The sequence below is a fragment of the Magnolia sinica genome, chromosome 14, assembly GCF_029962835.1.
Source record: "Magnolia sinica isolate HGM2019 chromosome 14, MsV1, whole genome shotgun sequence".
Classification (NCBI taxonomy): domain Eukaryota; kingdom Viridiplantae; phylum Streptophyta; class Magnoliopsida; order Magnoliales; family Magnoliaceae; genus Magnolia; species Magnolia sinica.
This window is the reverse complement of record NC_080586.1, coordinates 29797452-29869540: the sequence shown is the minus strand read 5'-3', so window position 1 is coordinate 29869540 and position 72089 is coordinate 29797452. Positions and strand designations below refer to the sequence as shown.

General features: G+C 40.5%; 1 protein-coding gene across 2 annotated transcripts; it reads right to left on the bottom strand.

The window, feature by feature from the left end:
* Positions 1 to 19867: 19867 nt before the first annotated feature.
* On the bottom strand, positions 19868 to 57056 carry LOC131226309 (protein BONZAI 3-like). 2 transcript variants are annotated; one of them, XM_058222116.1, is made up of 17 exons: positions 56760 to 56899; positions 43931 to 43992; positions 42392 to 42439; positions 35337 to 35485; positions 35189 to 35237; positions 34460 to 34516; positions 32306 to 32485; positions 32082 to 32216; positions 31165 to 31226; positions 30969 to 31065; positions 30770 to 30884; positions 29139 to 29215; positions 28879 to 29016; positions 27531 to 27695; positions 27343 to 27456; positions 27073 to 27169; positions 19868 to 20263 (listed from the first exon to the last, which is right to left on the bottom strand). In XM_058222116.1, the coding sequence occupies exons 2-17, from the start codon at positions 43931 to 43933 to the stop codon at positions 20097 to 20099; spliced, it is 1653 nt and encodes a 550-aa protein (XP_058078099.1). In that variant the 5' UTR covers positions 43934 to 43992; positions 56760 to 56899; the 3' UTR covers positions 19868 to 20096. The 2 variants fall into 2 exon arrangements, with proteins under 2 accessions (XP_058078099.1, XP_058078098.1); XM_058222115.1 differs by lacking the exon at positions 43931 to 43992 and having other exon boundaries at positions 56760 to 57056.
* Positions 57057 to 72089: the final 15033 nt, after the last annotated feature.

The following is a 72089-nucleotide window of genomic DNA, read 5'->3' as shown; positions in this document are numbered from 1 at the left end:
GATGATGGCACTTACTTTTTCTATCAAAAATATTTTTTTCTAGACATTGAGCTATCTCTTTGCCGTACAAAGATCTTTCAAGAATTTGCATATTATGTAATTTATTTTATAGCATCCAACAGAGGGATGTTAATTTTCACCTATTTTAAAACCTATAAGATATCTCGAGTGTTGGATAGAAGTTTTGGTGAGATTAACCTTTGTGGGAATGGACCAACTGACTTGTATTTTTTTTCTAGTTCTTTCTCATTGGTAGTTTTCACGCCCCAGACTCGGTCAGCGGACTCACAAGGAACCCGATAGCCGGTTCTGGTCGCAACAGCCTCCGTAGTACCCCATTTTCGGCTCTTAAGGTAGGTTCCGATCCTGAGATCCTACAAGGAGGATTTTCATAATCGTACATTCATTCCAATGCGAGCATACCCAAGATCACAGCAAGTAAATCTCAAAAATAACAAAGGGACATCACAAAATCCACTATAAATTTAAACTTTTACAAATACATAGCTGAAAGGAATACATCTGATATCAAAAGAAGAAGGAAGAAGATCTGCAACACTGGGTCCTCGACTCAACTCTAATCCAAGTTCTGCCGCAACGATGTTGACATAGGATCTCCTGCACGCATCAATCGTGCATAAGCTTATATAAGCTTAGAAGGTAGTGGAAGTGTGTGATAATGGTGCGCAAAAGAATACTAGGAGATGCAGGAAGGAAAACATGATCAATGACAATATCACTAGCCTTACTGAGGCCAGTCATGAATACAATGCAATGAGTACTGTGAGTCATACCAAGGTGATGCATAAATAGGCTTATACAGCCGATGCGAATGCAATGCGAAGTGATGTCAGTCATCATATCTAATCCATATATCAATACATTTCCATCATAAGGAAATCACCAGGGTCAAGTACACTGCTGGATGACAAGGTGATGCATAAATGGGCATATACAGCAGATGCGAATGCAATGCGAAGTGATGTCAGTTATCACATCTAATCCATATATCAATACATTTCCATCATAAGGAAATCACCAGGGTCAAGTATACTGCTGGATGACTATTGCTCTCCAGACCCGCACAGTCAAACGAGCATTGGAGACCTCACTACCCGCCTCTGGAGAGCCAATTACCAACAAGGCTCGACAGCAGCAGACCCATTTACGAACTGTTCAGACTCAGCCTAGCAATACCTCCTTATATCAGGCGGGTAAGGCCACACCCCTACCCAACTGATTATATGACAGTGAGAGTCACGGCCTAACGGTGTAAGGCCCTCGTGCGCTCATAGTTTCCACTCGGTCACGGCGTTAGGGCAGATCCTTGGTACTATGGAAGTTTTAGGAATTTCACTCATGGGCATCCTATGCACCCTATATGCTCAAGTAACATTTTCGGTATCCACAGTACGGTCATCCATGAATGTCCCTGAGGAGGTAAGGCCCTGATGAAGCAAGGGTGGTATTATCATGAAATGCGATGTCAATACATGAGTCACGCATACAGATCATGCACTAATTCCAAGCACTCGGTGTACACAAGGGGAGAAATTCCATCCCTCTATCATATCAACCCAATGACCACACAATGCAATCCATTTACACAGATGATGCATATGGGTCATAATGGTATAAGTTCGCTACTCGGCGATGATGATGTGAAACATACTCCTCCTTCCTAAGGAGGGATAAGGTCTAGATACATAGACATGTACTCTAAGGAGAAGTCCTCTAGTGGGGGCCCAATACTTTGGGGTAGCCCACTAGCTAAGAAGGTCATAAAAGTCCAAGGAAGAAGCAGTCCTAATAAGGGTCGAAGGTGGGCCTTCAACCACCTATAATAGCCCTATAGGCCTACCTTAGGGCCACCAAGGAGGACATCCAACTTCAACTAGGTCCCAAAAGGTAGCCTGCTACCTACACTCATATAAAGTAAGGCCAAGGCCTAAGCAATCCATGGCCTAGTGGGCATACACCAAACCCAACACATAGGCAGCATGGTGGGCCCTCAAGCAAGGTTTGGGCCCAACCATAAAGATCATGAGCCTACTCATTGTGGTGGGAATAATGGGCAGGCCGTTATTTCAACCTTATGGGCAATTCTTATGTTTGAAACGAGTGAGTTGGGCCTCACATCTTGGCCCGAGTATGGGGTTAATTTAATGGGCAACCAAGGGCCCAACTACTTGAGTATTTTGGCTCATAAAACCCATCACAATAATATGTTAAATATAGGCCCAAAGGATAGGGACCTATCAAGAAAGTTCCAAGACAATGGGCCTAGGAAACCCAACAAATAACTATGAATATTGGTCTAATAAAAACCCAATTGAAGTGGGCCTTAAGAGTGCACTAATTAAACCCAAAATCTGATTAGAAATAGGGCAAGACATGTACAAAAATATCCTCAAATCCGATGGACCATGCTGTCCCAAAATATACATTTATGGACAGCAACTTTGGGCCTATTGTTGAAATTCCAGCCCACCCACTATTTGGGCTTGCTGGAAATTCAATAATAATTAATTTATACAATCATTTTAATCCCTGGTGACTCACACATGTCAGAGAGGGTCCCACCAGATGAAAGGAGTGGATAAAAAACATAAATCAGGTGGGCCATGCTGTTGGACTGGACGTCCAGCAGCAGCCCAATGGACCTGGGCATCCCATGGTGGACGGTCTAAGGGGCTGGGACGTCCCCTCTTAAACACATCAAAGTGGGTCCCACATGTGGACATCCCACAAGGGAGATGGGCCACACACATGGGGTCCACAATATGGAGGGTAACCTAGATAAAACATACATCATAGTGGGCCTTAGGAGGGTGGACGGCCAGCCCATGGCTGGACGCTAGCCCTACTGGAACGTCCAGCTATGGGTTGCCATTCCAGCAGCCATGCTCCATTTTTTTTAGATGAAAGTGGTGGCCCACTTCCCCAAGATGGGTCCCAACATGATGGGCCACAAGATGGGCTACTAGGGAAGCCATAAACCCAAGCAAATCATGAAGGAATTTCATGGACAACAAGGTAGGAAATTAAAAATTCTGCTGTACAAAATGTTGTTGCCCATACAATGTTCACCTAATAAGGTGGGCCCAAACTTTTCCTAGGAGGGGAGGGATGAATGGTTGATATTTTTTCCATAAAATACAGCAATGTGGGGTCAACAAAAGTGGCCCACCCCTCAAGAAATCAAGCTGGAATTTGTGTTTTCCCCTCATTCTATAGGGTTGGATGGTCCAGCAAGGTGGACCGCCCATCCCCTATGGGCATACCCTTTTAGGTATCTTTGGATGGACAAATGGAGGTGTGGTTCATCACACTTCAAGGTGGGGTCCACTCCTTCAAAAGACACCCAATAACAAGAAGAAAAAGGGTGGAAATCATGGATTAATCCCATGCCAAACATCAACTACAACAGTCCAAACAAACAGTCCAGAAATTCTGGACAGCCATATATGGTTGGACATACCAGCCCATAACTAGATAATTACAGAAAATAAAAAGAGGTGTGGCCTTCCTTAGTGGGCCCCAAAAATATCTAGATAAAGGCCTCAAGCCAAGATACTTGCATGCATCAAATAAGGCACTCAAAATCATGAAAAGGGTGGTAGGGGTGTCCCATCGTTGCTGGATTTTCTAAACGTCCCAAGCCCACCAAGTGGGCCACACGTATCATCATCCAAAATAAGAAAAGAGAGAGAGAGAGAGAGAAGTACAATCCGGCCATGGGGATAGGGCCCCGCCACTAATGGGCCCTCCCAAGAACAATCACACCCATACATGTACATTAATTTATACTTACAACATAAATCAATCACATGCATGGCCTATAACCACAATGGATGGTTGGGATGCCATCCCAACAAGATGTTTAAGGTCTAGATAACCTTAGAATGGTGTAGATCATGAGATACATCATGATGGGGTCCATGGAGAATGGCCCCATCATGGAACAATGCATGCATGTAAGATGGGCCAAGGGCCACATCTAAGGAATCAAATGGGATCCCCACCATGGATTGGTGGTTCCACATGTTCCATTCATGAAGAAATAAGAAGATTAAGAGATAGAAAAGAAATCAACAAGTTATAGTCACCCACATTCAAGTCAAGCTCTCAACCTTCCACACCATATAGATCTTGGTCCAAGGAAGAGGGTTTGATGGTTAAGATGAGTTTTTAAGGGTGGGATTAAGGGATTTTGGAGCTTTGATGGGCTGAAGAAATGGAGGAATATGGGACGTTGGGAGAGGGATTTGCTAGAATGGAGAGAAAATGAGGAGGGAGAGAGATAAAGAGAGAGAGAGAGAGAGAGAGAGAGGTAATGATTTGTTTATAAGAGAAAGTAATGATTACTCTATGGGAGGAGAAACCAAAGTAATAGGTTAGGGTAGGCTTTGGTGATGTGTAGGGTGGGTAGTGTTAGCTATGGAATTTTTTAAGTGGTGTGTGTAGTGTTGCATTGGAACTTGTGCAAAGGGTGGGGGTCCACATGCACTACACCTAAGTGGGCTATATGATTAAGGGTCATACAATGAAATGTTCATAACTTATGATCTATATATCGGATGGACGCATAAGACACGTCGTCGGAATCGCAACGATGATGCGAATAAGATGGCATATGTCTCAGGCCGATCCGAGTCGGGTCAACGTGACCGGACTTAAGGATGACCGCAAACACTTCTGAGGGTCGCGGGTCGCCCGGATTCGATCAGTAGGACTGCGGGACCAAGAGAAAAGAAATGCATACCTACACACACATACACACACAAGAACTCAGATTGGGTCTTACAGTAGTTTAGCTAGGCCCATCATCTCTCTTATAGTCTTCCAAGTCCTTAGGCTTCTCAGTCTCATCGAGATATTTTTTATTGTCTTACCACTTCTAAGAGTGGTGATGTGTAAGGCCCTTATCCTAGACCGTACCGTTCCATATACTCATACGGTTCTCCCGGTCAAATTCTGGCAACCCGCGACCTGTAACCAACGTTTGCGCATGATCCTAAGCCGAGTCCTGCATATCTGAGTCGACTCGACCCGAGACTTATACCAGTGCGACCACACCGTCGCCGTGGTTCCGATGTCATGTCTTGCAAACCGAGGCGATACCCTGGCCAAGAGATGTGGGCCCGAGTTCAGTTCAAGGAAAACGCCGCACATTACAAACCCCAAGAAAATATGTCCCATCAAATATCAAGTACACACCCCATCACTCCCATCACTCACCCCCATCCCCAAGTACAACTACCCTCCCCAAAGTCAACTCTCCCCATCACCCATCACTCTCTCACCCATCCCTCTCTCTCTCCCTCTCTCTCTCTCTCTCTTTACATCACATCTCACATCTCTCTCATCTCTCTTACCTCTCATCTCTCCCAAGTAACTCACGTCCCAACCTCCATGAGAGAGAGTTTGGTGTGGCCCACCTTCCTATCTCCCATCCCCACCATCCAAAGCCCATCTCAACCATTAAAAATGTCCCCTTGGAAGCTCCAGAGGCTATAGGCGGAAGAAGGAAGAAGAGATCTTGAGGTGGGTGCTTATCTCTCTCTTTCTTATTTTTTTATGTGATGTGTGGCCCACTCGGATGGACCCCACCTTAATGTATGTCTTACCCAAACTGTCCAAGTCATGTGGACCCTACCTTACGGTGGTGGAAAAACATAAGTATTTGATGGGTTCAAATCAGGTGGGCCACGTTGATGTGGGACCCATCTTGATGAAATATGGGCCACGTCCATGTGGGACCCACCATGATGCCCGTGTATATCCATGCTGTCCAGCGTCCCTGGACATTGGACGTGCAGCAGGGAGCGGCTAACATGGAGTATGGAGTGCGTGCACTGACATGGGCGGGTACTAACAGCTAACAAAAAAAATTTAAGTTTGGGGTGGGCCGCTCATGCAAGCCCCACCTTGATGTATGTAGATTATCCACGTCGTCCATTCCGTTGCTCAGCTCATTTTAGGCGTTGAGCCGAAAAATGAGTCCAATCTAATAATTTAGCGGGCCATACCATAGAAAATATTGGTATTACCGTTAAAACCTACGTTGATCCTTCTATTCGTCAAAAATACATCGCATATTAGTCTCATTTGGTTGATCAGGGGCCGTAGAATCAAATGGACAGGTTAGATTTCCCTCACGCTGGCCCCACCTGTGAAAAACCATAGAAATATTGTTGTTTAAAAAAAAAGCTGCATTAGGCAGCAGGCGTTGCCAGCCCCTGACGTGAGGGCATACGGCGTCCTACTGCCATGGACGCTAGAGGCGGGGACCCACGGTCCCAGCCGTGGGCCCCACCATGATGTGTATTTTTCATCCATGTCGTTCAGTCAGTGGGCCCCTTCTTGAAGTGGGCTCCCTCCAAAAATCAGCTTGATCTGGGACCCAGGTGGCCCATATCATAGGAAACATTGTTGAATTAAACGTCTACCATTGAGACTCTTCAAGCGTCCAGAAGCTTTGGATCAACATGAAATTTGTTTCCCCTCTTCATATGGGTCTACGTGACCTTATCAATGAGTTGGATGGTGTATAAATATTATGGTGGGCCTCACGTGGTACCCACAGTGATGTACGTGTTTTGTTCCTACCGTCCAAGCAGACGGTGGAACTCACATAGATGCATGTGTTTTATTAAAGCCGTCCAGCTGCTGCTGGACTGCTAGTGGACGCCACCAATGACGTATGTGTTTACTCACACCACCGTCCGCACCTGGACAGTGGGACCACCTCACGTGTGGGGCTGATGTGTGTACGTGTGTGTGTGTGTGTATTATATTATATATATCATATATAGATTTTATATTATATTATATAATATATACATGATGATGAGCCTTCATGGGACCCACCATAATGCATGTGTTGCATCCAAGCTATCCATCCATTTTGAAAGCTCATTTCATGGCGTGAACTAAAGAATGAGTCAGATCCATAGCTCATGTGGACCCCACCCTTAATGCATGTGTTGCATCCAAACCGTCCAACCATTTGGCAAGCTTGTCTTAACAGGCTTGAACTAAAAATAAGTCAGATCTAAAGTTCAAGTGGACCCCACCATTTAAGGTAGTGGACAATGACGTCCACCGTTCAAAATTTCTAAGGGCCATGGGAGTTTCCTATTAATCTGATATTTATTCCACTTCATCTATCATTATGTTAATATATGAACATGTTGGATGGGAAACATATGTTATGGTGGGCCTTAGGAACTTAAATGGTGGAAATCATTATCACCACTTTTATTTGGGTGTGGCCCATTTGATATACATGGGGCCCATTGGTGTGGCCCATTCGATGTACGTATGACCATGTGAGGAGGCCTATCTTGATGTATTGTGGCCCGTCCAGTGGGGCCCACCTCAATATATAGGAGGCCCATGTTATGAGGCCCACTTTGATGTATTTTGTGGCCCATTTGTCGGGCCCACTTTGATGTATTTTGTGGTCCATTCGAGGTGCCCACCTTGATGCATCCGTTGTACACATGGATCCCACATGATATATATGTTTTTATATCCATACTGTCCAACTATTTGGATGGGTTGCACCATGATGTATTTTTATCCACGCCATCCAGGGCAGGCACCCCATTATGATATATATCAGGGCCCATGGGTTGAGGCCCATTGAGATGTATTCAAAGCCCATTTGGTAAGGCCCATTGTAATGTATTTGGAACCTGTGAGCAGAGCCCACCTCATATGTTCCACCCTAACCGTCCAGGTCATATAGGGTCAGCCTTCATGTATGTTTTATTCACACCGTCCATGGGATGTGTGACCCACTAGATGTATGCATTCTATATCCACACTAACCATCTGGTGGGGCCCATCTGCTGCATGTGCAGGGCCTACCTATTGTGCATTTGAGCGGCCCATTGATGCAACCCATTTGATGTGCATGAGCCCCATTAGTGCGGCCCATTGATGTAAGGCCCGTTATGATATGTTAGATGCCCATGGTTGAGGCCCATTAGGATGTGTTTATGGCCCATTTGGTAAGGCGCACAGAGATGTATTTTCGGCCCATGGGTCGAGGCCCATTGCAACGTATTTTTAGCCTGTATGTCGTGTCCCATTACGACATGTTTACAGCCCAGTTATCGAGGCCCGACTTGATGTGTATAAGGCCCATTAGTGTATCTCACTGATGCGGCCCACTTGTTGGATTGACGCCCATTGATGCGGCCCAATGATGTGACCCACCATGATGTGCATATGAGACTAATGGTGCGGCCCAATGTATCGACCCATCGTGATGTGTAGGCCCACGTGCTGAATGTGTAAGGCCCACCTGTGATGACTATTTGAGGCCACTTGTTGGATATTTGGGCCCACCTTATGTTTGACTCTACATGGGCCATTACTTGGGAGCAATGTTGGTTGAATATCCACATTGATGGGCAATGACGGTTAGATGTCCTCATTGTAACCTTCCCTTAGGCCTTGTTAGGTCCATTCTCTTTGTGGGTTAACCCAAATAAGTGGGCCCCATTTGCCATAGACAGATGGCTCCGTGTTATCGGATTGATATAACAACGGCCGAGAGCCGATCTTTACATTATTGTTGATTAGTTGTCCATCTATGGACCCCGCCTTGTTTATACATGTTGATTATCGGTACCGATTATCGAGGCCGATTCTGAGTGTCGATTCCAAGTATTGAGGCTAAATATCGAGGCCGATTGTTGAGGCCCAATGCGATGTATATGCAGCCCGTATCTGAGGACCATCGTGATATGCATTCAGGCCGTGTTTAAGGCCTAATATAATGTATATGAGGCCTATGCGATAAGGCCCATTGGGATGTATTTAAGGACCAGGTTATGGAGCCCATTATGATGTATGTTAGGCCCATGAAAAAGGCCCATTATGTGTATTCATGGCCCATGATGCATGGCCCATTCGATGTATTTAAGGCCCATGAGCAGGGCCCGCCTATTGTGTATATGTGTCCCTTCAGTAAGGCCCCCTGTGTTGTATATCAGGCCTTTGTGTGAGGTCGTGGGCACATTATATGTTTGGCTCTATGTGGGCCATTCCTTGGGGGCAATGTTGGTTAAATGTCCACATTGTCGAGGTCGATTGTCGATGCCGGTTGTTGATACCGATTATGAGTATGTGACAGCATAGCATCATGATACATGCCCATACGCATAATCTGCATGTTTGTTATGAGATGTGGTTGATCATTGCATATGTCATTGAGCATGTTGTTATGAGACTCCCTGATAGGCGGAGATTATCTCACTGAGCACGCATTATGCGCAGAATTGATGCATGACTGAATTGTATGACCCATGCATCTCGCATTATGATTACTGTATGCCTTAGCGACATCAGGGCCGTAGCCTCCACAGGTATATCATGGATGACCAAATGGGACACCGAAAATGTTTAGTTCTAGCATACGGGCGCCATAGATGTCCTTAGGTGAAAATTTCTAAACCTCCGCGGCTAGGAGACGCCCCAACGTTGAGACCGAGTGGATACATGAGCGCCCGAGTGCCGAATACCAGGAGGCCGCGTCTCTCACTATGTCGTAGTCGGTTATGAGGGGGTGTGGCCTTACCCGCCCAAGGGTAGGGGGCATAGCTAGGCTGAGTTTGACTAGCTCGTAAATGGATCCGCTATCGACGTGTCGGATAGGTATTGCCAGACTATTGGCTAGGCGGATAGTGAGGTTTCTTACGCTCACTTGCACTGTGCTGCTGGGAGAGGGGCAGTGCCATCTGGAGTGTACTAAACCTCGGTGATGATCCCAAAAAGTAACTATACTGATATGTGGACTTATCGAGTAGGAGTTGCATATTCATTCATTCATTCATTCACTATCTACTCGGGTTGGTGGTGCACAACTAATTATTGGGTTCCTTCATAATGGCAAGGATTTCGGTTGGGCGCGCAACTAACCTGAGATCAGGAGTCTACTACATTAAGTCTGACTATCCAAATTTAGGTATGAGACTGGTTTGGATAGAAGTCTTTTGTAATGGACCCCATAGCCTGCGATACTACGTACTATTATCCCGATTTCACTCCAGCTTGGTTATTTCATTCGCACCGTATATTGCATTGTATCATCAGCATCTGATATTTGGCTTACTGTCTCTGCATTGCATAGCTGATCTGCATTGCTTCATCAGTATATGACATTGTTCTATTATATTTCTGCATCGCATAGCCTAGACAAGGCTGATGGTATTTATGGGTCTCTCAGTATGTTTTCACATTACTCTGATATTGTATGATTCATGATCTTGTTTATTTTTGCTTACTCTGATATTGTATGATTCATGATCTTGTTTATTTCTGCTTACTCTGATATCGTATGATTATGGTATTGTATTGAATACTTGACACTTATCTTGTGCACACACTTACACCACCCTCTAAGCTTTCTATAAGCTTATGCATGATAGATGCTTGCAGGAGATGTTAGGTTGCAGCATTATTGAGCTTGGAGCGTGCAGCGGTCTTCTGGAGCTTGATTTTCGATATATGTATCTCCCTTTCAGCAATGTATTCAAATGATTATATTAGTGGATATGTGATGATGATGTTGCCTTTATAATTTGGGTATACTTGTGGTTATGCTTATTACGAGATAAATGTATAAAAAAAAATCCTCCTTGTAGGATCCCAGGATCGGAATCTGGTGTATAGATGCTAGGAGCCAAGAATGGGGTACTACGGAGGCTGTTGGCACCGGATCAGCGATCGGGATTCCTGTGAATCCGATCTCTGGGTTTGGGGCATGACATGATGGACTTTACTTGCTCAACATGTTGAGTCGAAGAGCTCAGGTCACTTATCTCGCTTTGTGGTTTTAGGTTAGGTAGAGGTTGGGCTGGAAGAGTATCATTCTCCCTAATTGTAAGTTATGACTCCAATCTTTGAATGGACGATGCAAACACTTACAAAGATGTTTTAATATTCCCGAATGCTTACAAAGTATTCTAATTGAACTATTATTGATCGTGCATGAATTTTTAAACCAAGTCCTTTTGGGTTCTTTTATATGAGTTAGTAGCGGAATGAGGATCGAAGGAAGAGACCCTTGAGGATTTTTGTCTGCACTAACAGTTGGCCCATTCCTCTAACTAAGGTTCATATGGTTCCGCCAACTAGAATTGTACGTGTTTGAAATGGGAGCACTGAACGGCCTTTGATAATTGTTTACAGCATTAGATTGCTCATGTAACAACTCTTGGAACGTAAGAATTATAAGACACTCCTGCGTCAAGTGAATATTACTTGTGCAAATAATGCAAATAATTTCAATGGTCTCATCAAGTTTGATCGCTCCTACTTTCTTCAATTCAATAGCCTCGACCTTTCTCGTAAGTTGGCCACCCTAGCATTGACGTCATCTTCTTCCCTTAAGACGTATATTCCTCCCTTCTCTTTGGATTGAGTCGACTTGGGATTAGTTGGCTTGGTTGAAGTATCCCATGACGATGCGTTTTCAGATAGCATATCAAAATAATCTCATGCATCATCGGGATCTTTGTTCATGAATTCACCATTGCACATTATCTTTACAAATTGGCACATGAGTGAAGGTAGTCCATCATAAAAAGCACTTATGACCCGTCAAACTTCGAAGCCATGATGTGGGGAAGTACGTGGGAGATCCTTAAACCTCTCCTAGCATTGGAAGAAGGTTTCTTCCTCTTTCTGCAAGAATTCTTAATGGCCCTTCTAAGGGTATTAGTCTTATAAACCGGGAAGAACTTTTTAAGCAACTCCCAGGTCATCTCAGCCCATGTCCGAATCAATCTTAGTCTCAAGGAGTGAAGCCAAGACTTAGCATTCTCCTTCAATGAGAAATTGAACGATTTTAATTTCAGCGTGTCATCCGACACATTGTTGAAGTATAAGGTTGCTACAATCTCGTCAAACTCTTTGAGATATAGGTATGGACTCTCAAAATCTTGTCTATTGAATTTCGAAAGTAGTTGGATCACTCCTAGCTGAAAATTTATGTTTCCTAGACTAGGTGGAAAGATCATACAGGAAGGCGTGCTCATCCTAGCTGGTTCTAAATACTCACGTAGAGTTTTAGCTGGTGGAACATTTTACACTTCGTTTTCATCTTATTGCTCAACGGCACAATGTTGAGGTTGATTCTCAATCATATTCTCGCCCAAGTTAGAGGATCTTAGGTGTTGTCTAATCCAATTACGGATAGGCAAACCTTCAACTAATCCTCCTTCGCTTAAAAGAAAGAGAGTATTATCACAAACCCACTTGGGCATGAACCACTCTCAACCCTAACTCTAAAACTAAACCTACTTCTACTAAAATAAAAACTATAACAAAATCAAAATTCTAACTAAAGCGAGAGGGTTGGAAGGATAGTAACCGATTGGTGATTATAGGTTAGATTCTACAAAACAAAAGAAACAATGTTAATATTTAAAAATCTCATAAAATCCTAATGTAGAAACGCAGTGAAGACTAACCCTTATCCTACACTAATTCTAATACTAAGGTATTTCAAAAAGACGCAGTTAAAGTCCCCGGCAACGGCTCCAAAAACTTAATCAAACCCAAGAGTTGACAACTCCAAGTGCAGGGCTGCGATGAGCCCTTCTGGCTTTTCATTAGTTGCAGCCGACCCTTTCTAAATTATTACCATTCTTAGAGGAAGACACCCCAATCACTCAAACTTGGTGATTGGGCTTTATGTCTAACAGTCCTCCCTCTATTACGTCACTGGGTTCGGCTGCTTTTTTCTTAGAGGGGGGTTAAACCGGGGCTTCTACAATTCCGACAATAACTTCTCGACCATCAAGTCATCTCCCACATTAATCATCCTAGGGTTGTTTACTTTCCAAGGGCTTACTTTCTTCACGCTCTGTCATTCGACTATTGTACAAACGGTCATCAGGTGACAGTCTAGATCTAACCCCGCACTGATGGCATTTTAGTCTTATGATAGATCTGTTGAACCGAGTGGTTTATCCTTTGAATTATCTTCGCATGTCAGATATGGCATATAGGGGGTGTATGTGTTGGAGCACAGAGATGGATTACGTGACCACGCAACTAAAGACAGAGTGTTAGAAAGTGCTAACCTGACCAAGTTGCATAAAAGAAGTGATTGTACGACCGTGCAATAAAGATACGTTGTGTGACCGTGCAACAGCACCTTGATGCGAGGGTCTGAGGTTTCACACGTGTGAAGGTCTATAGATACCCCCCTCTCCCTCTCATTTGGAGATCAGAGAAATAAGGATCAGAGAGTTCAAAGAGAGAAATATTTTGAAACTTTCGGAATCAAGAAGTTCATAATTCAAGTATCCCGCGATTGAAGCACAGGAGAAAGGGAGAAAGAAGATGCAGGGTGCAAGGAGTCAGCTTGTTGTGCGACCACACAACAAGATCTACATGCACAACCATGCAACAGAGGTCCCAAGTGACCTATGTGTTATGCGGCTTTCATAGATTATGAATTTTTTACGGGTTTCTTGCATAACGGCATGAAGCAAGGATTCCAAACCTGTACAACTTTTTTGTCATTGTGACGGATTCTCTACAAGTCAAAATGTTGTCAAAATCTTTTGATGAATTACTTTCAATTACATTAATTAAATGTACGTTGTTTTAGAATTAAGGGCAATGTGAGGAACGTAACAAGAATTCATATTAATAAAATAAAATGATGATGATGATTTTTTTATTGAATTTCTTTCTTTATTATTAAATATAGATATTCCAATCTCCGACACATGTTTCTGATCGAAACAATGTGGAACAAGCTCCTAAGCAAGTTTGTTGTTATTCAAGCTTTCAGGGTCTTCGGACACCATTAACACCTTTTCCTTTGTCCTTAGGCTTAGCCAGCTAGTGGTCAGGGGCTCTTACCACTACAAAAGACTTGTCATTCTTAGCTGGGAGTGAATTTTTTCTCGCGAGTCCTCTAATTGTGATAGCCATTATTATACTAGCCACACCCTTCACGTAATGGCTAGGAGTGGATTGATAAACATTTACGTAATGAGAATTTCGTATTTTATTTCCCTTTAATTGCTTTAGTTGCCTTTGAAATGTATGGAAACTTGTGGGTTGTGATATATTTTATTTAAATACAACTCACAGTCCTGAAATTTGGGTTCGGGCCTGGCCAACTCGAGTACCGAATTTTGGGGCGTGACAACACTAGCCACACCCGTGATGATGACCGGCCATTCACCTGCCTACACCGAGGATGGCTAAATGGCCAAGCGTTGGTCGATTCATAGCATGGGGTAATTCATTGCCATCATGCTTTCTTTCCTAGGTTGACTAATCGTTGCCATTTTGGCCTGCACTATCTTGACGTTAACTATTTCAGAAAAAAGGATCTCGATCGATTCCCATCGCATCCTCCTTAAGGAACTTGAGGATGCTTTTGTCAATGTTTTCCTGGATGACGTTCCCAAATATGACAAAATTCTAAGTAAAATGTGTTTTGGTACCATGTCATTTACAGCATATCCCCATTTTCAATTCATCAGCCAATGAAATCTTCTAGTACTCAGGGAGTCCAATGAACTTGACTTCCAAAAGGATGTCGAAAATTTTCTCGGCCTTGGAAATGTCAAAAGAGTACTGCCTCGAAGAATCGGGGGCACTCTTTCTGGGATTGACATCGGCCGAAGTATTATTCTTGACCCGTTTCGACGCCGAACATTCGCACAGTCATGTGAAAACCATCTCGACCATGGCCGCCTCGTAATAGGCATCATGGTCTTCGCACGGCCGTGCAAGAACTATTTCTACCATGGCAAGCTTGTAGTTCGGGTCCTACGATGCATTCATTAGTTTCTTATTTTCTCGAAGGATTTGTACGTATTGAGTGGTCCTGGTCGTTAATTCGAACAAGTCATCAAAGTGCATGCCCTCAAACTTTTTACGATGCTCCAAGTCCATGCCTTCTAAGGCAAGCTTAACGAACTCATCCTCGAGAAGGATCACCGGGGAACGATTTTACGCCCTTGAACCGAGCGATGAACTACTCGGCCGTCTCTGTAGGGAGCTATCGCAGCCTGGACAAGTCTGCCAAAGACACCTCAAGCTCAATCCAATCGAACTGCATGAAAGACCTCTCTTTCACTTGTATCAGGTTTGAACCGAGTTGGCTGGGATGTTTATGTACCAGGTGAAAGTCACTCCTGTCAAGGAGTTCCTGAACAGCCTAAGCTTCAAGATATCTTTATGGGATGCCTCACCACATTGCATGGTGAAATAGTCTAGGTGCTCAATCGTAGAGGTATCCCCTTCTCGAGAGAAAATGGTGAACTCGGGAAACCTAGACCCTCTAGGCAACTCATAATATTGATCGACCCATTCAGGGTAAGGTTTCTTATAAATCGATAGCGTGATTCGTCGGTCGTTTGGTTAGAGCCTGTACTCCTAGATGAGTCATATGGCATTGTCCCATACTTGGCCCTTTAAAAGCCCTGGTGGACAGCCAAACCGACCAGAGGTCACCCCCCATAGTTTAACATAAGGCATCGTCTTGACAACCGATTACCCACCCCCTCCCCCTCCAGGTTATCAGCACCAGCCGAGAATTGCCCCCTGGGTACATAATGAGTTTGGGGTTGTTATATTCCAGCTAGACGTTTGGCCGATTGTTCGGGCTATTTCTTCTCACCACCACTAATGGTGGTATTGGATGGTCTTAGGGTTCAATTTGGCAAGCCCTTGTTGGGAGCTCAGAAGTTGTTCTACCTCCAGCTCCACTGAGTGACTAGGAGCAAGTTGGGTATTCATGTTCGTCGAGAGCTTCTCAAAGAAACTCTTGGTTCATCTCTAAAACATCTCTAGTTACATCCTAGTACCTCTAGCGATCAGCCGCATATTTTGTTCCAATTGGAGGAAGTGTGTAGCAAACTCACCAAATGACGATTAAAAAGACGATCATGCGTCAGTGTCGACAATGGGCTCGAACTGCTAACTCTCGTCATATGGTTTTTCTGCAGTGTCAAGAATAAAACTAGCCTTCTTTGATGTTGGAGGCATATTATTCTATTAAGAAATACTAAAGGCAGCTTATTGGGTCCCACCGGGTGTGCCAAAAAATATGTTTGCGCTATTCAATCAAACACGAGGCCACATGTATTAGCGATGACTCAAGTTTGATTGAACATTGGTTCTCTCATGCTAAGATGGACCGTTTAAGACCGAATTCGATGACTCGGCCGCCCTCTCAACCACAAGTTGGAACAACGATTAGACAATTTCCAAAAGGGCAGGGGTTATTATTTCCTAATATATTCTTTTTGAACTTGTTCTTTCACTAGTAATTGCAGCCTATGTATTTCTCAACGGAACAAAGATAATTAGATTTAAAATAGAAGATGCTAAAAATAATATCTATTTTATTAATTTAAAAGTTTTGTTTAGTACAATCAACGGAGAAATAAATAAACTAGAGAAAAGAAATGAAACGAGAGATAAATACCTAAATCGCCCATATGGACAGACGATACAGGAGAATGGTCAGCATGATATGATCAGGGTTTGATCTTCCAAGTGAGGACTCGATTGACCAAGGATCCGACAACAGAAGGTTGCGAATATTTATTCTACTCCTAAACGTACTGCAGCAATAGTGTTAGACAGTAGCAATTTAAGTAACTTAAAACTTCAAACGTTCTGCAACATGGTTGGATAGAAACAGAGGGACTAAAACTAAGCTAGGATAAATAAATAATTTATTTTTAAGGATAGCATTATGTTGTGTAAACTGATTATGTTTGGCATAGGCTTGGATTTCTTCATCATGTTCTCCTTTTATAGCTTTAGAAGACAACAAAACCCTAGCTGGGTTTCCTTTCCGATCCAGTATTGTTACCAACAACATCGCTCATTTGTTCTCTTATCATCCGCCTAGCTTAGAGATCTTCGAATATCAAAAACTGCTTTTAGATTTCTTGCCAACGTGGCTGTGGAGATCCACAGATCTTACATGATCAGTCTGGCTAGATCCGGATCGAGACTCAATTCATTGATTCCCATCCACTCGGATGTTGGTCCTATTATCGAATCTTCGTAATTGTCGTGAAAGCATCGAACGTTGCTGGAAAGATCACTCATTCCGGAAGGATTGTGAGAGATAATTATTCACATCCACAAGTGTAGGGTCGCGATATAGTAATAACTCAGTGAGATCGAGGTCGAATCCACAAGGACCTGAAAATAACTAGAACTAGAACTACAAGAAGATCTAAATCTAAATCTGGAATAAAATAAAGCAATTGTAAATAATGTTGATTGGAACTATCAATTGAAAGGTGAGAACTAGGGTGTCAAGGATCCACTTGTAGCTATCAGGATGCTACCTCACTTGATTCAAGTAACACAATTGCAATTAGAGTCCTATTCTATCCAATTGGAAGATAAAGCAATTAAATCAAATCTCTGAATTTTTCATTGACCTAATTCTCAATGAAGGAGAATTGTGATGATTGGAATGGATTCCATCACCCTACCATCCACAGGAGACGATTGTGAATAACAGGATTTACCAATCTCACAACCTCAAAACAGGAAAAGAAGATATTCAAAGCTATCACAGCATCTATTGTAATTTGAGTCACAATAAATCATATAAAACCGAAAATATTCCTTTAATATCAAACTAGAAATTAATGATGTTCAACAAAAAAAGAATCAAAGCAAGAAAATCATCCTAATATGCTACAAGCTTCACCTCTTAGCCTTAGATAAGCGGTTTAGCCAACCATACACATTATTGGATCTAAAACCCTAAAAGAAAGCATTAAAAATAGAAAATGAATAAAGAAAAACTCTTAGGAGGTTGCTCCACCCTTTGGCTCTTCTTCTCAAAACCTAATTTATATTTGAAAATCCTTGGAAAACCCATATTTATAGTCTTGCCTGTCTAATTTCGAAAAACCACCTCAAATTTACGCAGTCCGCGTAACTCTGCGTAATGCCTTCGATGTCGTCAAACGTAACTTGGATCCGAAAGTCGCGTCTTTTCACACTGAGTAACTCTTCATGTCATTGAACCTACCTTCAATGTCATCGAACAGTCCTTCGATGTCATCGAAGGACTGTTCCTTGGAAAACCCATATTTATAGCCTTGTTCGTCTAATTTCGAAAAACCACCTCAAATTTACGCAGCCCGCATAACGCCTTCGATGTCATCAAACGTAATTTGAATCTGAAAGTCGCGTCTTTTCGCACTGCGTAACACCTTTCGTACTGAGTAACTCTTCATATCATCGAACCTGCCTTCAATGTCATCGAACAGTCCTTCGATGTCATCGAAGGGTGTTCGATCCATCGAGAATGTATCCAGAGTGTTCCAACGAGTTGCTCCAAAAATCTGCAAAAAGTTCGATATCATCGAACAAGTCTTTGATGTCATTAAGAATTGCATACAATTTGTCTAGCAACCAAACATAATTTTTTATAATTCTTCAATGTCATCGAACTGCCTTCGATGTCATTGATGACTGGCTTCGATGTCATCGAATAGCGGTCGATGACATAGACAGTGTGAATTTCTGCACTTTGCACTTTCGACTTCCTTCTCCACTTGGTTTCCTTGAATCTTGAAATCTTGAAATCTTCAATCTTGGTCTCCTAAGATCCATCACTTTCCTTAGTGATTCTTGAGCATCAAATCTATGCTTTAAACATTCTTTTCAATCCATGCTCTTAAACTCACCTCGCAATACAAACATGTATAACATATACTCATTAAACATTATCACGTTCATAGAACCAAGATATAAATAGGAAGAAATATGCGATATTTGACACTCAACAATAATCATACCGAGTATCTCCAAATTTGTTATAAGATCATTGCCTTGGTAAATCTTTTATATACTAGTCAAGTACACTGCCTCCGTCGCACGTGCCACACAAATTAGGACTATATATCATTCGTCGATGTCGATGTCTTTCTTAGAAGCGTACGTACAGTTTTACAACTCTTTACTTTTAATAGATGACATGCCTACGAACAAGATGAGGGAAAGATAACCTCCAGCGTCAATACAATTTTGTCATTATTAGGTGCATAGTGCTAACACATGACAACATCTTATTAGTCCACGAGGGTGCACCAAAAATAAGTGTAAACATCGACAACACGGGCAAGCCCCATCACAAGGATGAATGGGAAGGGGATGCCAACCATTGGTTTGCATGTGAGGCTCACCAGAGTGAATGGACACTCCAAAAGTCAGCCAGACCCAAAATTCAGGCCGACTACACAGCGCGGACTATGATTTTACACTGGCCACCGCAGTGTGGCCCGAGTTTCTGATCAGGATGATTTTCACACTCATTATGGTCTTGTTTGAACAAATATGCAACCGTAGAAAGGGAAAGAAGAGGAGAGATGATTGCATGGGAGAAATGAAGGGTTCCGATGCATCAGGGCGCCTTGATGCTCCCCACTGGAACAAGCTGGACCCATGCTGCATAAATGAACCAAAATGTTCACCCAATGTACGCGACCACGGAGGTTGGTTGCACCTAAACTCGTCCAAGTTAAGAGGACATTGACATCCAATATCCCACACTGCTTGCTTTCTTTTTCTCTCAACTACCTGTTTTTTAGCCAACTGATTGAAGGTAAGGATCCTCCAAGCTCTGAGATTTTGGGTTGCTTGGAATTGCCTGAAATTCATGGATTTATGGGGGTGAGTTGGGAAATCCAAGGATTTGGCAAATCCCCAACAAAATACAAACAGGGGAGATTAGAAATCCTATGGATTTCACACATCCCTGCCAAATCCTTCGTAGAATGGAAAAAAAAAATAATAATAATAATTTATTTATTTTTTAAAAAAAAAAAGAAAGAAAGAAAAAGACCAAGAGCATTAGCGAAACCACCTACAACGTTAACGAATATGCCATTTCTTAGTTTTAACTGCACAAGAATTTCATTAGCATGATCCTTAAACAATGGAATATATATATATATATATATATAAAGAAAATGAATCTGAGCATGTACACTATCGCCATAGGAGAGTGCTCAAAAAGCACTGCCTCAATGAGACCCTTCGATGGAAATTCTTTGAACCAAGTGTTAATAAGACGAATCTAAATCCAGTGTGCTTGACGATAATGAAACGGATGCTTGGGATGTTTGGGGATCAGCATCGTAACGTGGCTTAATATCCCTATTCCGCATATACCATAAGAACTGCCCGGGCAGCTCTTCCAGGAGTGATTGCACGATCGAGATCTGTCCACCTGTCCATAAAAAGAGGATATCAGCTGCTATAATGAAATTCGGAAGGGCCTGTTTGGATTGGCATGCCCGCATCCAATTGGATGTCAGCCCCTACCCATTTGATTTTGGGTGGGAGATGAAAGGCAAGGGATATAGAAGTCGACACTTCTAATGTTGTTTTCTATCCGACCTGTGACATTTTGGAAAAATCCAAACAACCTACATTTTCAGATTCAAATCCATTCTTGTAAAAATCCTCAAAAGCTTGGTATCCACCCGTCCAAACAGACAATGAATAGAGAAACCAAACTAGGAGACAAGAAAAAGCTAATCTAATTTGCCAGTAGGAATGTAACAAAACAACCACCCCAGAAGCACAAAGGAAATGAAATCAAACACAGTTGAAACATGTATTAGTGAAGGGTGATAGAGGATTGTAATTAGTTTGGTAGTTGACTAGGCAACCATAGAAAGTAGTTCGTCCGATCTCCGGTGTGCACATGGCCCATATGCTGTTTTTGGATGTGCTATAGCTACAAATTGCAAAGGACAAATGCATGCAAATGATAGGGAAACAAAGATGGCCAACTGATTTCAGCTGGAAGAAGTTCATTTTGTTAATCAAGGTGGAAGAAGTTCATTTTGTTAACCAAGGTGATGGAGGTACCTTGATTTTCACGCCATGGCTAGTGCTTGAGCTCATACCAACAAATTAAGGGGGTGGTGGTCAAGCAAGGGTGTGTTCATCAGTAATAAAGTTCTACAAGGAGCTTTTAGCCAAAGAAGAGTGGGACCGACCATCAATTGACAACCTACCTTTTGATTCAATTTCTAGGGTGGCGGGCAAGTCACTAGAGGTACCTTTTTCTGATGCAGAAATAGTGAAAGCGGTATCTAATTTGGGCGGTGATAAAGCCCCCGTCCCGTATCCGATCGCGTTTTATAAAGTTTCGGGAGCTAGTAAAATTTGATGTAATCGGGTTTGAAAACGAATTCCATGATAAAGTATTTCTAGCAGCGGAGCTAGGGGCTACTTTTGTTGCTCTAATACCAAAAAAAAAAAAGAAGGGGCTGAAAGCCTGAGGGACTTCAGCCAATTAGTCTCTTGGGTGGTCCCTACAAAATTATGGCAAAAACATTAGCATCCAGACTTTGAGCAGTTATTGGAGAAGTGATATCCACGTCACAAGGGGCCTTCGTAGATGGGAGACAGAATGTGGACAGTGCTTTGATAGCGCATGAACGTATTTTGATTCTTGTAATAAGAAAGGCATGAGGTAGACAGTATGCAAACTCGATATTGAAAAAGCTTTTGATCATGTTGACTAGGATTTCCTCAACTACATGTTATGTCATTTGGGGTGTGGGGAGAAGTGAAGGTCGTGGATTCATGTTTGTGTTCAATCAGCAAAATTCTCGATTTAAGTAAATGGGTCACCAAATGACTTATTTCAAGTGACCAGAGGGTTGCAAAATGGGGATCCACTTTCACAATATCTTTTCGTGGTAGTCATGGAAGCGTTGAGCGGGATGATTTGAAGAGAATCAGAGCTAGGTTTGGTTCAAGGTTTCCAAGTGGACAATTCTCTATGCGGAAGATACATTGTTTTTTTGTAAGGCCAATGAGCGAAAGGTTGAGAATCTTCGGATGATTCTAGTCTGTTTCGAGGTGGTATTGGGATTGAAGGTAAACATCTGCAAAAGTGAACCATTGGGGATGGGCCTTTCAAGAAAAGAGATAGGATATTTTGTTGGGATCTTTGGGCGTAGAGAGGGCACTTTCCCGACCACATAGTTCGGATTACCACTATGTATTGGAAAGCCGACTAAGCACATCTGGGATTAAGTAATAGAGAAGTTGGAAAGTAAATTATCATGTCTGAAGAGAAGGCACTTGTCTTTAAGTGGGAAGTTAACATTAATTAAGGCAGCTATGCCTAACCTTCGAGTCTACTTCATGTCTTTATTCAAGAATCCAAAAGTAGTGTTGGATAAGTTAGAAAAAAAAAAAATTTAGTGATTTCTTATGGGAAGGATCGAGTGACAAGTACAAATTCAATCTTTTGAAGTGGGAGGAAGCTTGCAAGCCATTTGAACTAGGGGACTGGTCTTCGTGTTTTGGATGAGATGAATCTAGCATTATTGGGTAAGTGGGTTTGGAGGTTTGGGGTAGACAAGGGTTGCTTGCGGAGGGAAGTAGTCAAGAGGAAGTATGGGGTTCAAGAGTGCTAGTGGTGGACAAAGACTCCTCACTATATAAGGCATCGTCCATATGGAAAGTGGTGGCCTTGCTTTAAAAAAGTTTGGGAAGGGTTAGCATTTTCTTTGGGGAATGGTGAGGAGAGAAGATTTTAGGAGGATATTTGATTAGGGGATCAAAGGTTAAGGGAGATTTCTCCCCGTTTGGTGGGGATTTTGCCTGAAGATAATATGGAGATGACAAGATATTTTTCTCTTCAAGGTTAGGATTGTATTTCTGCCTGAATTATTGGGCTAGGAACCCATCAAATGGCTCTAATACCCGTTGCTCAGATGACATGTATGGTTGGAGATTGAGGCAGGACAGCAGTTCAGGTGGCCAACGTGCTACCAATCGGTTCCCTTTGTAATCAAAACCAACAATAGTGAGACTGCATACAAAAGGCAGAAGGGCAAGACAAAAGACATCTTGAAAACTCTAGCATCCACTTACTGGAATAAAATCTAGCGGATGGATGCAATTAAGCAACATAAAGGCTTTAAGTGCACCTTTCGAAGTAGCACCCAAAGGTGAATCAAGTGTCTGTCATATCCCAAACACAAATTTGCATCCCAAAGGCATTGCCAGTATTTGATTTTGGTAGTATTATTAATCAATACTCAGCCCAAAAGTTTGTATAGGGCACTTAGGTTTTCTGTTTCAACAAGTAGGGCACCTGGTTTAGTGATCCAAACCATTGACAGTGGGACCCAACGAGGATGGACCTTGCGCCAAAACACTCACAAACTGGAAGATCCTAGCCATTGAATATTTGGCCTTTGCCTGGTTGAATGTGGACTGTCATTATATTTTCTTTCATGATCGTCTATTTGCTAGCCACCGAGTGATGGGTTGGAACATGAAGATTTATGGCACATGGATCTCCATGGTGGAGCCCATTATATCAACCATGTGGATCACTGAACCATGTCCCTCACCAGCACAAACTGAAAATCCAAGGGAACCAAGAAAAGCTCTTGGATCAAGCTAGTATAATACCTCTTGACTCATCATCACCATCTAAGCCTTATCCCAATTAATTGAAGTTGGTATGGAAGTTATGGCATAAGTTCGACACCGGCTGCCAACCTGACTTAACCCTCCTTTATCTAGGCTTGGGAGCGGCAATGAGAACACAAAACTCCCACAAGCACAATGTAATAGACAACTACATAGGTTGATTACAAATTTACAATCAGTGTTTGTAGCATCACTTTACATGTATCGCGGGCTGGGAATATAGAAACATGTATCGATATCGATGTATTGCTGATACCGAAAAGGTATCGCTGAGGAAACCATTGGGAAAACATGGAGAAAATGGTGGAATTTCTCAATGAAACTTCAGGCGATGTTAAAATACACATATTTGCACATTTAGAATTTGAATAATTGCAAAAGAGACACATAGATAATAAGCTTCCCTTTAATGTCAGCCTGAAAGCATGTAACGCTGCTCTAGCGAAACATGATGGAATTTTTCAATGATACTTCAAGAGATGCTAAAATACACATATTTGCATATTTAAAAATCAAATAGTAGGAAAAAAAGATGTGTATTGGCATATTTAGGAATCAAATTTTTTTAAAAAAAAGTTTCCTTTAATGGGGGCCTAAAAGCATGTATTGCTGACTCAGGGAAATATGGGGAAACATGATGAAAATGGTGGATCCATCCATCCATGTACGCACATACATGACCCATCCATCCATCCAACCATCCAAGCATGCATACATACAATGGTGCATACGTATATACACACACATGCATGATCCATCCATCTATGCGCGCGCGTGCACACACACACACATCCTTCCAACCAACCATCCATACATCCATACATCCATGCATGCATGCATCCATGATCCATCCATGCATACATACATACAAACATACATTTCATCAAACAACCATGCACCCATAAAAAATTTTGAAATGGAATTTTTTTTTAATAAAAAGATTTTTTGCAATATCAATACATTAGCGATGCCTTGGCAATATTATCAAAATATCACCGATATTTGGCGATACAAAATTTACACAGTAAAAACATTGGCAATACGATATCGATACATTGGCAATATTTAGCAATAGAGTCGTGATCTCCTGCGCATTGGTGCGCAAATACTATATGCGCACCTCCTTGTAAAGGGAGAGATAACCGAAAAGACAAGACTCGTGTTAGGATGTGGATTGCCACATAAATTTCCTCGGCTGGGAAGCTATGTGGGGCCCTCAGTGATGTTTATGAGAAATCCAATCCGTCCATTCATTTTTCCAACTTATTTTAGGAGATGAGACAAAAAATGAAGTGGGTCCAAAAGTTAGGTGGGCCATATGAGAGGAAACAGTGGCGATTATACGACAACCATTGAAACATTTGTATGGCCATAGAAGTTTTCTATCGAGCTAAGTTTTTTATATTTTCAGTTCATCCCAGTGGGAATGACCTTATAAAATGTTTGGATGGCATATAAACATCAAGGTGGACCCCAAGGAGGTTTCACTGGTGACATTCTTTTACCACTTTTTCCCCAACATGTGGCCCACTTGAGTTTTAGACTACCTCATATTTTGTCTCATGTCCTAAAATGAGTTGGCAAAACTGATGTACAAGGTGGATTTCTTACAAACATCACCGGTGGCCCCACCTAGCCTTCTAGCAAACAAACTTTGTGCATAAGCTTTTTGGAGGCAATCTGCCTACAGATTCTCTCCACACTGTTAGCGGATTGCATGTTGTAACCTCCTTTGGTGTGTTGACGTAACCAAGTTCTATAGGCACTGCCATCATGTACATGTTATATCCAAACCGTCCATCTATTTTACAAGATAATTTTAGCGCATGAAGCCAAAAATGAGGCACATCCAAAGCTAAAGCGGACTATACCATAGAAAGAAGTGGAGATTGAATGCCTACCATTGAAAACTTCTTACGGGCCATAAAAGCTTTCGATCAGGCTTATAATTGTGTTTTCCCTTCATTCAAGTCTGTGTGACTTTATGATTTATTTGGTGTAGTCCACTTGAGCTTTGGATCTGTCCCATTTTTGGGCTCATGTGCTAAAATGATCTCGCCAAATGGATGGACGGTTTGTATATAACACATACATGATGGTGGGGCCCATAGAACTTAGTGACGGCAACACACCAAGGAGGTTCAATGGTGTGGCACACCACACAATCAACTTTCATTTGGGAGTTGATTAGGTGCTGCACCAGCCTCACCTAAGACGGTGTAACCCTTATTGTGGGGCCCATCTTGATGCATGTATTCTATATCCATGTTGTCCATCCATTTTTCCATATTATTTTAGGGCATGAGCAGAAAAATGAAGCAGATCTAAATGTCAAGTGAACTGTACCACAGGAAACAATGGTGATTGGCTATTAAAAACTTATTATGGACCACAATTTTTGGATCAGGTTGATATTTGTTTTTTCACCTCATCAATAGGTTGGCAAATAAACATTATGGTGGGCCCTAGGAAGTCTTTAATAGTGGAGCATTCAATCACCATTGTTTCTTATGGTATGGTCCATAAGAAACAATGGTGATTGAATGTCATCCATTTTTGGGCTCATGCCCTAAAATGATCTAGAAAAACGTGTGAACGGCTTACATGTTGAATAAATACATCAAGGTGGGCTCCATAGTAAGGGTCGCACTCTCTTCGATATGGCTGAAGCCGCAACAAATCCACTCCCCTTCCAATTGAGGGAGGGAACCTCGATGCAGATTGTCTTCAAAAGGCTTTCCCACGCACTGGAAAGCTAGGTGGGGCCCACCGTGATGTTTGTAAGAAATCCACCTAGTCCATCCATTTTGACAACTCATTTTAGGACATGACACAAAATATAAGGCGGATCCAAAACTCAAGTAGGGCGCACCACAAGAAAAAGTGGTGAAAAAAAAATGCTTACTATTGAAACATTCCCAGGTCCACCTTGATGTTTATATGCCATCCAAACCATTTATAAAGTCATTACCATGGGGATGAACTGAGAATATAAAAAACGTATCCTATGGAAGTCTTTTATGGCCATATGAATGTTTCAACGTTGGTGGTTTAATCCCTACTGTTTCCTCTTGTATGGCCCACCTGAGTTTTTGGATCTGCCTCATTTTTCTGTCTACTCTACTAAAATAATCTAGAGAAATGGATGGACAGGTTGGATTTCTCACAAACATCACAGAGGGACCCACTTAGCTTCCCAGTGAACTAACTACCCGCGTCCCAACACAGGAGATCTTCGGGAGTCTTCTCTCTCCCATTATGAGGAGGTGCGCAAATAGTCTTTGCACACCAGTTCCCAGGAGACCATGACTCCTTAGCAATATATCAATGATATATCGCTGATACCCGGAATTTCTAATACTATCAGTGTTATCGTTATCACCAAGCTGGCGATACTGATAATATTGTTGACACTTGGAAAATTGATTACAATCAAGCATCATCTAACAGTCTACTACATAGGTTGATTACAATGAACGAGTTAGTATCCCTTGACGATAACTGAAATTGAAATGCAGGATCTAGTTTAATTGACAGAAAAGGAGAAGAAAAGCATTCCAAGATACTCACTGTGCACTTCACGCATTGGAACAAACTGTACAATATCACGTGTAGCTACGCGCCCCGTCGAACTTTCTAACCGTTGTCCATTATCCGCATCCAGGATCTGCTCAACAATAAAAGCTTAGCCAATAATGGATAAATTACAGAAAGGGTGGATAACAAGACCCATGACACGATCCATATGATTATAGCAACATACAAAAACCACAGTAAATTTTGAAAAAAAAAAAAACACAATTGCTAATACAAACAGATTGGAAAAGACAGTAGCACTACCTCCATATCTTTGAAATCAGCGCCTCCTACTCCAACTACAAGGATTGATAACGGTAAATCAGATGCCCTCACGAGAGCATCTTTGGTTTCCTGAAGATCAGTGATAACTCCATCCTAGAAAAGATTTAGGATTATTACCAAGAAGACAGAAAAAAAAAATGCAGGAGTACAAGATTTCTGCTCTTTACCGTAATTATAAGCAAGATGAAGTACTTGGTCTGATCATAGGAGAGTGCATTGCTAGCCATTTTTGCAGCCTTGTTAATCACTTGCCCAAACAAAGTTGGCCCAGCAAGAGAAATGTTATGAAGAGCACTTGTATATGCTGACATTATACCTTCTATTCCTTCAACCTGTAACAGAAGGGAACGTGCTGTTAATCACAACCATTCAATTAAAACCACAAGAACAATTCTGACAAATGCCAACTTTAGTATTTGGATCCAGCAGTTCTTATGGGAGGCATGGATATGGTCAGATCTAAATCTGAAGCTTTTGCCTACCCAAGTCTAAACAATTATGTCATAAAAATTATTTATGAGGCCAAGTTTCCTATACGATGCGAATTGGGAACTTAACCTATTTGATACATACATAATCTGTACATGTGGGGCCCATGGTTGGTTTATCCAATCCAATGATTTGATATCTCCCATCAAGGATTAACGAAGCCTTCATTTGATCAACTCTAACTTTTAGATGGTTAAAAAAATGAACCAACAGTCCACATTCAATGGAGAAAAGACCAAAGATATGATAGCTTGCATCTCCCAATTTGGGGGTTTTTTTAAGCATAGTTCATCCGTGATGGGTGACATCAGATCAATGGCTTGGATAAACCGACCATGGGCCCCACATGTACAAGTTAGGTATCAAACAGGGAAGTTCCCTATTTGCATTGAATAGGAAATTCGGTATTTCTTTTAGTAGAAAGAAATATAATGTACTCATTTCCCGAAATGAATTGCATAGTTTTCAACCCTTGTTAGCACTTTATTACATCACATCAGCTCAAAAAGAAGAAGAAGAAGAAGAAGAAGTGGCAGATAGTGGTCACTCATTCAAATATCATCCAATGTTGAGTCAACTCATTGATTCAGTATCTGTCCTTGAGGAGACAATTAAGATGCCCAATTCAGAAAAGAGGGGTAAGGACACATTTGATTCGGATGCAAATAAACGTTTTTTGCTTGACTTAAAAATCAGAAACATAGTTTCTATAATTAAATCTCATTTGTTGATTTACAATTCTGCGATGTTTTTCAATCTATTTCTGGACTGTGCTGGATCTATCTGGGGATTCATCAGAGAGAAAACCATATTGGAATCATTGATCAGCTATTTGCATTAGGTGTTTTCTTCATAAAGCAATTGCTCATCATTGCTTCGAAGTCATCTCTGGGATTGAACATCTCATAGAGATTGAAATATTTGGGTTATTAAGGTGAAAGAATCAGCAATTTGAACAGATAAGGTATCAAAGGCAATTCAGCATTGGCACAACAAGAAAGTAAACATAGCTTCACTTCTACATACCTCTGACTCATTAGCCCTTCCATTCAAATTAAAACAATGAGATACTGGCCCATCAATGGGCCTTCCTCCAAAACCCCATGCAGAAAAATGTCTATCTGAATCGTAAAATTGTATGACCTCTCCAACTTCTAATATGGCCTGTCAAAAAGCAATAAACGGATCATATGAATTCAAATGCATCCTCCTTCTAGGAAAGTTTCTGAAACTGAAGCAAACACAGAATGTTTGACAAAACCGGTAACAAAGATGCAAGTTCTCACCTGCTGGTAAGCATTTAATCGGCCTGAAGGATCGATATAATGCAAGGAATCAGGGAGTCGAGGATTTCCATTTGAAGCTGGATAACGAGGGTCACTTTAGAGCATTTATAAAAAGAAGTTTCGCTACAAGATCGCTAACTGAAATAGACAAGAGGAATTATAGGGTCCTGAGTATCAGCAAATGCACTCTTTTTATGCTTAGGATTTCGCACATGTTGGCCTGTAACTTGGTGACCCAGACCATGCATAGGGCAGCCCAAAAAACATCCTAGATTGGATAATGGTAGTAAAAAAAAAAAACACAGCAAAGGTCCACATTCATTAGAGAATAGGCCACACATTGAAGGGTTGGGAAATTCTAATGTGGAAAACTTTTGGGCATCCATTATCCATGTTGGGGACAATTTAGATCAACAGTTTGGATCACCGATGCGGACACTAGGCCATTCAAAGTATATCAATGCAGGAGGCGTGCGTTACCCGTGTCAATGTGGTTAGATGACAGGTATTGGTCGAGTCTCTAGAGGTTGAAGACCTTACAAATGTGTTCGTGAAATGTGTAAGTTGCTTAAAGGAAACATTTGGACCGTTGGATCGTGAGGATGGTGTGATCGGGACTGTTGGATCATCATGGCCCACCTTCATTGCGCCACATTCACGACGCTATCGTCGAGGCCCATTGAGCATCTTGAATTTGAATTTAGTTTATGAACATTTGAGTTATTTAAGTTTTGAGACAGTTTGCGCACAATTTTTGTACGAATTTCTTTTTTTAAAAAACTTTTTTCAGTAGGGGTATTTTGGTAATTTCATGTAATTACAAATTTATAAGGGTGTTTTACCCTAAACCTAAAGGATGCTATGTTATGTTTTTTTAAATAATAATAATAATAATAAAAAAGAGGGAGAGCTTTTGCTTCTGACAATTTCGCCTTCGACTTCCAGTGATTGGAAGGGGGCGTGAGACCCAGGGAAGTGATTTCTCATCCTCTACTTCTCTCTCTTTCTTTCTTTTCTCTAGGTACTCTTTTTTTTAACCATATTTTCTTCTTTTTCTCCTAAAATCTTTAGATTTAGAAGCCAATCATGTTTCTTTTTTATCTAAATCATTATTAGATCTTAAAAGATTTTCATCCCCACATTTACATATTTTGACATTCTTCAAATCCCATCGCCCAAAGCCTAAATTTGAAGAACCATTAATTTTTTTCTGAATTTTTCAGATTTCCCAATCCAAAAAATTCCTATTTTTTGGATTAGAAAATCCACTTGGATCGTTAGATGGACCTATTGCAAGACGAAAGTTCTATCTTTCGCCGGATCCGACTAATTTCAGATTTTAAGATTCAATACTTTGTGTTTGTGATGGATGGCCATAATCATTGATGCATTAACCTTATTTATTTCTTGTGTTTATGATGTATAAGGCTGAATTTTTTATTTGTTTTTAAAGATTGCATAAATCTGCCCCTTTCAAATACCACATTTGTTTAAGATTGGATTAGGCCGTCCTACATCAATCACCCAACCATGGCCCCACATGTATAGAATCCTGCACCAGTGAACTATGTTTGCTGAAGCACAGGACCCCATAATTCCTCAACAAATTGAAAGTTGCATGACAAATATACCAGTGAAATCAATGGCAACCATGAAATTGAGCTCAAATCCACTAGAAATATAATCCAAAAAACTATATTGCACATCTTCACAAAACTTATCCACAAAGAGCTGACCCTTCAGCATCTGCGCAGGAATTTATTAACAAAAATGGTGAGTGCTTATTGAAGAACCACTTAAATTTTCTGTTACATGGATTCAAAGAATGACCTTTTTATGGTCCTGAACAGAAGACGCTGAATAAAAATGTGCTCCAGTTTTCTCGTTATGAAGTTTCTCCAATTCTGCCAGGGTTTTCTGAAGTTTCCTGTTGAAAAAATCAATCAATACAATCCAGAATCAAAGTCCTGGCACAAGCTACTGGAAACATAAAGGAAATAATTTACGTGAAGCATTCATCAGTTACCCTATACGTCCGTGCCTGCCATTGCTATTGAAATCAAAACACTCAATAACCAGCGGATTATCCTGAATGAAATTTAAATATCATTAGGAATCAGTATATAGAAATAACTCCTATTACATTTGTGTGGCCAAAGAAATAACTTCTATAACTTTCTTCTTCTTTTTTCTTTTTTGTTTTGAAGATAACAAATTTTCATTAAACAAAAAGCCATTATATGGTGCTTGATCAGAAATAGAAGGCATCCTTTTGTTCAACCAAGAAATCATACATGTGGGGAATATTTTGAGTAAAAGCCATAGATAAGGTGGATCCCACCACATGATGGACCATGTGTCAATGTCTCCCCTATTAGATGATCCTATCTAACCAACGGATAATTACACCCAACAACAACATTTAATAGGGTCCATTGGATGATCAGGATATTATGTCCACCGTGGGCCTGACGTATAACGAGTTGGATCACCAAAGGGAGGGTGGGTCTGACAGAAAGCATGTTGGGTTCACCAAATGTTTGATCAAGCATTGTCTATTTTCCTGTGTTACGAATTACAATACAAGGTGTGCTTTCTTTACCACCCAGGTAATTAAATGTCACAGAAAAGCAACATGCTTGCCTTGCTTCCAAATTTCTGCATTGTCAGAGGCAACGGCTTCCGAGTTGGATTCTAATTGTTATTCACCACACCCAACATTGACATTTAATGGGGCCCGTTGGATGATCGGGATATTGCGTCCACCGTGAGCCTGCCATGTAACAAGTTGGATTACCAAAGTGTGGGTCCAAGTCCAACATAAAGTATGTTGGATTCACCAAATGCTCGATCAAGCATTATTTATTTTCCTGTGTTACCATACAAGTTGTGCTTTCTTTACTGCCCATGTAATTAAATGCCACAGAAAAGCAACATGCTTGCCTTGCTTCCAAATTGCTGCATTGTCAGAAGCAAAGGCTTCCAAGTTGGATTTAAATTGTTATTTGCCACTTCTGTCTTGCAAATTGGAACAGAACCACCACTCTCCACAACCCTAGATATTATAAGGAAAGGGTCCTACATGAAGAAAAGGCACAAAGTCAAGATCTCATCCATTAGTGGATACTATAACTTCCAAAGAAAGCAAATAGCCTAAGAATGCATACACTTTTAGAAAAGAGGTCCTTGTTCTCTAGATTAGAACATCGGAGTATCATCTCCACATATGTTCTCGAAGCAACAGTTTCTTCTGCATGGACAGTGATCGTGCCCATGTTCTTCATCCCTTTTTGCCCATCTCTGCCTTGAAGAGGTAGAGTCAAACTCTTACTATGCTTGGTAACTATCTGTTTCAGAAGGAAAGCAATACAATTATACAATAAGCATGCCTAAGTGACAAATCTTGATCTCAGCAATTTCTCGGCCGCCCTGGAATTATTCGGGAGATTTTCAGATTATGATGTTTTTCTTACGATTAAAAATCTCACCGAAAATAAATTATTTAAAAATATTTAATATAATTTATTCAAAGAAAAAATATAAAATATATTATTTTTTCTAAATAAATTTCCATCAAATCGTGATAATTTCACAATAAATTAAAAACTGCCTAGATTTTGAAAATCTCATGATAATATCAAAATTATTTGCTATAAATTATTTAATGTAGAAGTAAAAAAATGGATTATTTTACTTCTAAATAAATTTCCATCAAATAACAATAATTTTACAATAAAATTGCAATAAATTAAAAAATGCTGAGATTTTGAAAATCTCATGATAATATCATTTTAGTCAAAATTCCACGATAATATCGCTAAATTTTCAAGATATTGCCCATATTTGTCACAGCGTAAGCATGATACTTCATAGAAATTTTCTCCACATGCATCTAGTTTAAAGGCCTTAAGGCAAGCGGCAAGTAGTGAACAACATGATGCAATTTGAATGCCACTAGAAAAAATAATAAAGTTTAATATATATCAGGCCCTCTAATCTGTCCAGAGGACCTATCTGCAGATTTTATCAAATTTTGGGGGGCCTATAGTTGCAACTAGATGGCCCAAATAGCAGATAGATCATTTTGTGACCCACAAGTGGCCCCACACGTGCCCAGTCATGACTCTAGGCTTCTAAGGTCCAGTTGATTGAGCTCTAGAGTCCTTTATTTTCTTTGTTTATTTACATAGGCAACAAGTAAATGAGCAACGTTTCTTTTCTCCTTTTGTTACCAAAATCAGCAGGTAGTAATTGGAATGAGTTTCTTTTAGATAGTTATGTAAGCATCTACATAGGCCATGTGTATGAAACAAAATCCAAATATTGAATTGAAAGAAAAGGTTATTTGGTTCCTGTGATTAGAAATCCCAAGCTAGAAGCTTCTAGAATTCTAGATGTTGGACTCCCTCTAATATTTAAAAGAGACTCCTCCAGTCTATTCTTTATTGTGGTGAGACTCCACAAAACGTACCCTTTTCTACCTCTTTTTACCTTTTCCTTCTCTTTTTCTATTCTCTGCTTCCTATGCTATTCTACACCGTGTATGAGATTGTTAGAGATTGTCAATGTCCAAGACCTATATCTCTGGGGTACAGGTACATCATCATTTTCTGATTGAAAAGTGAATCTAGGGCTGCAACTTGGATGACCTGATTCCGATTAACCCAAGGTTGGGTCGGGCTGGGTCGGGTTATCAATGTCCTAGGGTTGGGTTCAGGTTGGAAAACGGCAAGCAAATTTGAAATCGGGCAGGGTTCAGTTTGAGCAAATTCAGGTCAGGTTAGGTGGGGTTGGGAATGGTCACATGTACTTGGGTCGGGTGGGGTCGGGTCATGTCAGGTTGGGCTGAGTATAGAGGAATTCAGGTTGGGTTCGGGTTGGGCACCGCTGGTTGAAATTTGGGCCAGGTTACAGGTGGGGTCCTCCTCAGGTAGGGTTGGGCTCAGGTTGAACCTCAACCCGACCAAGTTACACCCTTAAGTGAATCTGAACAAAATTTCTGATTGTATTTTTCATCAGTTAATTTGAGTGAAAATGCGCTTTTAGATGTGTTCCTGAAAGGTTAAGAATTTGGAAGCATGCATCTGCAAATCCTTTTTACAGATAGGTTACTGAATCTGTACATATTGCAAGTGCAAGACACAACAAAGGTGATGCAGAGACTGCATGCTGGAATGTCTCTTGGAGACAAACAAGGGCAAAAACAATGCTAGGATGCACATGTGTGTTTCGGTGCTTATGATCCCTAACATAAACCCCATCTCAAAATAAACTCAAATCAAAACACGAAACCTCATGGATGATCATTGATGAAGTTATACCTCTGACAGAACACAACTAGCTTCACCAAGAAATTCCTGCTCACTTAACTTCAGCATCTGCAAGAGTCGATTACATCAAGTTAGGACTATTTAATGGAAATAAAGAAAAATGACAGTACTATTGACACAGATGAAGATATTGCAACAGTGTCATTAAACCTAGATAATGGAAACATATTAGACCCAGCTCTGTACAGTTATATAATCATCATAGCATTCTCCCAGCTCTGTACAGTTATATGATAAAATAGATTCATGAAATCATAAGTTCAAGGAAAACTTATGTGGATGACTAAAAATATTTTTATTTGGAAATTTTAAAGTATATGATACATTTTATAACTATTCTAAGAGAGTAAATACTTTCAAATACATTTTTTTAATAAATGCATTAGACGCTATCAAACACATTATTTAAAGAAATTTATATATGTATGTGTGTGTGTGTGTGTGTGTGTGTGTATGCGTTAGATGCTGCCAAACACGTTATTTAAAGAAAAGCTTATATGCAAGATACATATTCCTTTAAGCTTCCCTGGCTCCTTCCCTACCTGAAATACAGTAGGATTTTCAGATATTTTACTGGCAGTCGATTTTCAAGTTAGAGGAAGAAACAAAGACGGATGTTAGTTGGCAGCTATCTCATGAATCCCAAGCCATAGAAAGTTTAATTCATTGCAATAGAACTATAAAATCATGATAAAATCATAAGGATGAACTATAGGATACCTTCACGGGGATATTATGATATATAGTGTCAACATCATACACTTGAAACCTGAAATGCAAGGTATGAATATTATATGAGTGAAGTGAAGAAACACAAACGAAGATAGCCAAACAAGAAGTTGCATTTAGGGGACCATGAGACGCTTACACCAATGGCTGAACAATCTCAAAGTGATAAGCAATTGTAAGCTTTGAAATCCAAACAGGATCTAACGTATTCATTATCACTTCTGTACGGCCAAGTTCTTCAAGTGTGCCATCTCTTTTCTTTGCATACATTACCGCCATGGGATCACTCTATAAAAATAAAATCACACATTGTGATGAGAAAGTTTATGCACTGTATCCATGTGATATTGACACTACGTGTATCAAAGAAACAAGATATATCACAAGTTCTAGCAATAGATTCTTAGAAAATTTTCATCACAAAGTTAAAGCACAATTTTGTTGGCTATTAATCATCTACACTACCTTTGAAAATATATCCTCCACAATAAGATGGTAATATGTACTGGACAATTGCAGGGCTAACTGCTTGTATGATTCATTGTTGAGAAAACTGAAGGTAGGAAACATGATGCAAGACTGAACATTTTGAAAATTGCATTACTAGTTGAAAGTATCCATACATCGCACCATTTTAAGTGAATCAAGCTTTCGTGCTAAATACAAATGTACTAGGATGTTAACTTCTCTGAATGTACATAGAAATGGAAGCTCATTAACAAAAGAGCATGATGTAGAATGATGGAAACTATCCTAGGATGCAAGATGAGAGATCAGTTACACATTAATTTCAGCAATCAACATGCAAAATCAAACATATCCACACAATAGATTCGAAAATTCATATTTATAACACGAATGTCTCACATACGCGGTGCACGAAAATATAAAATAATTCAAAAGTGACCAACTTGGAATTAGGGACTTCTAATCTAGCGTGGGTAGTACAAAAACCACGTGAATAGACAACGACGCAAGTAAAATTCTTGATTGGGAAAGGTTTCACTAAAAAGTCAGATTTTCATTAAGCTTTTCGATGCATGGATAGAGATTTGGGAGTTGGGTTTCTAGAGATTTAAAAGATCTAAGGATTAGGTGGGTTAGGAAGGAAATCAAAGTGGGAAAAGAAGCTAAACGGGGCCCACACGTGAAGGCCGTACGAACGCACGTGCGTGTTTGTGTGCAGGCGGGTCCACAGGCGGGTGGGTATGGAGAAAGAAGAAAATGGATGGATTGGGTTCAGGTTTGACAGATTTATGAAGGTTGTAAGGGGGCGTTTGGCCATGGTATTAGATGGGATTAGGAGGGATAGAATTGCATTTGGTCCCGTGCAATTCCATCCAGCATTTGGAAAGGGTGGGATTAAGTGGGATGGAATTGCATTTAGTCCCTTGGAATTGCATTTGGTCCCATGCAGAATTTCCATGGATTTTGAAATCCACTACACATGTGGACCCCACATTGATGCATGTGTTTATCCATGCCGTCCATCCATATACATCGTTTACATGTGACATTCTGGTTATAAATGTGTATAAGCGAGCGACATCTGTTGCGAATTTGGTCCTTCGATTACAATTCCATGGTCCACCAAACATGATTTTGCTTAATCCAGTGTTTTCCCATAGCAAAAATTTTATCCCAAACATGGGATTGGATGGCTACAATACCATGGTATTTCCAGACATGCAATCATTGAGCAATAATGATGTTAATCCCATCTAATACCATTTAATACCATTCAATTCCATGAACCAAACACACCCTAAGGGAAGCGAAAGGAGGAAGAACATAGACGAAGAAGAAGAATACATTGTTGAAGAAGAGAAAGATGAAAAATGCACCTTGGGGAATCCACCATCAAATGAGCCTCTACCCTTCCACAATTTATTTGGAAGGGAGGGTTTCTCACAAACCCTAAAAAATAAGGAAGAAAATTCCTTCGCACAAGAAAGTTTCTCTTATTTTTTTCCTTTCAACTTCTCTACTAGGGTTGAACGTCCACCCCCCTATACTTTTATAATAAAATATCAAAATAATTACAACTATGCCGCTCAAGTAAAATGGCTCATCATCCAAAATAAGGAAACTAAAATACTTATTATCAATCTTAATCATCAAATAAATCCCAAAAATAACAAAAAACATAAAGATAGCAAGAACAGAGTCCAAGGGGCCCAGATCTAAAAGATCTGGTGGCCCAATGGCCTGATCAATAGTATCCAACGATCAAATCGACACGAAATAAAAATCTCATGACTAAAATGGCCTCCCAAGCATCCCGCATGCATCATCCCAGAGTGGGGTCTTCCTAATATACATCCAATGCATGCCCAGCGGACCCCATTTGGAACTCGTCTCTCATACACAAAGAAAGTTGCGTTGATGTGAGTAGTTGTCTCCGTCTCTAATACACCCGAGTAGGTCCTCTGATATCCTCATCAATTCTCCCCGGCTAAGAAGAATTCACCAATGGCAAAATAAAGCTATGATAACGCTCGAGGAGGTCAGGATCAGTGCACTGGAACTCTGCCTCTGTAATCTAGGTATTGTCTAACTCCTGCCTGTTCTTCCACTTCACGAGGTATTTCAAATATCCTCCATGGCAGGTAAAGACCGCTTGGTGGTCCAGAACACCATCGATCTCTTCTTTCCGACCAAGTAGTGGTGGAAGAGAGGGCAATGGGTGGGAAGTAAAGTCTGGTAAAGGAAATGGGTTGAGGACGGGGTCAGGAACACCATCATCTGGGATATGAAAAAGTCTCGCAGGAGGGCCAAAAGATGGATGTGTGGGTCTGTCAGAAGGCACAAGGTCCTCCACGTTGAATGTTGCATTGATGCCCATGTCAGATGGATCCATCACATACACATTAGGGCCCGCTCTTGTCAAAATTTTATATGGACCTACACTGCGAGCATGCAATTTTGATGCGGACATTAGTGGTGCACCCTTTAGAGTGTACCAAAGGAGGAGGCGTCACCAACAGAGTACCGAAGCGGAGGAATTCATGTGGATGGACGCCGGGTCTATCGAACCCACTTTCTGATGTGCTACGAGTGCAGAAGCGACACGACCACACCCTGACCACAGATCCATGGGTCGGATTTCACACCCTGCCACATGGGTATTTTAGTTTTAGACGTTTTTTGTTATTTTTTCTTGTTTCAGGGGCTTTATTGCACTTTCTTTATTTTTTTCGTCTTTTTGTTATTTTTCTTGTTTTCAAGGGATTTAGTGCACTTTTACTTTTTGCATGGCTTTTATATATGTGTGTATATATATGTATGTGTGTGTGTGTGTGTGTGTATATATATAAAATGAGAAACTCTATTTTAATTATTATTGAATGAATAAAATTTTAAATCTTTTCTTCCTCTTTTATCAAAAGATTAGGGTTTCAGGATTAGCCCTTGGGTGTTGAGGATTCCACCTGATTTTAAGTTTCCCTCTTTTTAGATCTTTGAGGTGCAGAAAAATGTAAGAATCACCCGCCTTCTTTTCTTTTGATTAAAAAGGATCCATACTTTCTTCATCTCGAACCCTTTATTCTTCACCCCTTTCGTTCCTCTCTGAATATCTCCCTTTTGGTTTGAACGGAAAAGAAGGATGGTTAGTCAATAGAATCAGATCCAAACTTGACTATGGACTAACTAAAGCTATATATGGGATATCCTCATATCCCTAGGTCCTCTCTTTTTACTGTTTACGTGATTTTATGCTAAGGGGCATGATCCTGACGGAATGACCTCATCTTTATGTTGAGATTTACCTAATCCCGTTGATTGGAAATTGTTAGTTGATTAATGTATTTATTTGAATATTCTTTAACCTGATTATATACGCATCTAGGATTAGGTCATCGCATGTCCTTGTATCAAATTTCCTCATGGTTCCCTCTGGGAATCGTTCGAGCCTAATGCGGACCATGACATAGTCACCCACCTGAAACTCCTTGAACCTTCGACGTGAATCTGCAGAGATTTTATAATGTCGATTACTAGCATTAATGCGCTTCTTGATCTCACTATGCAAGTCATGAATATGCCGTGCAAATGCTTCTGCGAACTTAGATGGCCTATGTGAAACGAACATGGGTATGAGATCTATAGGCATTCGAGGCTTGTACCCAAATACTATCTTAAATGGACTCATTCCTATGGACCCATTGATGGAATCGTTGCATGCAAACTCGGCTATGGGAAAAACCACATCTCAGGTCCTAATATGGTCTCCTGCCAGACATCGTAGCAAATTCCCCAAGCTTCGATTGACAACCTCCATCTAACCATCAGTTTGAGGATGGTATGCCGAAGAGAACTGCAACTTAGTTCCCATCATGTGTCATTGATTTTTTCAAAAAATAACTCATAAACTGCACATCTCGATCTGACACAATGGTCTTCGACAAACCATGCAGACGAACTACCTCCCCAAAGAATATCTTAGTCACGTTTGTGACATCAAACGTTTTAGAACATGGGAGAAAGTGAGTCATTTTCGAAAAACGGTCCACAACTACAAAAATAGAATCGTGCTTTTTAATCATCTTTGGGAGCCAAAGCATGAAATCCATGCTAATATCAACTCATGGGGCGTAGGGGACTAGCAAAGATATATATAAACCGGTGTTCTATTTCATCTGCTTTGCCAGCTGACAAGTCCTACATTACCCTATAATGTTAGCCACATCTTGCTTGAGACTTGGCCAATAAAAGCGCTCTTCTACAAGGGCAATAGTCTTGCCACACCCAAAATGACCAACCATCTCTCCAGCATGAAGTTCCCAGACAAGAAAGTCATGGAGGGACGTACAGAGTATACACAATCTAACACCTCTAAACAAAAACTCACTGACCAAGACAAACTCACCACCACCCCTAGACTGACCATCTAACAACGATATGTACACCTCTCAAAAATATAGGCAACTAGGATAATATTCCTTTAATTGTTTAAACCCAGTGACTTCAACACTCATGGAATGGAGTAATGCAACCCTACAACTCAACGCATCAATAGGTTTATTCTCAACCCCGGCCTTGTGCTTCAACACTTTTGTGTACTCTTGAAAAAATTGGACTCACTTGGCATGCCTCAAGTTCAACTTCTTTTGCAAGTTGAGATAGCGCAAAGTCTCATGATCAGAGAATAAGACAAACTCCTGGGGTAATAGATAATGTCGCCAATGGCGCAAGGACTGCACTACCACATAGAATTCCTTAGCATAGGTAGAATACTTTTGTTTGGCTTCATTCAGTTTTTCGCTAAAGAAAGTGATAGAGTGCCCTTCCTAACTAAGCACTCCACCTACATCACAAGCGACCTCAAAGGCCTTAACAAAAAAATAAAAAATCTGAAAGTCACATGACAAGAGCCTCAATCATCTTGACCTTAATCTCCTTGAATGCCATAGATGCTGCTTTAGTCCATTGAAACTCACCTTTTTTAATGCAATTGGTAATGAGAGTCATGATGGAACTAAACCCTTTAATGAACCGTCTATAAAATGTGGCTAAGCCGTGAAAGTTACACACCTCATGAATATTACGCGGCTTAGGCTAACTAACTATGGCCTTAACTTTCTCGAGATCCGCAAACATGCCCTCAGATGACACGATAAAACCTAAGAAGATGACACTACTAGACAAAAACGAACGCTTCTTGTGATTGGAATATAACTTCTCTACCCTAAGGATCCTACATACTTGCCTTAGATGGTGGAGGTGTTGTTCCTTAGTCATGTTATAAATAAGGATGTCGTCATAGTACATGACTAGGAACTCTCCCATTAAGGGTCTCAACACTTGGGTCATCACCCGCATAAATGTACCTGGGGCATTGGTCAGCCCAAAAGGCATGACTAGCCACTTGTACATCACATCCTTCATCTTAAAGGTCATTTTCCACTCATCACCTGGGCGAATACGGATTTGATGATACCCACTCTTGAGGTTTATTTTGGAGAAAATTATGGCATTGGCCATCATGTCCAACATATCGTCAAGACGCGGTACAGGGAACCAGTACTTAATGGTAATCTTGTTGATGGCTCTGCTATCCACACACATACGCCACCTACCATCCTTCTTGGGCGTCAGAAGGGCAGGCACAGTATAGATATTTTCAAGTTTCTTTTTCTTTTCTTTTTTCTTTTTTGGACATTTTAAACACGCACAGAGAGAGAGAGAGAGAGAGAGAGAGAGAGAGAGAAGTTTATCATAAAACTCAAAACTAGTATTAATGCCTAACAGAGAAAACCTTACGGTGAAAACCATAGTTTTTTGGTTGCTTCCGGGGCTAGTAGCACGGCAGAACCATCATCTACAAGACTTGAGCCCAGGTCTTCCCTGTAGAGAGAGCACCCACTAACCAACTAGGCTCTCAAGTTGGAGGCTAAGCCATTTGCTAGTACATTGACTAAGCCATTTGCCTCCACCAGCATGGAAAAACAAGATGTATGACATGGAGACAAAGTCACAAATCTCATTGAACAAGAAGTTCAAACTCCATAGCTCAGAGAAGTGAGAATTTGTTGACGAAATGACATTTTGTGAATACCCTTCCATGAGTATCGATCACAAAAAGCACTAACAAAAGTACCTATAGCTTCCTTAAGGGTCACATTGCAAGCCTTTCCTAAGACGGCCGTCCTAAAGAAGCACAAATGGAGGACACTCTTATAATCTCTTAGAATTTCCATCTCGGCAATCACTAAGGTTCACATTAACCCCAAGTGGTTAGTAAAACTGAACCCCAATTCCACTTCAAACTTTTTTCTTCAAAAGCACTCATCAAATGAGACTTCTTGTCTTTACAATGAAGACAAATAGCCAAGTTCATATATATATATATAGGACCAACTAAGCAGAAAGCACCATAAGATCCCCAAGACCACAATATTTACTTGCACTCGAAAGAAGAAGAAACTGGAACATAAATAAGTATTTCAATACACCAAATTTTATAAGAACTTAGCAGCAACTAATGCAGAAAGAGCACCACAGAATTCAGATGTGTTTATTAAAAAAAAAAAAAAAATTTACTATGCAGAAAGAGCATAGTCTAGATCAATTCATAGATAGATCTCTCTCCATATAGATAGGTATCTCCATGGATATACACCAACTATTCGAATTTGTTCTGTAATATCAAAAACATAATACACAAATGGCACAATGGACAGGAAAAAATACCTTAGAGAGGATGTCAAGATCACGTAGTTTTGAGGCAGATAACGATAGCTGCAGCACATGTTCAAAGGTAAATAAACAACTATGCTGTGAAGAACAACATATAAAGGACAATGAAATGCAAACTCAATCGCATAAAAAGAAATGAAAGGATAATGAATACACATGCGCACACAAACACACCCAACTATCAAGAAATGAATCTTTAATGATAATTGTTCTTATTCGAAACGTACATTGACGTGACTGGATTCCATTGAAGATCCAGAAAAAAAAAAAAAAATCATTTCATTTTTTTACTCGAAAAGTACGTTGACATGACTAGGTATAAGAACTAATTAATGAATGGCATTGAAATATCATGCTAGAAAGCATTTCATACAAAATCCTCTATGAAGTTAGATGTGCATACACGCATCACATAGCAACAAGGTATCCAGCAATGATAATGATAGGCGTAACGGCCAGACTGGCTGTTACAATACGAGCTGTATCAGTCGTTACAGGCCCATAACGACTGATACAGCCCTGTTACTGCCAAACAAAAAAATTAAGGGGAAAAAAAAAAGTGAGGATCCCAAATATGTATTCTTTGCTGTTTTTAAACATTTATCTGACGGTGTAAAATGGGTCATTCTTTGGTAAGAATGCCAGCATGGGCTGCCTGAGTGCTATTAAATTAATTGACTCTAAAAACCCCATATTTAATATTCTAAACATTTAATATTAATATGTAATTGATATTATAAAACTTCATATAATCATTTGCACCATTTACTTCAAGAAATTTGACGAAAAAGTTAAGATAAAATTCGAAGAATAGCTTCTACCTGACCTAGGTACAGTTGAGTGGCCCAAATATGACTCAATATTCATGCAACCCATGGAATTCATCCCACTAATGCATATCACTGATCATTTTACACCATTTTCCTCAAGAAATTTGAGGGAAAAAAAAGATCTGCTGTTATTTAAGTGGTAGACTGTGGGTTTCAACACTGAGGTCATGGGTTCAACTACCCATGTGGTGTGTGTGGGTGTGTGTTCGAAAAAAAAAAAACCCAAAATTGCTCAAAATGGCCAAAAATACCAGAAAAGAGTACTCAAAACCATTGATTGAATGCATGCATCTGTAAAATCTAAACACCAAACATGTCATTCATCGACCTAAAATTTTAAGTAAAAAAAAAAAAGAAAATCACTAGAAATTATTTACAAGCAATAAAAATAAAGAAAATTTTATGAAAAAAAATTTGCAAATATGCCCAAATTGAACTCAGATTTAGCAAAATTTGGTTGATTTGACGATGCTGAATGACATAGATGCAGGAAGTAGGAAAAAACAAAGATGAGTTTTTACATTTTTTTTCAACTCTCCCCAGAATAATCGATACAAGTGCAGTAAAAGCATTGTAAAGGAACTATTACAGCTTGTAACAGCCGTGCACCATTAGAGGCCAAGTTTTTAACTGGGCCATTACATACATGTATCATGTAAACACACCCACCATTACCATTACATTATGTAACTGTTTTTAATACCATGTTGAAGCGGCAAATGAAATGTGGCTTCTGCCTAAATTGCACTCGGCATTTCGTTGAACCTGCCAATAAAATGCCAGCAACACAGTAACTTCCAAATGAAGCCTTAGTTGTTCAATTGACTTCTACAGTCTATGCAGTTTGTTATCAGTTATTTGCAGAGGCATCTCTACCATGCCTCGAAGATTTCATTTCATTTCAAAGGGAATTAAATGGAGTTTTCATTCACCACTCTAGTTACCAACACTTGGTTGTAGGCGCCCCAAAGTCCGATGAACCCTTCTTGGTTAAACCTTTCATTTTCTTTTCTTTTCTTTCTCTTTTCTGAAATTAACACAAATTCACCCAAAACAAAAGCTAACAGGCGGTCAATTGCATGAAGCTTTCACTCACATGGTCCCATTTCTGCTGGGCATCTAAACATCCAGTCGAGGCCCAAATTGGTTCCCATTAATGTCTGATTGAGTGACCAGGCCCATTCAATGGTCCAGACTACAAATTAGGCCCACGCAACCACTGATATTGAAGATCATGTTAAGGGAGAGTTCTGTACACACCATTCTCATTGGGGCTGGGCATGGATTTTGAACTGGTTGGGTCAGACTTTCAAGTTGGGCCTATTTAAAATTTTGATTTTGCTAGGGCCAGGCTTGGCCCATTGCTAGCCTTAATTGGATTGACTTGATCATGCACTAGCTTTGACTAATCCTTAGAATTTAGCCATAACTTTTTGGATTTTTTATCCAAAGAAAAAAGTTTTGGCCGTTACAGGGTTGTATGGGCTAACACAGGCTGTATAGATCTATACACGCCGTATCATATCACCCAGCACTCTGGTTGTTATGCCAGCTCTTACTGTTATGAAACATATTGGATATCCCATGGTCAACTAATTTGAGCTTGATTATCAGTTTTGAGGCAAAACTGAGGCAATTAATTAGATGGTCTCAATAAGTATATTTAATTTCATCAATGAAATTCAATTCCTTTGATCTTACTACATCGCTAGCATTTTGAAGCAGACACTTCCCTCTCTTTCCCCTTGAGTCTATTTCCATATTTTCACATCCTCACCTTGGCAAGGAATGAAAACATCATTAAGCACCTCCATTAGCTTAATATAAACTTTCCCTACTTCACTGCTTAGGTTTCTTCTAATGCAATATTCCAAACAAGCCTACCCTCAAATTTTCATAACGCTCTCCAATAAGTTGCCCTTGATGGAAACCACCCTATGGAATCCTGGGAAATGGGAATAAATATATTAGAGATCCCTACCCCAACCAAAAATCATTCCATAACTGCACCCTATCTACTGCACTAACTTCTCCATAGGCCATTTTGATCTTCTGCAAATCTCCACCACTACTTGCACAAAGGGCTCTAAATTCCTTTCCCTTATCCTTCATACCCCTACCTCCCTTCTTTTTTGGACTTCACCATTTTGGATCACTTTATCAAATGGTAAACATGCTTCTCTCCATTACCATCCTGTATGATGCCCCTTGTAATTCTCAAGTCACTTCGCAAATTACGTTGGGATTCTAAAGAGAGATAATAAGTAAATTGGAAGGTTAAATCGCATAGTTCTATGAATGTCATCTGCCCATAAGGAAGAGATTGTATACATGATAAACCTTTTTTTGAATCTCTTGACAACTAGATCCCAAATACAGATTGAATTCATATTACACCCCCAAGGAGCTCCATATACAAAATATAAGCTTTGTTCTTTGCAACTCTATCTCAGAGAAAGATCAGTAACCTCATATCATCAACACCAATACGACCCAACCTGCTTTTGTTAGATTCAAACATGACTATGAAACTACTTCAAAACATCGAAACATATGCCACTAAGGTTGAAGAGTTACTCAAGGTTCATCTACAAATTGTGCTCACCATAAAACGTTTTAAGAAGCCACACGCCTTCACTTCTGAGAAAAGGCTATTTGAGACCTTCCACCACAATCATAGATAGAAATGGGAAACCTTGCTAGAGACTCCTAGAATTCCTAATAAAGAATGGAGTTGAGAAGCATTCTTTCATCCAGCTTCTCCTTCATTCTCAAAGCCCAATCTTTCTATGGGGACAAAGTTCCACTCAACATCAAACGCCTTATTTGATACAGGACAATTAACCACTTGCTCTAAAAGCTCGAATTGTTGGAGCATGGCGAATCAATCCCTTTATCCTATAGCCCAGGCCCCACATCTCATGAGTTCGGACCTCGGCCGAACCCCCCCCCCCCCCCCCTTCGTGGGCCCTAAATCACATGGGTACTGCCTCACACGAGCCACCCGCCTCACATGGGACACCCACCCCGAGTGTGCCCCTGCATCCCACAGGCAACCCCACTTGAGCCCGGTGTGAAAATGCCCCTACATTAATCACCCCCGGTGAGGAGTCTCGAACACGAGACCTCCTGCTCTGATACCAATTTGATGCAAGACGGTCTAAATTAGAATGCATGCATGAGCACAGAAATTATCCAGCGAAATAAACTAAGCAAATCAATTGAAATATTCAACATTCCACATCATAGTAAATATAATAACAAAGGAAACATGCAATAGTTGAAGACCATCATCACAATCCTGCATTACCGTATTCAAATCATGTGTGGATTGGATCCGGCGAGGGATGGGACCTCCCAATCTTGCATAGTTTCAATCCAACAACGAATGCAACTTCTCTAGTCCAAGAAATCAAAAGATTTCTGGAATAGGGACGGCTAGAAAATCTGAGAGAGGGTTGAGATCAATTCTTAGATTTTCAGGGTAAGGGGACTTTAAATAATCTAATTGTAAAGAGTAGTAACCAAAGAACACTAGGCATAGAAAGAGAAGAAGAAGGTTGAAGGGCTAGAAACAGAATTTTGAAGAAGAAAATAGATTAGGGGAAGAGAAGAAATTACCACGGAGAGAAAGGGGAAGGAGGAACCAAGCTTTCATTAAAAAGAATCATTAGGTTTAGGGTAGAAAACACTATTTATAAAATTCAGATTTTAAAAAATGACTAAACTACCCCTATAATTTTTTTTTAAAAAAAAAAAGCACAAAACAAAGCTTTTTAAAAAAATCCCACATAACAGATCAGTCTTTCAACTCATCCTACACGTGTGTCCTCCTAATGTGGGGCCTTAAATTAATCCCGGGACACGTGTAAGATCTTCAAAATCATCATTAGTTGTGCCACGAACCATCATCAAGCCATAAAGATGTATTCGCTAGCCGTCTTCATCATTGATAAACTTTGAAGGGTTTGATGTCCTCATCAACTCCCCTCGAGTGAGAAGAACTCGGCTCCGACGAGTTAAGACTTTTACCCGTCTCGAGAAAGTCCGAATCAATCTGTTGCGGTTCCGCTTCCGTTAGCTACGTGGAATCAGATGGTGGCTTGTTCTTCCATTTGACAAGGTACCTTTGGAAGCCCTCATCTCATATGGAAACAATCTCCTCATCCACTATACCTTCAATCTCTTCCTTACGGTCAATTGATGGTGAAAGGAAGGGGTGGAGTGGGTTGAGAAGCCGAAAATTGGCCAAAGGTGAGAAGAAGAAACAATGGAAGGGTTAGGACGGAGTACTAAATCTTCCACATTGATCGTCAGATTTATTCTCATTTCAAGGGGAAGGTCCACCTTGTACACATTAGACCCAATTTTACGTAATACTTTGAATGGTCCAGTACTACGAGCTTGTAATTTCTTAGCTAAACCCTGAAGAAACCGCTCTAGTCTAATCAAGGTGTCCCGTATCGGTATCGGTTGGCGTAACGGTGACCTCCAAAGCCGATACGGATATGGGGGTGTAACGGTGATACGGGGGCGTAACGGCCCGTAACGGCGCAAAAATTTTTTTTTGCCAAAAAAATATGAAAAAATATGGATTAAATCCGGAATATTCTAAGCATTCCAAATATGCATTCATTTATAAATTGGAACATGTTTATGGTGGTGTAACGGTCCACTCTTTGGTGAGAAGTTGTATCGGACTGTCTGATGAATTTATGAACCAGATAACCTAAATTTGATTACAAAATTCATATATTTAATTTTCTAACTATCTACTATCAATGATAGATATATTAGAATGAATGTAATATGAAAATATCTAATATTTAGGTGTTTGCAATTATTTTTGAGGGCCAAAATTCATGCGTAAATAGAAAAAAAATATAAAATGGCACCCCAAATATGTAAAATGCACATTAACATGTTCTACTATGATTAACACATCATATGGCATCATTAAAAAATGATTTTTTGAATTTTCAAAAAAAGGGCCGAAATAAATGCGTAAATAGAAAAAAATATAAAATGGCACCCCAAATATGTAAAATGCACATTAACATGTTTTACTATGATTAACACATCATATGGCATCATTAAAACAGCAAAAGAATCATTAGAAAATGATTTTTTGAATTTTCAAAAAAAAGGGCCGAAATAAATGCGTAAATAGAAAAAAATATAAAAAATATATAAAATGGCACCCCAAATCTGTAAAATGCATATTAACATGTTCTACTATGATTAACATATCATATGGCATCATTAAAACAGCAAAAGAATCATTAAAAGATGATTTTTCGAATTTTCAAAAAAAGGGCCAAAATAAATGCGTAAATAGAAAAAAATATAAAATATATATAAAATGGAACCCCAAATCTGTAAAATGCACATTAACATGTTCTACTATGATTAACACATCATATGACGTCATTAAAACAGCAAAAGAATCATTAAAAAATGATTTTTTGAATTTTCAAAAAAAGGGCCAAAATAAATGCGTAAATAGAAAAAAATAATAATAAAATATAAAATGGCACCCCAAATCTGTAAAATGCACATTAACATGTTCTACTATGATTAACACATCAAATGGCATGATTAAAACAGCAAAACAACCATTAAAAATTGATTTTTCGAATTTTAAAAAAAGGGGCCAAAATTCATGCGTAAATAGAAAAAAATATTAAAAAATTATTAAATGGCACCCCAAATCTGTAAAATGCACATTAACATGTTCTACTATGATTAACACATCATATGACATGATTAAAACAGCAAAATATATTAAAAAAAGTATAAATACCTATTTTTGACGAATTTCTGAAAAATGGCCCACCGAGCTTTGATTCAAAAAAATCTGTAATATAATGTGTTTTTATCTCAAATACCTAGCCAAGGTTGGTCGAAATTAGTAGTAGAAGGAGTAAGAAACAGTTTGGAAGCAAGAGGTTTCAAAAAAACAGCAAAAACAGAGCTTAAAATGAAAAAAAAAAGTTACCGTTATTCGGCTGATATGGGTACAAAATCGGGTAACGGCCGATACGACCCCGAAACGCGTAACGGTTCCCACCGTTACCATTACGTATCGGCCGTTACGGCCGATACGTAACCGTTTTGGCACACCTTGAGTCTAATCCTGACCATTACATAATCCCCTTCATTAAATTTTGTCCACCTACGATGTTGGTCAGCTGAACATTTATAATTATCATTACTCACATTTATTCATTGTCTAACATGTGCATGCAAGTCATGAATGTGTTGTGCAAATGCATCGGCTAACTCAGAAGATTTTTGGGTAACTGACATGGGTAACAAGTCTATGGGCACCCTAAGTTTGTACCCACTAACAATTTCAAATGGACTCAACCCTGTAGATCTATTGACTGAACTATTGTAGGCGAACTCGGCTATAAGTAGAATCAAATCCCAAGTTTTCACATGTTCACCCACTAAGCATTGTGAGAGATTTCCAAGGCTGCGATTAACCACCTCAGTTTGGCCATCAATTTGGGGGTGGAATGCAGTAGAAAACTGCAAATGTATTCCCATCATGTGCCATAGTGTCTTCCAAAAATAGATGGTAAATCTAACATCACGATCAAACACTATGGTCTTAGGTAAACCATGGAGATGAACCACACCATCGAAAAAGACCTTAGTAATATTAAACACATCCGAAGTTTTAGAACATGGGATGAAATGCGCCATCTTATAAAAGCAGTCCACAACAACAAAAATGGAATCGTGCTTTTTAATTGTCTTGTGAAGCCCAAGCACGAAATCCATGCTAATGTCTTGCCATGGAGCATGTGACACAGGTAATAGTGTATATAATCCAGAATTTTTCTTTTGCTACTTCGTCATCTGACATGTTCTACATTGCCCTAAAATTCTGACGACATCTCACTTGAGACTTGGCCAGTAGAAACGATCTTCTACGAGGGCAATAGTCTTATCGCGGCCAAAGTGGCCAACTATCCCTCATGAATGAAGCTCCCAGACGAGGAATTCACGAAGGGATATACAGGGAATACACAAATGATTTCCTTTAAAAAGGAATCCATCTCTTAACACGAAATCCCTGGCACTTTGTTGATCACTCGAGAGTGACATATAGGTACCCCCAAGATCTGAACATGTGGGGTATTCGTCTCTCAGTTGCTCAAAGCCAACAACTCCTACACTCAAAGAATTGAACAACGCCACTTTACGAATAAGGGCATCGGCTGGTTTATTCTCTACTCCGGCCTTGTGTTTCAAGACAAACGAATACTTTTGAAGGAACGCAACCCACTTAGCATGCCTTGGGTTAAGTTTCTTCTACGTGTGAAGATAACGTAAGGCCTCATGATCAAAGAATAAGACAAATTCCTGCGGTAGGAAGTAGTGGTGCCAATATTTCAAAGACTGTACCACCGCATAGAATTCCTTATCATAGGTAGAGTATGTTTGTTTTGCTCATTCAGTTTCTCACTGAAATAGGCAACAGGATGACCCTCTTGACTTAGGACTCCACCTATACCAACACCAGACGCATCACACACAACTTCTTGCCCTTAATTTCCTTTAAAGCCTTAGCTGCGGCTGTGACCACACGAATTCTCCCTTCTTCATGCACTCTGTAATGGGAGCCATAATAGTGCTAAAACTCCTAATGAACCGACGATAAAATGTGGCTAACCATGGAAGCTTCGCACTTCATGGATGTTCCTCGGTTCAGGCCAATCAACTATGGCCTTGACTTTCTCTAAGTCCGCACACATCCCTTCTGCTGACACTATAAACCCCAAGAACATAACCTGACTGGACATGAACGAACACTTTTTAAGGTTAACGTATAATTTCTTCCCCCTGAGGATGCTACAGACTAACTTCAAATGTTCAAGGTGTGATTCTCTAGTGGTGCCATGTATCAGGACATCGTCGAAGTACACCACTAAGAATTTCCCCATGAACGATCTCAAGACCTGAGTCATCACCCGCATGAAAGTGCCGGGTGCGTTAGTCAAGCTAAAAGGCATGACCAACCACTCATATAGCACATCCTTCGTCTTGAAGGTTGTCTTCCATTCATCATCGTGGCATATACGGATTTAGTGATTTCCACTCTTAAGATCTATTGTAGAGAAAATGGTGGATTTAGCCATCATTTCTAACATGTCATCAAGCCTGGGTATGGGAAACCTTTACTTGACCGTGATTTTGTTGATGGCTCTACTGTCTGCACACATGCACCAAGTGTTGTCCTTCTTAGGTGTCAATAAAGCGCGTACGACATACGGGCTCATGCTCTCCTGGATGAAACCCTTTCGTGGGAGCTAGGCTACCTGTTTCTTCAACTCCGCATGCTCTCCAGGGTTCATCTTATAGTGAGGAAGGTTTGGTAGAGTCGACCCAGGGACAAGATCAATAGCATACTGGATGTCCCTCATGGGTGGCAACTCATCCGGCAAATCCTCAGGGAATACATCTTTGTGCTCCTCTAAGACCGGGGCTACCTCGTGGGGTAACTCTACTAGTACTTCTGGTGTAGCCTCTCTAGCCACTAAGGCATACACCGTCGAATCCTCCTCAGTTTTTCTTTCAAACTCTTTAGCTGCGATGATGTGGAGAGACTTGGGTGTGGATTTCCTCACTTCTTTAGGCTCACTATCCTTCTCACCTTTCTTCTGTGCAATGTTTTGTGGTGGCATAGGATTACTTTTGATCTTCTTACCATTATGCATGAAGGTACATGCATTAGAATGGCCGTAGATCGTGACGTCATTATCGAATAGCCACGGTCTGCATAGGATGATGTAACCTACATCCATGGGCAACACATCACACCATAGGGACTCCTTATAAGACCCGAACTCGATGGGTACAAGACATTGATAGGTGACAAGAAGGGAAGTTTTGTCTACCCATGAGACTTTGTACAGGTCAGAATGAGGGGTGGCCTCTAACTTTAGACGGCCTAAGGTACTAGTAGAAATTACATTCTGGCAACTCCCATTGTCCACTATCACCTTACAATTTTTCTCGCCACATTTGGCGATCGTGTAGAAGATAGTGTTGCGACACCCGTCAACATTATTTCTAGTCTAGGCTAGCACACACTTGACAACTGCTAGTGTAGCATCATCATCCACATCATCCTCATCACTCAATGGTCCTACGGGCTGATATTCTTCAACTTCAAAGTCGCCCCGATCATACTCGCTATCCTGGGAATCACCTATGACTAGGCTTTTTCTTTGCTCTTAGTGGAACATTGAGTTGCAAAATGTCCAATATTCCCACATTCGCAGCATCGCACATTCTGTCCTCCACCTGGACCAACACCAAGGACGCCTTTTCCTTTGTCATCCCTATGCCTAGGCGGAACATTCACCTGCACCCTAGGTTGATTACCAATGTTGGGTCTAGTTCCCTGAGAACCAATCCTAACATTAGAGTCTCGAGAATCGAACCGTCTTGTGACAGGAGTCTTCAAATACTGCTCTAATTCCTGCACCACTTGGTACATCTGATCCAAATCTGTCACGGGACGAGCCCAAAGCTCATGTTGAAGATCCGATCAAAGGCCCATCTTGAAACGTGTGAACGTTACTAGAGGGTCTTCCTCAATGTCACACCGCATCATCAATTCCTTAAATTTTGTGATGTATTCCGTGACAGGCATGGATCCTTGGTGTAAATATTATCATTGTTCCAGGAGCTTCTGGCAATAAGAGAGAGAGAGGTACTTCTCTCTTAGCATAGCTTTCATCTCGCTCTATTGGGTAACGGGAGCTCCTCCCACCCGTTCAATCCTGCACTCTACATTGGTCCAATACATCTTCGCTTGCCCCACAACCTTCATTTTGGCAAACCACACTTGTCGGTTCTCTGACATCTCATGCCACTCAAAATAGTGGTCCATGTTAGCTAACCAATCAAGGAATGCCTTGGGGTCAAAGCGACCATCAAAGCTCGGGGCATCAATCCTAACATTTTTCATGGCCCTCTCGTCGGGGTCAAAGCGGACCTGATATGTCCGTTCTCTACCCACATGCTTGCCATTGGTGGGGGCTTGTCTACGGGTTGGCTCCTCACCAACACCACCTACCTGCGACTGCACATCTCCCCCAACAGTGGGATTCTCCCTTTGGGATGCCTCTAATTGCTCAAGTCTAGCTTCTGTGGTGGTCGGTTTTTGTTCAATATTTTTATTGGATATCTCTATGGCAGTTATCTTTTGGAGTAATTGAGCGAGGTGATCAGTTAATTGCTTGTTACTCATGATGGGGTGATCAGTTAATTGCTTGTTACTCATGATGGGGTGTCGGCCAAATTACCTCCTCTAGTGGGCATATACTAAAAACTCGAACTCGATTTTCCTAAGCTCGACTCTAAGGTTTGAACATACCTCAATATGGATGTATGATCCTATTTCTATATGATGTATGAAATGCTGCAAATTTTCAGATTTAATTAGAATGAAAACACAAATCTGGAAATTCAGATTTATATCTCACGGGACTAAATTTGAAAAATCAGGTTCGCAATTTCTGTGGGATGTAGATCTGAAATTATCTAGACAATCCTAAATGAGAAAACAGATGATCCTAAGTTCAAATAACTCGATCTAACAAAAACCATGCAAAACCTAAAGCCTTAATACCAAATTTGATGCAGGACAATTAACCACTTGCTCTAAAAGCTCGAACTGTTAGAGCATGGCGAATCAGTCCCTTTTATCCCATAGCCCAAGCCCCACATCTCATGGGTTAGGACGTCAACCAAACCCCCCTCGGGGACCCCAAATCACATGGGTACCGCCTCACACGAGTCACCCGCCTCACACAGGTGGGGCCCGCCTCACACTTGCCACCTGCCTCACATGGGCCGCCCACCCCGAGTGTGCCCCTGCATCCCACAGGCAACCCCACTCGAGCCCGGTGTGAAAATGCCCCTGCATTATTATTCCATATATATATATATATATATATATATATATATATCTTGCATAGAATTCCAGGAAACCCAAAAAACCTTTCTAAAGTGGATAAATAATTAGCAATGAGGATTCCAGAGAGGATTTGATGGCTCCCAACAAGGGCATCTTGAAACAGTGATATCATGGTGTTCGATTAAGTCCACAAGTTAACATCTTGGCTAAGATCTTATCTATGCTCCACACAAGTCTTGTAGGACGAAAGTCTGTGCACTTCATGGTGTGTCGTAAAGGCCGTTACGTAAAGGTAACGGTGGCAGCCGTTACACGTTATGGGGTCATAAAGGTCGTAACGGCCGTTACGGATAAAATGACCCGTAAAGGCCATTACAGCCCTCGTAACGGCCCGTTATGTCCCCCATATATGTTGTAATGGCCCCATAAGGGCCCGTTATGGGACCGATACAAATTTTTAGGGTTTTTCTCAATAGAAAAAGAGAGAGAGAGAGAGACCGTAACAGCCGTTACGGGGGATGTAACGGCCGTTACAACCCGTATCGTAAAGGTAACAATGGTGCCCGTTACGGCCACCGTTACCGTTACGGAATACCTTGGTGCACTCCACGACACCCTCCATAAATTGGTGTTCTCATGTGTTACTCATTTGCTACTTCCATCACCTCTTATTTTAGTACCTCCCAATACAATATGAGAGAAGCATTCAATTCCAAGCCAGCGGCTTTATCTTTCCAAAGATCCACAACCACCTGTCTCAGTTCTTACTCATCAGACTTTTTTCTACCTGATCTCCCCAATTTGAAGGGGTTCTATCAAAATGAAGATCATGCTCCATCCACAGCAAAGGCTAAAATCCCAAAGGTTGGATTGCTAAATTGAGGTCCCCCTAGTACAAAACTGAAAAGTCAAGTGTGCCATATCCTCACCCGATGATCATTCAATCCTCTGTGTGCACATTATAAATAGTACACACACTAAGTGCATCAGTGAGTTATTTGGTAATCTAGAAGCGTATGATGCCTGATACGCAGCTACTCGGAAACTGTATATGTGGCATAGATTAACACAAATCAAACTGGACAAATTGTGGAACCTCCTCTCTGTAACTTGCCATCTCAGAATCAGTTTGGTTAAGCAATTCTAACCTTTGATCTATGGACACCTTTTCGATGAAATAAGACCATCCGATATTTTTACATTTTAAACCATCCAATAAATGCCAACCAATCATGATAGTCAAATAATCAAATGGCCATATTTTTTTTGTTCATGACACATCTAAAGTAGGGCATATACTCTGGACACTTTGTATTCCACATATGCAATTTCTAAGTAATTTCTTAGCACATACTGATGCAGGCCAAGGGCCCACCAAGGCCCATTAAAGATTCATTTAGGATTTATAAAAGGGGGTGGTGGTGTAGGAGATAATGATTCCAAAAAAAAATCCAATTACAAGTTCCAATAAAGTTATTTCTTCCTCTCTACTCAAATATTCTTGTGAATGTAATTCTTGTCTACTCTTTGTGATTCAGTGCCAACATTTCATTGACTCAATAACCGTATTCCACCACATGCCTATTGCCCACCACTCCGCCAGTGTATGAAAGTTTTTCTCAAACGCATTTACACATTCTCCGTGCATTCTTCATTAACAAAAGGAGACATCTGATCAGTTTGGTGTATATACTCCCACCCTAACATCCTAAACTTAAGAAGATTGGATAGGCGCGCCAACTGCTTTTCGGATGAATGATCACATGTGCATGAGATCCACACCATCCACAGGTGCACCACCTAAGCTTAGCCTTGACCCCAAACACCACATGGATCCAAAACCCAGGCGGTCCCACTGTAGGAAACAGTGTAAGATCGTGCGTAAACCTGGTGTACCCCACCTGAGTCTCAGAACTGCATTTTAGAACATCCCATTCAGCCTGGTGACTTGTCACAGATGAATGGACTGGATGGCATTATGAACCACAGTGGGCCCCACACTCAATTAATGCCAGTGACTAATTCCAACTCTTCCCTACAATGCGGCCTACCTGAGCTTTGTGTCAGCCTGATCTTTGGGCAGGCAACGCACCTGATGGATGGAATGGATCTCATACACATCATTCCCCACGTGTCTCGCGGTTAGTAGCAGGCACGTGCCCCTGTATACCTACACGTAGTCAGGCAAGCGAAATTCTTTTCTATATCTAGGGTTTATACGATCTAAGAAAATAGATACACACATGGAATATAGAAAAAGATAAATGCTCCCCATGGTGTTTGTATGACATCTCAGCCGTCCAGCAAGGTTGTCCCATCATGAAAATGGGGCACACCTAAAAGTAGTTGGACCCAACTATCAGGTGAGGGCGTGAGGCAAACCATAGACACCAATGAACAACCGCCCAAAAGACTCCGCATTCACGTGGGGCGCATCTAATGGTGGATCGACCTGGTTTTTGGGGTATCACATTTTCATAGTGGAAAAACCTTGTTGGACGGGCGAGATGTCATAAAAAACCATGACCCCATACGCCAACTAGTTGTATGAGAAAATTTCTATATATATATATATATAAAGAGAAGGAATCACCTCGAGTTGGGTGAAGAGGCCATGGAGGCCGCGGGATTTCATGAAGAAATCGACGGCGTCGTTGGGTTCGGGGCCACCGTGTTGATCAAAGGTGTGGGGCCTGAGGGCCCCACCAACGGCCTGTTGACCGCCCCTCGTGTCTGAAAAGCATCCGCCCATTGCTGCTGTTGCTGCCGACTACTATCTATCTCTCTGTCGTCTTTCTGTTTCCGTGGCTATACCGTGTATGCTTCGTTTTTCTTTTTCACGCGCTTTGGGAAGAAGTGCGTTGGCTCTTGGAAGAAACGCTTTAAACCCAAACATTGCGCGTGGGAGACCTGCGATTTTTGAATTCTTTTGAAAGTTGGACGCGGTTTGTGGATCCCTGACTGTGTGGCCCACTTTGATGTAAGTTACTCAAATCCACTCCGTCCACCCGTTTTCAAACATCATTTTAGAGTATGATTTCAAAATTTACGGACCAGATCACGGAAAACAATGTTGATTGAATTAACAGCATTAAAAACTTCCTGAGGGCCACGGGAATTTTGATTTTCCATCCAACCTGTTGATAAGGTTACAAAGACCTGTACGAAGTGACTACACAAATGTCAACCTTATCCAAAACTATTGTGCCCACAGGAAGCTTTTAACGGTCAATCACCTCTGTTTCCTGTGGTATGGTGCACCTCGGGTCTGGATCTACTTCATTTCTGGGTTAAGCCCTAAAATTAGCCGTCAAAACGGACGTACGGAATGGATCTAAGGAACAAACATCACAGTGGGCTCCACAGTTAGGGATCAACCTAAGCCGCGTCCGGGAGAGTTCGTTTCGGCAGTCCCGTGAACGGATATTCCAGCGGATTCTTCGTGTTGGTCTTCGGATGACAACGAATGGGTCCCAGCAGCGATGGTAGGTCTAAGGAAATCGTTTGAAAGAGCTGGCATAAGGTAGAGTCATCCATCTCTCCAGTTTTCACTTGGTAGGATGATTTGCCAATCGGATCCGTCCATCTAAGTATGCGTGGATGGGAAGTTCCTATCTGCCTGATCCATGATGGGTTTTTTTTTTTTTTCGTCCTTTCTTTATCGAGGTTTGTTACGGAAAAAATGTGTCAGCCAATAAAGGTCAGGTCCGAGGAGCTAAGATCGATCAAATAGCGGACTCGGTTTAATACCCCTGCTAAGGAACCAGTTGGAACCAGCCTCCACGGCCACATCAAGGATAAGTCAAGGAACCTAAGGTTGACTAAGCCCCACTAGTCCGTCACAAAGCTGCCAAGTCGGCAAAACCCCACGTTGGTGCAATATCGTCCCAGGTCAATGAAACCCTAAATCGGCACAACAACGTCCTTTAAGGTTCCGACCTTACTCCAATCGACCATACCCGAGATCCCAACCGAAGATCTCAGGAGATCACCGCAACACGGATCTCTCCGAGATCTCGGCCAAAGATCTCGGAGAATATCTACGACATACTAGGGATTCGAATCCTTCTACAGTACGTCCCTATTAAATCAGGAGATCTCCTCTATTTCACCACCTCTCCTCAACTATAAGTAGGAGCATCTCTATAGACACCCACTCATGCTAACATCTTGAAAAGGCAAAAACAATCCGAATCATGACCAATAACCCAAACCCCAAAACCCTAATTCGAACCCAAAACCCTAATCCAAATCTTAAACCCAAAACCCCATAACCTAACTTAAAACTCATTAGAGCCTGATCAGCATGAAAACACCCAATTGAGCCAAAAAACCCGAAAAGAAGACTATCGGACGAGTCAGAGCACTAAACGAGGCCCACACGCTCGAGCCCGGTCTGAGCGATAGTATGAGCTGGCGGTACTTAGATTATCACCGCTTGCGGGGCGCGTGTGTCCTCCGAGCAATCACTATATTTGCGCTCAAAAGTCAACTTTCCTCCAAATTTACACCACCACCACCCCCCCTCTCCAACATACCTTATTTACCATTTTACCAACTCCAAGAGCCAATGAGAGCATGTCACGTGGCATCTCTCTCTCTTCAACCACTCATAAACTGCCATATCAACTTGTACCCCTCATAAACCCTACAATTACCATAAGACCATTGGAGAATGCTATAAATAGCCCTCTCCTCTTCTCATTTCCAGACACAACAACAACCACCTTCACTTTCCAAGTGTGAGAAAAAGAGAGGGAGAAAATGGAAGAGAGTGAGAGTGAGGGTAAAGAGGATCTCTCAAGCCTTAAATTCTAAATTTATCCAGCCACCTCATAACCTCACCTCAACCATCTCAACCCTTAGACCTAGCCCCAAAGTGGTCATGGCTCGGTCCATGTCTTAGCCTATTCAAGTTTAAGCCAAAGATCCATTCATCTCATATACAAGCATTCATCATAACATTTATTCCATTCTCAAATCCCCTGCTCCTTTAAATTTCTAGTGAACGTATGCTCTGTGACTTGCCATACACCGGATCCTGTCACATCAGAAATTTCTAGTAATCTAGTCTGATTTCCTTTATCTCTTTGTATAAGTATCATTACATCCACCTTCTAGACACGCCGTTGAACGTATGCTCTATGGCTTGCCGAAATCTCGGATCTTACTACATCAGAAATCCGCGTATGTGCTTAGTCTCATCTCGACCACAGCATACATCATCCATTGAGATTGTTTTACCACACCAAGTAAAGACCATATATTTGTACGGGTAAAGAGGGTGCCTAACACCTTCCCTCTTTGTAACCGAGGTCCCTTACCCGGAATCCCGGATCGAAGACCAGGAGTCAATCTAAGGTAAGAGAGTCTTCAGATTTCTCCAACCTTACATATTTCACTGATTCTAGCCAACTGCAGGATTATGAGATTAATTGGCTAGTGGCAACTCCAACATCCACAAATCAACCTACCAATTCCCACCTTTCACATTAAAAATATTTAAATCTGCGTGGGCGCCAATCTCCAGTGTTCACAATCTCTAATGGTGAAAGGTACGTTCAATTCTAAGCCTTAAACCTAATCTTTGAGTAAACCCAAATTCTTTGGCCTGACTTTGGCATTGGATGGTCCCCTGTTTAAGCCAAGGTCTGCTTTGTCCATTTCGTATGCAGACACTCAAAGGTCCAGGGAAGTCTAACCAATTTTTCACATTAACAGTTTGGCACCGTCTGTGGGAACGACTCCAAAGTCGTTCTCTTTATCTACAACAACTCAACAATGGCAAATGAGAAAAAAAAAAAAAAAAAAGCCTCTGGCCTCCATTGTTGCACTCGACCTTGTACCACCAGAACAGTTTGTAAACCATCGGGATTCCTCTTCCCAACTCCAAGTTGATTATGCGACTGCGGGGCCGATGCAGCGATTCCCGAATCGGGGAGGACAACTTATATCCCTCGAGCAACAAGTTGAGACATTGAATAATAACATGAACTCAATGAAATAGATGTTGGAGCAATTACAGCCCCGTCTCGCCCATGGGGCTGGACAAGTAGCAGGACCGGCGGTTCCAAAGGTCCCTGAGCCATCCGAGGTGCCCGTCGATTCCCGAAAAAGTTGGCAAGTCGAAACATCGAGGCCAGCCCCTTCTCATGTCTCCAGTACTGCCGCGCTGGCTACCTCCAATCTGTGTCACGAGTTGGAGAGAAAGAGGCGCAATAAAGCCCCCGAGGCAGTGAACGATGCAATGGCCGAGAGCGACGACCCTTGGAAAGTCGAGCTCAACAACATATGAGGTTAGATCGGTGATATACGCCAGGCTTGCCGGAAGAAATTGAGCCACCATTTACTGCTGACATCATGCATGCCCAACTTCCACCAAGATTTTAAATGCCTCTTATCGCCCCGTACTCCATGTAACACCCCGGATTTCGGGGGTCGAGTAAATACTCGACTCCCGATATCCTGGGTGAAACTTATGCTTTGCGGAAGCGGGATTATACAGTTTGTTTCACCTGACATTTGAGTAGTTCATGGAAGTAAAACATACTATGTGATGTGTTTGTTTGCCTCCAAGTGCAGATGTTCATAGATAGTATCCCGTGAATACAGGGTCGATCCCACAGAGAGAAGTTTTAGGAGAATGAAAAAATCAAATGCAAAACTAAGTAAGTAATGGAAACTAAACGGATGCAATGATTTTGAAAGTTTTGAAGGTATGACTTTTAAATGAAATTCAATTAAATTAAAAATAACACCCAAGCTTCAAAGTTCCACACATAGGTTAATAATCCATAAATCATGATGACTTTGATAACACAATTAGGATCCGAGCACTAAGGTCAGCCTAATAGGAAAATAAAAACAGTTCAAATATTTTTAGTAAATGATATAAGAGATTAGAGAATTATAGATTAGCATCATTAACATATATTCTCAAGCGTCAATGATTTTAAGCATTCAATATCCATGAGATAATGAATCGAATAATGTAACAGGTTGAAAATATCTCCCATCTAAGAAATCTAATTGATCCAGGTTAAGCCTAAGCATCCATCATATGAATCTCACATAATAGATCAAAAAACCTAAACCTAGATAATTAATAACATGCGTACACCATTCATCTCATCATTAAATAAAAGTAAAAATCAATCATCATAACTTAAAGAATCATTAAACACAAGTGCTTCCCTTCTACCTTGGGCTAGATGGAACTAGAAAAACATAACTAAATGGCAAATAGAAAGCAACAAGAAAGCAAGAAAAAATTAATAAAGATCTAAAAACTTGTAAAGAAAAATAATTTTTAAAACTATGAAACTTGAGAGCTCTCTAAAAACCCTAGATATGCTCTCTAAAAATCCTAGATATCTCCCAAAAGTCTTTAAGAAACCTCTATTTATAGCCTAGCTCGAATAGATTCGCAAAACCGACTCTATTTACGCAATTTACGTAGACACCGCGTAACGGCTCGACGTTATCGAACAGCCTTCGATGTCATCGAAGTTAGTTCGATGTCATCTAAGAATGTATCTAGTTTGTCTAGCAACCAAACTCAATTTTTCTGTAGTTCTTCGATGTCATCGAAGACTAGCTTCAATGTCATCGAAGCTCAGATCTTGCGAATTTCTACACTAATTTATGCACTTCCTTCCTTTTCCACTTGGTTTTCTTTACTTTTGGGGTCTTGAAATCTTCATTCTTGGTCTCTAAAGGTTTATTCTTTGCCTTGGTAATTCTTGAGCATTAAATCCATACTTTTAACATTTTTTTCAATTTAAGCTCTTAAACTCACCTTGCAAAACAAACATGTATAAAATATACCATTAAGCATTATCATGTTCATAAAACCAAGATATAAATGAGAAAAAATATGCAATATTTGAGTCTCAACACACCCCCCAACCAGCATTTTGCTAGTCCCAAGCAAAATAAGCGAAGAAAATTTTCAAATAAAAATAAGAATAAAAACTAATTCTACAAACAAAATTAAAATGAAAACAAAAATTCTAACTACACCACTTTCGCAGGTAATCTCCATTGCATTTAGCATATGCAATAAGCCTTTAAACCCCTTAGGTTTCCCCTAGTGGACAAGTCATAGTCTCACGAGCGTTTCCAGAAATATTACCCACAAACATTTATCATATGAATTCCAAAACAAAGCAACACTTGTCCTAAGTCTGAAGTTAGTTAAAATCTTAATTTCCTAATCCATTACATCCTTGAGTTCAGAGGCCTAATCAAAATTTAAAATAGTTTGACCCAATATACTTAGGTGATTAGTGACACTAGTCTAACTTTGAGAAATATGCATGTTCCATATCCTAACTCATTTCAATCACCCCAAAAATATGAAATCTCTAATTATCTCATTTCCTTCATGCCATTTCTTCTTTTACCATCATATCCTCATTATTATAGACCACCCTTAGATGAAGATTTCCACTAGGTTTGCTTCATAACCTAAGGTATCGTAATTGTAACAGTAACAGTACAGGATACTGAGGTATCCTTACTCCGGATTACTGACACGATTTTTATGATCATTACATTCATACTCTATAATAAAATTTTCTTTTTCCATCACTTTTTTTTTCTTTTTTTTCCCTTTAACATTCTCTATTTTAAATATATGTCAATGGTATTAATTCATTCAACCTTGCTTGAATCAAAATTTGTTACTCTAGTTCACATATCATATTCATCACTTAGTTAGCTATGGTGTATTGTGAATTCAGTACATCAAATTACAACTCGCTCTAAACTAGTGATTAGATAATCGAACTTAAGTCTATAATTTTCAATTATCAGAATTCTGACTAATATCAACCTAGACTAAGTATTAACTTTGCTTTTGGAATTTGCATAATATCATATTCACGTTCTTATATATAAAATAATAATAATAATAATAATAAATTTTGAAAAAATTTCCCTTAAACCAATTATTTTTTCAAAAGTAGACTCTACTATTCTTAAAATATAAACTCACATGGATGACTATCCACACCTCCCAACCTAAAATCTACATTGTCCCCAATGTAATGATACATGTAATGTAGAAAATATGAGAACAATAAAAATAAAAGAAATGATGGATAATATCTGCCATGAAGAACTCACTTGCAAGGTGACACTAAAAAATGAATATTATACAAATCCTATACAAAAGCTCCATCAGACTAAGAGCATTAATCTAAATATTCTGGCTCATGAAGAGGGATGAACTCCTCTCCCAAATGAAAGTTTTCCATATAAGGCTTCAATCTTTAACCATTAACCTTGTACACATTGCCATTATGTAGATTCTCAATTTCAACAAATCCATGAGTATATACATTCTTCACAATGAAGGGGCTTGTCCATCTTGATCTTAACTTTTCCGGAAAGAATGGAGACGGGAATTGTACAATAGGACCTTTTGCTGAGGTTCGAAATTCTTCCTTATGATTTTTTTCATGGAAAGCTTTTGTTCTCTCTTTGTAGATTTTAGAGTTTTCATAAGAGTCTCTCCTCAGCTCCTCTAATTCATCGAACTCTAATTTCCTTTATCCACTTGCTTGGTCCATGTCAAAGTTTCACTTCTTTATTGCCCCATATGCTCTATGTTCCAATTTCACAGGCAAGCGGCAAGCCTTTTTATACACCAATCTGTATGGGGACATTCCAATCCAGGTCTTATAAGCAGTCCTATAAGCCCATAAAGCATCGGATAGCCTAAGGGACCAATCTTTCTTATTTGGCCTTATAGTTTTCTCCAAAATGTACTTGATTTCCCAATTAGAAATCTCAGCTTACCCACTCGTTTGTGAGCGGTATGGGCTACTCACTTTATGCTTGATGTCATATTTCTTCATTAAAGCCTCAAATGTCCTATTATAAAAGTGAGACCTGCCATCACTAACGATGACCTTTGGAGTTCCAAATATAGAAAAAATATTTTCATTGAGGAATCATATGACCACTTTGTTGTCATTGGTCCAACTTGGAACTGCCTCAATCCACTTAGAAATAGAGTCCACACTAATCAATATATAAAGAAATCCAAAAGAAGATGAAAATGGACGCATAAAATCAATACCCCAATAATAAAAAATCTCCAATGGTAAAATAGGGGATAAAAGCATCATGTTACGTCGGGACACTCTTCTCAATCTTTGATATCTATCACAAGTAACACAGAAAGCGTGAGTGTCTTCAAACATGGTGGGCCAGTAAAACCACATTGTATGATTTTTGCAGTGGTTTTCTTAGCAGAAAAATTACCACCACATGCTTCCATGTGACAAAAGGAAATAACGCTCTGAACTTCATTCTCTGGGATACAACGTCTAAAATTTTGATCAGCCTCATATTTATATAAATATGGGTCATCCCAAAAGAAGTTCCTAACCTCGGTTTTAAAATGCTTCCTATCTCGTGACTTCCAATGATATGACATTTTTTCCGTCACAAGATAATTCACTACATTCACATACCAAGGCAATTTAGAGATCGTAAATAATTGTTCATCAGGGAAAGTGTCCTAGATATGCATCTCCTCAGTGGAATTATCTAACATCAATCTGGAAAGGTAATCGGCCACTACATTCTCTATTCCTTTCTTATATTTTATCTCTAAGTCAAATTCCTGGAGTAGGAGGATTCATCTCAAAAGTCTCGGCTTTGCATCCTTCTTTGATAACAAATATTTTAAAGCTAAGTGGTCCATGAAAATGACCACTTTGGATCCCAATAAGTAGGACCTAAACTTATCCAAAGTAAAAACTACTGCAGGTAACTCCTTTTTAGTTGTCGAGTAGTTCACTTGGGCCGAGTTTAGAGTTCTACTTGCATAGTAAATAACGTATGGCCGTTTATCTTTCCTTTGGCCCAAAACAGCCCCTATGACATAATCACTTGCATCGTACATTAGTTCAAAAGGAAGTGTCCAATCTGATGGACGCATAATAGGTGCAGTGGTAGGGGATGATTTAATTTTATTAAAAGCACTTGTACACTCATTTGTCCACTTAAATGGGACATCCTTTTAAAGAAGATTAGTCAAGGGTCTAGTAATGACACTAAAGTCCTTGATGAATCTTCTATAAAACTGGCGTGCCCTAGAAGTGATCTAATATCTCTAACAGTCGGGGAATAGTTAGATTAGCAATAATATCTAGTTTTGAGCAATCTACCTCGATTCCATTTTTGGAGATAACATGGCCCAAAATAATTTCCTTTTGAACTATGAAATGACGTTTCTCCCAATTTAAGACAAGGTGCTTCTCTTCACACCTAGATAAGACAAGAGATAAATTGTTGAGACATTCCTCAAAACTACTCCCAAGTACAGAGAAGTCATCCATGAAAACCTCAAGAAAATTCTCAGCCATATTTGAAAAAATACATAACATACGCCGTTGAAAAGTTGTTGGAGCGTTGCATAATCCAAATGGCATCCGTTTGAAAGTAAACGTGCCAAATGGACAAGTGAACGTGGTTTTCTCTTGGTCTTTCAAGGCTATCTCTATTTCTAGAATATCCATCAAGGAAGCTATAGAATGAGTGACCTGCTACCCTCTCTAAAACTTGATCAATGAATGGTAGAGGGAAATGGTCCTTCTTTGTAATCGTATTCAATTTTCTATAGTAAATGCAAATACGCCAACCTGTGGTGACACATATTGGTATGAGTTCATTATTAAAATTTTGCACGATAGTTATTCCGAATTTCTTTGAAACTACTTAGGTTGGACTCACCCCAACACTATCGGATATTGGGTAGATGATTCCCACATCTAACAATTTGATCACCTCATTTTTTATAACTTTCATCATATTTGGATTGAGACACCTTTGAGGTTGTCTAATTGATTTGGTGTCCTCATTGAGATGGATCCGATGGGTGCATATGGAAGAGCTTATATCCTTAATGTCAGAAATGGTCCAGCTCAAGGTTCCTTTGTGGTTCCTTAGAACATTCAACAATTTAATCTCTTGATCCTTGTCTAAAAATGAAGAGATCACCACAGGATAAGTTTCATTTTTACCCAAGTATACATACTTAAGCTCATTTGGTAGTGGTTTTAGATCAATCTTTGGAGCATTCGTTGGTGATGGCAGATGGAAAGGATTTGAGTGCGCGGTCTCCATCAGTATATACCAATGTCCCTAGTGGTAGTACTCTCATTATCATCACAAATTTCAACAAACACTTTTTCTAAATCAGAAATTTTCAAGTCCTTAAAGACTTTAATCAATTCCTTAAATAGGCTAGGTTCCAATTCCTCTTCCTCTATCAAGCAGTTCATAAAATTCAGCTCATGAATCTCATTATTGTCTATGGGCTGCTTACATAGATTGAAAATATTGAGCTCTAAGGTCATGTTACCAAAAGACAACTTCATCATTCCATTCCTACAATTGATGATTGCATTTGAAGTTGCTAGGAATGGGCGACCTAGAATAATAGAAACTTGAGCGCTAGCATTTACACATGGTTGGACTAACACGTCCTTTAAAATCTATGGGGAACTAGAATTTCTCCGCTTGGACTAACACATCCTCAAAAATTTCCCTTGGTACCTTAATGGAGCGGTGAACAAGTTGAAGTGTAATCATGGTTGGTTTAAGCTCGCCTAACCCCATTTGTTGGTAAACCGAATAAGGTACTAAGTTGACACTTGCACCCAAATCTAGTAAATCATGCTCAATTTGAAAATTCTCAATAATACAAGGAATAGTGGGACTTCTGGGGTCTTTGTATTTGGGTATGGCCCTTTTCTGAATGATAACGCTCACTTTCTCAGTGAGGAAGGCCTTCTTGTGCACATTTAATTTCCTCTTCACAGTAAACATGTCTTTGAGATATTTATCATATGATGGAATTTGTCTAATGGCATCAAGCAGATGAATATTGACAGTAACTTTTTGGACCACATCCAACACCTCTTGATATTTCATAGGGACAGTCGGGTTCCGAAGTCTAGATGAGAATGGAACTGGAGGCTCATGTAACTTAGTCTCTTTATCCTTTTATTATTGCGGCTCTTGAATCATAGTCGGTTCATGATTCTCTTAAGACGGTGGCTCATCCTCCGGTATTTCTACTGGTTGCATCATTTTGTTATCGACCACTTTTCCACTTCTCAAGGTAATGATGACCTTAGCATGTTCTTGATGTAACTCACTTGGATTTGCATCTCCAATGAAATGTGTATTTTTAGGATTTGGCATAGGTTGAGAAGGAAGTGTGCCTTTTTCCCTAGCATTTAGTTGAGTCTCAATCCTAGCCACGGCTGTCTTTAATTCATGATTTGATTGGATTAGAGACTGATTCATTTGAGCTTGAGAGTTTATGAATGCGGTCAATGCATCCTCCACAAATGATCGCTTTGATAAGGGCACATATGGTGCATTGTTAGTGCCTCAAAAAAATTATTTTATGGAGGCCTTTGAGGTGCATTGGGCGCATTAATTTGTGGTCTACTCCTCCAACTAAGATTAAGATGGTTACGCCAATTTGGATTGTATGTGTTTTTCATTGGTTGCACAATTGACCTTTTATAGTTATTTATAACATTTGCTTGCCCATGCTCATGCATGATATCTTGTACAACTGGGATTGTTGGACAATCTTTTGTGTCATAGTCGGCACCACCACAAATGCTACAAAAATTACCTAAGGAGGTGTTTGCTTTAATCGCATCAACCTTCCTAATTTCCAAGGGTTCGACCTTTCTAGCCAATGCAGCAAATTTTGTATTAAAGTCGTCTTCCTCTCTTAGGACGTACATCCCCGCTTTCTCTCTAGGGATGAGTCTAGTTTGGTCCAGTTTAGCAGAGACATCCCATGTTTGAGTATTCTTTGCTAACATGTCTAGAAAATCCCAAGGCTTGTTATGATCTTTGTCAAGAAAGGTTCCACCAAATCTCTATGAACTGGCAGGTATCCATGGTGAGCCCCTTTTGGAACGCATCAATCAAGTGTCATGGTTCATAATTAGAGTAACTTGGAATAAACGTAAATTTTAACGCAAGTTAATCAGTTAATAAGTAAAATAGAAAATCCCAGCCTTATTATGATCTTTGTCAAGAAAGGTTTCACCAAATCTTTATGAACTGACAGGTATTCATGGTGAGCCCCTTTTGGAACTCATCAATCAAGTGGCACAGTTCATAACTAGAGTACCCAATAATAAACATAAATTTTAACGCAAGTTAATCAGTTAACAAGTAAAATACGTCTATCTAGAATATGGGACTACAACTGAGGAAAAAAAAATCAGTTCTAAAATACAAAATGTGTCGACTCTAAAATCGCATCACTGGCCCAAGGCAACCTATAATGGCTCTCCTAGCAGTTGGAATGTAATGCCCTGGTTTTCAGAACCCAAGTACGAGACTCGTTCCGGAAACCAGAGAGTTAATAAATGAGAGATCTAGCAGAAAGATTAAAGTCAGAGTACTATAGCATAAACAAGCATGGATTATTTCATATAAACCCAAATATTTGGCCCACTCAGCTGGGGGCCTTATTACAAAATTTAGAAAGTATCAATGTATCAAATCAAACATAAGAGTACTACTACTACTAATTAAAATTGAAGCAACCGACCGCTTCTTGTTACGGCTCGTCTTCGTAATATCCGTCTTCAGGCTCCACCATCGTACCGTTAGGGTTAGTGCTACCGTCCTCTCCATCTACGCTTGCATACTTTGTACGGTTGGATATTCGATGAATGAGTGACCCGTTCAGTGTGAATTCCCCTCAAGATTACGCACCGCCGCCTTAACAAACATAGTTTAAAGAAAAATAAGGAAATAATCTAAAACAGGCAAAATGCAGTCTTATAAAAATACATTGGTGTATGAATGCACATCGACCTAGGGATGCTCATCCAGTCGAACTTGGGCTCGTCACCCATGCAATCATCGACCTGGGAATGCTCTTCTAGTCGGACAAATAGGTCAATAGTCGGTGGTCTGGGAGCTAACAAAATGATACCCCAATGATCCTAAGGGCACGTGCTATAGCATCCGGAATTAGCCACCCATTATCGCCAATATGCTATGGATGCATGATTAGCCAAACCGTTATTATTTTAATTACAATCAGCCATTTTAAGTAACTCGATGGTCACTACGGGGGGCTCGTCACCCATTGTAGGCCGACAGCTTGAACATAGTGTCCCATGACCACCATCCCTGGCTCATGAGGTTTTTCACCTTGGGATGTTAAATAAAACCCTTTAATAAAAATGACACTAGGTTAAGGGCCTTATTTTTCACAAAAAAATCCATCTAGTTACACTCCAAGTGTGGTTCACATACAATAGTGAAGTTCTCCACGCGTAATATTGTGAGTTAGTTATTAAGGTGACTCACGACCATAGGTTCTTATATGAAGGTGCATAGAATTACATAATGAAGGTAAAATTTTCAATGTGTCATCATGAGACTATATTACCAACTATCAATCAATATAATACTAAACATAAGAACAACAATCATTATTCATGAATGGTACTCATTAACTAGCATATGAGCCTAGCATGTAATATAAACATAATACATTAATCATGAATTTGAGATGAGGCAGTTAATAGAACTTAGAAATTTATGACAAGTATTAGGACCTTAAACTAGTGGTAGCAATTTGATGTATACTTTATTTGGCTAACTTAGAGATGGAAAGCCCAAGGGGAAAGTCATCACCTGAGTCGTCGTAGTCCTGCCCTTGATCTGAGACCTCATATGCAACTAATGGCCCCAAGTTACGTAAGTAGCTTCCTCGAGGATTAGCTTGCATTAGATAATAATTTCTAAATATATTGAAGGTTTAAAGGGCCCATGAATAGAATCACTTGGGCTCGCTTTAGAGCGGCTGGGCCCATTAGATTTTGTTCTTCAAATGGCCCAGATTGGGCCTAGGATTTGCTCTAAGTTTAGGCTTGAATTGACCCAACATTCGAGGCCCGAACTGGGCCTGGTTCGGCCTAGCCAGGTGGTCCAAAACTCGACCAGGCCCACTAGATATTATGGTAAGGCCCTCTGTGAGACCCATATCCTAACCCGTACCATTCCTTATGCCTCCGCGATCCTCCCGGTCGAATTCCGGCGACCCACAATTTGTTATCGGCATTTACGCGCGATCCTAAGTCATGTCCCGTATATCAGAGTCGGCTCGACTCGAAACTTGTATCCTTGCGACCACACCGTCACTGCATCTTGCGCATCGAGGCGATACCCGGGCCAGGAAATATGGGCTCGCGTTCATTCTGAAGAAACACCGTGCGTTGCGAATTTTGAGAGAATTTATATGACCCGTCACATCAATCAAGTCAAGTACACCCTACATACCTCAATGCCACCTCACCCTATCCCAAGTACATGCACCTATTTCCTCTTTTTCCCATGTCAACACTCTCTCTCCCCACCCATTTCACCTTTACACCAAATTCAAACCAACCCATACTTCCCATTCCCATTTCTTACAACATCCACTCCATCCATCCATCACTTCTCTTTCTCTCTCTCTCTCTCTCTCTCTCTCATTTCTAACTTCACTCTCTAACTCTCAAGGGTGGACGTCCAAGCTTCATGAGAGAGCTAGGTGTGGCCCACCTTCTTACCATCCAATCCCACCCTCTATGATCAATCTCGACCGTTGAATGTCATCCATTGGAGCTCTAGAATGTGTTGATGGAAGGAGGAGTCTGAGAAGATCAAAGGTGGGTGATCCACCGTCGATTTCAATTTTAGGGCTCACTTGTTGTGAGACCCACTTTGATGTATGCAATGTAGAGAGGGGCCCATAGTGGCGGGGTCCCTCTATCTCACCTTTCTCTCCTCTCTCTCTCTCTCTCACTCTCTTGTATGGATGGTGTGTGTGTGTGGCCCACCATGAAGTATGTATTTTATCCATGCCATCCAATGAGTGGCCCACATGGCAGATCGTTTGGACGGGCCCAAACGAAGGAAATTCATAAATATCATCTTGATTCAAGAGTGTGGCCCACTTGACGTGGGGCTGCCAAATTTCGTAGGGCCATCCAAACCGTCCATGTGGGGCCTACAAGTGGGGCGTACCCCTTTTATCCAGGCTGTCCAGCATCCCTGGACGCTGGACGCTGCCAGTTACACGGTTTCACACACCCACACATTCATATATACGTATATGTATTGTATATTACATATATAATATTATATATTATAATATAATATATTAATAAATATTGTCGTGGGCCACTCCTTCGTGTGGACCCACCTTGATTTTGGGCATTAGATCACACCGTCCAGAGCATCTAGATGTCTCTAGACGGTGGCTTTTCCTTTTTATTATAACCCTTGTATGTCATATTATAATATAATATAATATATTATATTATATTATATATGTTAGGGTATCAGGTGGTGGGCCCTATGTGGGACCCACCTGAACTGTCAGCAGCAGCTGACGCTGCACCTTTCGCAGCTAAAGAGGCTATTGTGTGCACGCCTACTGTAGTGGGCCCATCTGTTGTGGGACCCACCATGATGCGTGTGTGTGTGTGTCTATATATATATATATATATCACGCCGTCCATCCATCTGACCAATTTCATGCGCCCCACCTTGATGTAATTGTTCTACCCATGCCGTCCATCCATCTAACCAGTTTCATGGCCCCACTTTGATGGATGCGATCCATCCAAACCGTCCACCTATTTGGGCCACCACGTCTCAAGGCTTGAGACTAAAAATAAGGCAGATCTAATATCAAGTGGACCACCCTACAGAAAATAGTGGTGTTGAACGCCCACCCTTGAAACCCCTTTGGGTTACAGAAGTTTTGATTTAATATAATATATGTTTTCCTTCCCTATTTGGGTCCTTGTGACCTTATGAACAGTATGGATGGAAAATGAATACTATGGTGGGCCCACTAGAAATT

Bases quoted from the DNA above. Each gene is read 5' to 3' on its own strand.
- LOC131226309 (XM_058222115.1), bottom strand. From the start codon at position 56,918: ATGGGCGGATGCTTTTCAGACACGAGGGGCGGTCAACAGGCCGTTGGT. The intron at 32,217-32,305 runs GTATGCATTCTT...TTCTTCATGTAG, and splicing joins AGGACCTCTTTTCTAAAAGT to GACCCTTTCCTTATAATATC. The intron at 31,227-32,081 runs GCAAGCATGTTG...AATTTCATTCAG, and splicing joins TGCAGCAATTTGGAAGCAAG to GATAATCCGCTGGTTATTGA.